The 66,030-nt window shown below is 39.2% G+C and overlaps 2 protein-coding genes across 7 annotated transcripts in view; one reads left to right on the forward strand and one right to left on the reverse strand.

Annotated features, from left to right (window-relative positions):
• Positions 1 to 1,426, reverse strand: part of ZNF672 (zinc finger protein 672) — a 9,668-nt gene extending 8,242 nt beyond the window's left edge. Inside the window, exon 1 of one of the 2 annotated variants that reach the window (XM_027840356.1) lies at positions 1,208 to 1,426. The gene's annotated coding sequence lies outside the window, so the exon portion shown is untranslated. Of the gene's footprint in view, positions 1 to 995; positions 1,035 to 1,207 lie in introns of those variants that run through there. The other variant, XM_027840364.1, reaches the window with a different exon arrangement.
• A 13,537-nt stretch (positions 1,427 to 14,963) lies between these two features.
• On the forward strand, positions 14,964 to 40,277 carry SH3BP5L (SH3 binding domain protein 5 like). Of its 5 annotated transcripts, none has more exons than XM_027841027.1 (8): positions 14,964 to 15,051; positions 15,699 to 15,901; positions 16,497 to 17,121; positions 33,596 to 33,658; positions 34,226 to 34,354; positions 35,173 to 35,334; positions 36,937 to 37,110; positions 38,061 to 40,277. In XM_027841027.1, the coding sequence occupies exons 3-8, from the start codon at positions 16,936 to 16,938 to the stop codon at positions 38,508 to 38,510; spliced, it is 1,164 nt and encodes a 387-aa protein (XP_027696828.1). In that variant the 5' UTR covers positions 14,964 to 15,051; positions 15,699 to 15,901; positions 16,497 to 16,935; the 3' UTR covers positions 38,511 to 40,277. The 5 variants fall into 5 exon arrangements, with proteins under 5 accessions (XP_027696828.1, XP_027696818.1, XP_027696845.1 ...); XM_027841017.1 differs by having other exon boundaries at positions 15,699 to 15,849; XM_027841044.1 differs by lacking the exon at positions 35,173 to 35,334 and having other exon boundaries at positions 15,699 to 15,849.
• The last annotated feature ends 25,753 nt before the right edge of the window (positions 40,278 to 66,030 follow it).

The following is a 66,030-nucleotide window of genomic DNA, read 5'->3' on the forward strand; positions in this document are numbered from 1 at the left end:
TGTGTGTGTGTGTGTGTGTGTGTGTGTGTGTGTGTGTGTGTGTGTGTTTTATAGCATCAGAGTCAATCCTAGGTAGTAGGACAATTATGGCAAGGGTGGGTACCGAAAAGATACTGTTGAGATTGGCACAGTGCTCTCCACATAGTGGTGCTTAAATGTCTCAAACTCATCTCTGGGAAGGGTTGAAGCTTCTCTTCCTCTCCTGTTCCCCCAATTAATGAAAACTCTATGATTAACTTTCCAGGGCCGAGGAGCCATGGATTGCCCCTAAAGCTTTTGCCTACAAATGTAGAGCCCCCCTTTCTCTCGGCCTCGTTTCTTACGTGTCCACCCAAGTCCCCAATCCCTGGTCAGTCCCACGAGGATGAAACATCGCCCCCTCCGCCCTACCCCGGAATTTGAGTCAAGAGGTATTTTTGAAGGACAAAAGAGTGAAAAGGGAGAGGGAGGTGGCAAATGAGCGGGAGATGGCCGTGACTCCTCCCTTCCATCCCCAGACCCTCCCTCCGCTCTGGAACCAGGAGCTAGGTGCCACCGTGCAGTCGCAAATCTTCTCGCTGCCCTTCGGAGCTGGGAGTCTCCGGCGCTAGGGACCAGATGAAGAAAGGATCATACTAAGAGCCGGAAACAGGCTTAAAGACGGGGAAAATGGAGAGAGAAGAAGAGAGAAGGGGAGAGAGGAGGAAGGAGAGGAAAAAGCGAAGGGGAGAGGGGAGGAAGAAGAGGAGGGGGAGGAAGAAGAGGGGGAAGAAGGGAAGAGAGGAGAAAGAAGGGGAAAGGGATGACAAAAGAGGGGAGGAAGAAGAAGAGGAAAAGTCGGGAGGCAAAGGGAGTGGAAGACAGGAGTTGGAGGGTAAAATGGAAAGATTCGAGGCGAGAAAACGAAATGTCAGGAGAGAAACTCGGGTGAGAAGCGACAGAGAAAAGGCAGCAGGCCGGCAGGGGGGGGGGGCTTTGTTTTGAGTCAACCCCCCCCCCCCCCCGCCCGCGCGCACCTACAAGCGCGCGCTAGTCTCGCTCCCCCACGCGTCACTCAGTTGCCAGTGCAGACTTCTTTCCAGGAAAACGAAGGTTTCCTCCAGCTGAAGGCGGTGGTGTGGAAGAGCTCGCACTAGGCTCAGGGTTAGGAGCCCCTGCCACCCTTCAAGCCCCATCATTACCCCCCCACCCCCCACTTCCCTCATCCGCCCAGTCTGTGTTCCCTCACCCGTGGTCGGACTGACTCCTCCAATGCTCGAGCTGCTGCCGCCCAGCCGGCTCAACGACCCCCAACCGCCAGAGCTGGGAGCGCGAGAGGAGACAGCGGGCGGGGAAGAGGCGGATGGGAGGACAAGCGAGGCAGGAGTGGGGGATAAAATGGTAAGGAGGGAGGTGCCAAAGAATCCAGCGCCTAAGGATAGGGATTTACCCAGGCCTCCTCCGGGTCCTCGCCTTCTCCCCGCAGCTCGCCTGACCAGCCCCGCGTCATGGGTTACTGGGCAGACTGTCCCTCTGACACGCCCCCTCCCGGAGGCACTATAGCGCCACCTGAAGTTCGAAGGCGCGGGTTGGAGAAGCTGGCTGGGAGGAGAGGGGCGCGAGGAAAGCAGAGTCAGTTTGATAATTTTGCGAGGGTGGAAGATGAAGGAAAAGGCTTGGACAGAAAACCCGTGCGACCTGGTGTAACTTAACTTCTTTGGGCCTCAGTTCTCGTCTTTAAAATTTTTTTTTAAATTTCATTTTAAAATGAAAAGGGTTGGATTATGTGAGCCCTGAATTCCCTACTGACTCTAAATCGATGGATCTCCTCTGTCCAGCCTCCTGATGTCCTTCATCGTGGTCCCTAGCTCTCATTCTCCTTTTCGCTTAGCCAATCTTGTATTTACCCAATCTTCTCCCAACCAATGTCCACGTAAGTAATGATTGGGTTGAGGTGGTTATAAGCCTTTAAACTTTACTTCAGCCAACCAATGCCTACTTCGTGTCATCAGTTACTACGTGGCACTCACAAGCTGTAGGCAAGGCAGGCACGTTAATTTCTGGACTGTAACCTAGAGCTTTCTCCCAATAAGCATGCATGCTTTGGGCCTGGATTATACCCAGACTTTAGAATACCGTACCCTCCCTTGGCGACAAGACTCAGAAATTCAGGAGTTTAGGCCTTGAGACCTCCTGAAGATGTGCTGGGTAATAGGGGAAAACCATTTTTTGAAAGTGCTTACAAACTCTCTTCTGCTGCTCTGCTAATGTCTTCGTGGCTCCTCTCCCCACTTAATTCCTAACTAATCCACGTCAGCCAGGAGGGGGTGTAGACGTGTTTCTGCCTTACTGCCACTCCAGACCTTTCCCCCCTTTCTCTTAGCTGCCTTTTTGACATGTACAGATCCTGATGCCTATTGTCTGCTCTTTCCAATGCAGTACATGGTTCACAGTCTTCTCTATTCTAAACCTGAATCTTATACTTGGTGACTTCAATATACATGTAGATAATTCCTTAGATACCCTTGCTTCCCTCCCCATCAACCTTGAGGTTGATCTCTCTACATATGTCAAACACAGGAAAAGTCATACCTATGACCCTTTATTACCCCAAGTTCTACAGCAACAATCCAAAATTCTGAAATTCCTCTATTTAACTATAATTTACTGTGCTTGCAGCTCTCCTTATGACCTACCTTTAAACTTATTATTTGCTCTCCCCTCAACCTCCATTCACCCCAACCATTCTTGCTATCTCTGGCTTCAGTGCTTGTTCAAGCTTTAATGTTCCTCTCTTAAGAATTTCAACCCTTTAGTTAACCAGTTGTCTTTGAACCTTGAATCCCTTGCCACACCATCCTACCTATTTTTGCCTTTCCAAACCCCAAACCTGGATTACTTCCACCCTCTGCCTTTTCTGTTCCTTCTTGGTTGCTCCAGATCACCACCATAAGAAATTGACTATACAAGTGTACTATACAATCCACTATACAATACTATAAAAATCAATGCTTGTGGTCCATTACAAATTTGTGCTATAAAATCTCAGCTGTGCCCTCTCTGCTGCATCCATTCTTGCCTTTCACCTCTATTCCACTCCCAACAGAAGCTGTTCCAAGATCCCTACACTATCACCTCCCCTTTCCATTTCAACAGAGGGCTTTTTGTCACAATTCACTGAAATTTAGATTAGTAATTTTTTAAACTAGACATTAGATTAGTAACTTTTAAAGAAAGCAATTTCTGTTGAAATAAAGGACAATCTAGAAGAGAAGCAAAAAACAACTTTAAGTGAAAATATGCTTACTATACAAGCAAAACATACTAATCTTGAAGACAAGATGGGCAGATAATCTGAGGGTCATTGTCTCCTAGAAGAACATGGCAGGATTAAAAAAAACAAAACAAAACCTTAGGACCACAATGCAGGAAATAATAGAAGAGAACTGCCTAGAACTTCTGAAGATAGAAATGAAATATCAGTAAAAAGAATTCATACCTTGTTCCTTACAAAGACCAAGGTTGCGAACTCTAAGACACATGGTGTTTAATTTTAACAATTAAGTTCAGAAACAAATTCTGCAAATGATTAGGATAAAGACCTTCAACTACAAAGGAAAGGGAATTTGAATGCAAGACTGTTCTGAACCCACCAAAAATCATAGGAGGGAATAGAATAATGTGTTCTAAAGCATAGTGGAGCTCAGGATGCAGCCCAGGGTGACCTACCCCGCAAATCCTAGCTTAACCAGAGAAGGGGATGGACATTCAATTATAAAGAAATGTTTGAAACATTTTTAGAAAGAAAACCAGAAGAGAAATTGCTTCTCAGATCTTACCCCAAACAGAAGTGGAAGACGAGTGAATAAATCCAATAGCCAAGGACTGCAACATCAGTAGCACTGAGTAACAGCTGAATGACCAGTAAGAAACTTCTTTCTAAATGTACATAGGGAGAGAGGAGTGAAGGCAAAAGTTTGATGGAAGGAACAGTGAAGGGACAGGAATGGGAAATTATGGACAGACCTTGGAGACACCCTGCCTACAGATGAATCAATGGTTGTGTTGTTTTTGTTTTTTGTTTGTGTGTGTGTATGTGTGTGTGTGTTTATGTGTGTGTATGTTTGCGTATGTGTGTGTGTGACTACATTACAACATGGAAGGGTACATGAAAATGGGGGAGGGGAGCAGGGAGTTAGTGAGGAGACTGTGATGTCCTAGGGTCAAATTGAGCAAAGAGGTGACCCCTGCTGTCCAAGAAAGAAGAGAGCCTGCAGTGGAGGAGGTGAGGAGGCACAGGAGAGAAGAATTAAAAAGGAAAGAGGCCTTGCTTTGGTGGCTGGAGGGGCCATTCATTCACTGATGAATACTGATTTGGGGGGAGAGAGCTGGTTTGTGAAGTGAGATGGGACCCTGCACTGGGTGTGCCCTGAGGGATTTAACTCTTGAAAAGTCTACTCATCTTATATTGAGAGGGAATCAGATGAAACTCTTATGGGCAACTGGCCCGTAGGAAGTAGGAGAGTATGGACCAAGGGAGGAGAATGTGAGACAATATGGAAAGAAAGGTCACCATGGGAAGGCATAGGTGGGTTGCATAATCAGGGACATGGTACAGAGGAGCCCTCCCATGGGCCAGTGTCATCATCTCTGACACTTGTAATAATTGGCATTGTTCTGGGAATGAGGTGCTCATGAAAAAGGAGAATCCATGGGGCAAGCTCTACAAGGCAGTGGAAGAAACCACCTAGAGTGGGGAGCGTAGAATTTGTACCCTGGACACTTTGATTGCATGAGGAATACAGAGAGATCACATAATTACAGGTGTCATGAATCAAGAGAATGAGGATCTAAAGAGAAAGAGAGGAAGAAGAGAACTAAAGAAACTCTCTCTGGAAAGAAGCACAAAATTGTTGAAATCTGAACAACAAGCATTCTTCATTCATTTGATCTTTCCTGTGTGGATAAACAGATTCAAGAACTTTGAGTGATTAGAGGAGGATGTGCAATGTCATGAAGTTTGATGGAATCAACACAATGTCATCTGCAAACAGTAGTATCTGAAAGACTTTTCCACCTACAGGGAATGCCTCCTTGACCTGGACTCTGTTAGATCCCCTTGATTACAGTGTAAAATAATTTCAGCAAGCATACATTTTCAAAATACCCTTGCTTCCCACATTCATCCTCTTCACGAGAATGGAGAGAAGGGGGACAGATACAAAATATTTCATGTATATAGATTAATTAAGAGTTGTGTACCTCACCTGATGTTTATTGCCAGAGGATTGTTGAACAGGTTCATTTTCTAAGGAATCCTGAATGATCTTGAGAGATATATATGAGATAACTTGTAAGAGATCCCGTAAGGTAGCATTTTGTTTTATTGTTTAATCCTTTTTCATAATCAACAAACAATAAACACAATGGGATTTTATAATCTCTGTATCTTTCAGTCAGTTGTGAAATGGTAAAGATATGGTTCATTGTTGAATACTGTTTGCAAAAGTTTGTTTTTCCTCTGCTTATAACCTCATTGAGGATGCCCTCAGTTTGTGTATAGATGTGTTTCACAGAGATTTTGTATAGCTAGGAGAGTAGGCATATAATTCCATAGGTGATGTTCTCTCAGTCACCTTTTTTTGGTTTCAATAAGGTCTGAGATTTTTTCCATGCCTTTGGTATGTTCCTCTTTTAGTTACCTCGTATACCCTCACAATTGTATTACTTCTAGTGCCTTTCTCCTCTGTATATACAGATAGGTATGAGTGAGAGTAACTAATCCTGTGGAGTCATATTATTCAAAATCATACTATTAGAAGTTATAATTACATGTAAATTGTTATAATTAGTTCCAGCCCATTAGAAAGATGCAACAAAAATTTTAAAATAAATCCTTTTATCTATTATTAGCATAATATAACAGCAAAAGTATTTCTCACTCAAGTTTGCTATAAAGTAATAGAAAGCAACATTTAAAAAATGTTTAAATTACTGATTATGGTACCTAAAGATAAGCCTATACTTATAATGGCATGAAAACACCATTATTGTTGTTTAAAATATTTTAGACACATAGATTGAACTATCTTTTCTTTTTTTTAGCTTTTCATATACTAGTGGATACAGAAAACTTTATCCACATCTCTGTAAATTTGCATGCTTATATTCTCACACAGTGAATCAAGTATTGTAAGAATTCCTCTCGCTAGAGAACCCTGTAACTCCCTCATAACCATGGGATGTTCTTTCTAAACCAAAGGAAGAGGCCAAGTATCTCCAGATTGATTATAGGTACTAGTGTAATCAATCATTATGAATACTTACAAAACAGGGACAATCTTCAGTCTGGAGGGGTAGCCAGATAGTTCAGTGGATCCCCGAAAAGAACCCTAAAAATCTCCACAGTAATTATAGAAAACAGACAAAGGGAGGAGGAGCTATTGAGTGCATCACTACTGATTGGTGGATATTTTTGGTTTTCTGCTTAGTAATGAGCTTGGGGGTTAAGCCAGTATTATGCCCAAGCATAAGTTTGTGTATTGATCATGTACTGGTCATATATGGGTCACAAATATTCTTGTTATGGCTTTCATAGGTCATAGCATCTTAAGTTATGACTCAGTGTCTAAAATATAATTCAGTATCTAAGTAATGATTCTAATAGGTTACCAAGGCTTGCACCCTTCACAGGGTTTAAGTTTTTTTATGGTTTTTCACTTATTACTGTATTCTATCACTTTTTCCCAACAGGAACCCTACAATCTACCCCTGAAAAGCCTCCCATACATTCTTTCTGACGGTCTCTGGGGTAGCTCTATAATAGGGTGTTTAGGGCATTTATGGGCACAGTCAGGATGATCTCATTTGTAAGCATAAACTACATAAGCAATATAAGCACAAATAGGAAAAAAAATGACCAATAAGAAAATTACCAAAATTATTACAATTTTCTTCCATCCTGGAAGGTGAAGGAAGAACCAGTGGCATTTGGAGATTAATGGGTGAGCTGAATTTCTGAACTCAACTTAGTACAAGCCAGCTGAGTTTCTGAACTAGGTTCAGAGACAAATAAATATGACAGTTTTACAACATATTGGGGGTGACAGAGAATAGAATCAGTTACAAAGTGGGATCAGAACAATTTAATTTTCTCAATTTCCCCCTTTTTGTGAAGGGGAGATTTGTACAATGATGATCATCAGCCCACCCTCAATGTCCATTTAATTAGCAAATTTCATCTTAGAATCCAGACATCCTATTTAGTTGTCTGGTCTCTGGAAAACTTTTCTTGGGGCAATCTGGAAAAATGTCTTGTCCTTAGGGGCAACTCTTCAGTAGAACTGGTTTTCTGGTTCTAAATTACTTGTTAGATGTTCCTGCTAAAATCTTTTACAAAACAGATCTCAATACAAGTTTAGTACAACTTCTCAAATTTTACTTCTCCGATAACTAGTTCATATTGTGAAGACCAACTCAAATCTCAGAGTTTTAATCTTAATAATAGAACTATAAGTGGGAACATAAAAGTAGGAACCCAGAGTTTGCTTAAAGCCTCAGAAAATTTAGGGTTTTTTTTTTCTTTTACATGCCCTATTAGAATAATTTACATTTGACATACAGAATTGTCTGATCTTGTTATTTTCTCAAACTTTTCTACACTGAATCGAATTCTGTTAGGAGGATCAGATGCTATTGGTGATCTAATCCTGTATATGAAAACATAAGTAACACCATTCTTGCAGGTAGAAGCTTTCCACTCCTGGGTTCAATGGTTACACAAATGAATTTAATTATAAGAGGCTGACTTTACTCCAATTATAATAAAAGACTTGAGAGGATACTTAAATAATTAATTCCAAAACAGCGCATATCAATAAGTTGTTTATAGTAAAACATATTTGTACCACAGGACACAGTACAAATAGGTGTTATTTCCACAGTAGTAATATACTTGAATAATTTTTCCATTAATGTAACACAAAATATCATTGATTGCATTGAAATTCTCTTCCGCAAACCAAAGATGTTTCTGATCAGTAATTAATAGAATAACAGCTATGTCCTTCAATCAATTGTAACAATACCCAATTATTCTTACATCATTTTGAACATTTAAAGATCTTATTTTATTTTTGCCTAATTATTCTCATATTATTGCGAAAGAAGGAGCTATTTCAGGGATTCAGTCTTATATAAGACTGTGTTTACATTAGCATAGCCCAAATACTAATTTACCTAGTTGTTTGGGATATGGAATTATTACACCTTCAGTTTGAAAACAGCAAGATCTCACATACTTGCATTGTGCTCTTACCTTTTACTGACCACTTGTTCTGATTATAGAAATTTGCTATAAAAGGAAAAAGCAGGAATATAATTATACCAGCATCAAACTGGTCCTTCAGGCTTAGGCCTAAGGGCACATATATTATGGGATAAAACATCCTTAGCTCTGTTTGATTTCAAATAAGAGTCACAGTTTAACAATTAGCCATGCTGTAATAATTACATCTCATAGCCAGACTCAGGAATAGCCAGGTGGGAAACATTCCTACTCAAAGGAACACAATGTGGAAACTGAGTCAGGAGGATCTCACTTTAGGCTGATGCCAAGGTTGTCCTCTCAGCTTTTTCCCAGATGCAGACCTGTAACCGTTCAGGGTCACACTCCCTTTGAGTAGCTTGTGGCATTTCTCTCAAATGGTAGATTACTGATGATACAAAAATTCAAACCTCAAAATAAAATCAGTTATAGTCCCAAGAGCTTTTACCTCAAATGACAAGTTTCACTAATAACAGCTTAGGGCTAGATAGTTATTTTTACTCTCATGGAGTTGCAGTAAGCAATAAAAATTTACCAAGACTCACATACATAAGAGATTTCACTTAATATCTTTTCACTTGTTTTTCTTCTCAAATTTAAATTTATCGTGGTATAAAGACCAATCTTTAGAAATAATTTCTGTATTATACATAAACTTGCAAATTCTCAGTAAGCCAAGTTCATTGTTTAGTAACTCTACAACCCAAATAAGCTCTTTTCCCAGGGCTGAAGACCTTGCCCACACAAGGACCTGGCAAGTTAACAAAATAAAGGGACTCAACAGGGACCCCAGAGAAGGGTGCTGATCCCAGTGCCCCTGCCTGCCTACCCCATGATATTCTTCCTCTGGACTGATGTAAACCACATACTCTCTGGGTGACAAGTCCCCTGTTTTCAGTCTTAATTTAGTTTGTTTCGTCCTGACTGAATTTCCCCTATACTCTTCTATGGCTACCCACTTGCCAGGATGTCTTTCGGGTTCCCATATAGCATCATACATTCTGCACCAGTTGCAGAATGTCTCTATTCTACCACAGTAGACATGGTTTGTTTATTTTTAGGAACCAAGCAGATGGTAAGTGGCATGTGGGGCCTCTGATCACCTCCTATAGCCCTACATCGGAGGTGGCCTTGGCTGTCATCCTAAGGGAAGTGAGTTGGGGGTATCCACCCTATCTACCCTTAGAGCTGCTGTGGGCTGTTCTTTTTAACACCACCCCTTCCCCCAAGATGGAAACCCTCATACCCCAAGGAGGAATGCTCTGAATGGACAGAACCAATCTGGATAAAGTTTTTAGCTTATCCCCTCCTTTCTACACACAGTAATCAATTACCAATTTTAGGTTTTAACATTAAAACAACAACCCCAAATAACTTAGTTAAAAATCTTACAATTTTCATAAGTGACTTCCCCTTAATTAAAGGCAAAGGTGGAAATATCCAGTTTTCTAAATGGCAGTTACATTATAAGACAGGGTTAGTAGGGTTAATAAAATAACTGATTTTAAACAATTTTTCCACCATCTTTTAGTTTCTTTCAATTCATACTTCAATACTATCTAAGTTATAAAAAGTTGCTTGACATAAGTGATACAAAAGTTTACCAATTTGAAACAACGTTATATATTTGAAACTTGGAACAAACCCATTGCCAATCAGGTGACTCCAATTCTGTTGAATGCATTTCCAAATTACCTTATGTAGAAAATCAGGCATCTCATCACCATTAACATTGTATACTGGTCACATCTAATTAAGGAAATAATAATAGTTAACATTTATAGTGTTTGCCCTATGCCAGGCATTATGTTAGGCACTTTACACTCATGTGAAGTAAACTGAAGTAACTTGCTTAAGGTCACCCAGTTAACAAATTTCAGATCTATGTATCTTTCCAATATGTCTTAGTACCAAAAGTACAATAAATTCTGACTTATCTTAAGCATCAAATTAGGAGTGACACATTTCATTTAAAATTTGACCAGAATGAATTCAATTACCTGGATCTATGTTCCAAATGGTATTACACAGAATCTGGGGTTATGATTTTAATACTGACTGTAGTATTTTATTTTACACAAATGCTACTTATTCCAATCATTTCATATTTTGGGGTCCACTGTTTCCAGCCAATCTGCTGCTAAGGATTGTAAAAGTGGCAATCTGATATTACAATTTAATCTACCCTAATTATCACACTTAAGATCATGTTTTAATTTAGTTCAAATCTCAGTTCCAAAATCTCAGAAGGAACTTATAACTCTATGATTTCTTTTATGAATAGGAGTCTCATATAATTTATAGTCAAATTTCTAATTTTAACACATCAATTTAAAAAGTTATTTTAAAATTGACCAGTACTTAATTTTAGTTTGTAAGACTTCCTAAATTCTAGCTAGATATTCCAAGCAAACTCAATTACCTTTTGGTTGTTTCCTGATTCACACAAACCTTTCCCCTTTTTGTGAACCAGGAAAGGGTTAAGTGCCAGTTCTGTTCTGAAGTGTACAACTTTTCCCTCTCTTCCCTCAAAACTTTCACTGACATAGTCCCTAAATCTGTCTCTAATTAGTGAAGTGACCTCTTTTTGTGAACCAGGAAAGGGGTAAGTTCCAGTTCTATTCCAAAGTGCAAGCCTTGAAACTTTCACTGGCACAGCCCCTCAGCCCATCTCTCTGTAATCACTGAAGTGACCTTTTTCTCTTAGATCTAAAGGGAAAAAGTTGCCTCCTCAACTTCCCCTGCTTTTTTTTTTCTTGTCTGTCCCTTTACATCCCAGAACTTAGCCATAGTTCAGGAATGTAGAGGGAAATAAAGAATACTTTTTGACCTTTTAGGGGTTTAATTAACAAGATAGAAAGATTTGCCAGCATATGTCTTATTTCTTTCAAATTCTGATCCTACTCAAATTATCTTCACTGAATATATTCTATTTTTCTCTCTCTCTTCTGTTCACCCATCCAGGCTGCTGCAATTAGCCAGAGATAGAGGGAGAGAAGGAGAAAGAGGCTGTCTTACAATTACATGCCATATCACTTTTCTGTCTACATGCTTAACTCTCTTCAAGCCGGCTAACTGGCAAACCATTGTTTCTACATGTTTCTTCTAACTGGAATTTCTTTCTATTCTCAGCCTCTGAGTCTAGCAACTTAGTAGTGGCTTCTTTCAATGCTATGAGGACGGGCTAACCTACATTTATTTGCTTCTACTTTCTTCCCTTTGCCCAACCTAATGGAATATAGTTCCATCAGAAGGGACTCTAGGCTTTTTGGCTTGTTCAGGGTATCCCTACTTACTCGATGCTTCAAATGTGTCTAACACAGGTGCCCGCCCAGCCCCACCTCCATGGAGGTTATCCAGGGATTCCCCCAAGGCCTATCTCCTACTCAGTTGGCATTGCATTGGTATCCTGCCTGACTGTGCCAATTGTAAGGTCTGGAATTTTCTTGGCTGGGGAACCCTGTAACTCCTTCATAACCATGGGATGTTCTTTTCATACCAAAGGAAGAGGCCAAGTATCTCCAGATTGATTATACGTAGTAATGTAATCAATCATTACGAATACTTATAAAACAGGGGCAATCTTCAGCCTGGGGTGGCAGCCAGATAGTTCAGTAGATCCCTGCAAAGAACCCTAAAAATCCCCATGGTAATTATAGAAAACAGACAAAGGGAGGAGGAGCTATTGAGTGCATCACTACTGATTGGTGGATATTTTTGGTTTTCTGCTTAGTAATGAACTTGGGGGTTAAGCCAATGTCATGCCCAAACATAAGTATAGTTGGATAACCTCAGGCATTATCTAAAAATCAATGTTTTAAATGTAATACTTTTCAACAACTGGGCTAAAATAACTTGAAAACCAGTCTTTGAAAATAGCTTTAGTCATTCATGCTTTCTTATTTGATCACCTCCATCCTCCTTTGTGACTTCCAGGGAATAGGAGGTCCTGGCTGCTAGTCCCAAGAAACTAAGTAGGTGGTAGTACAGGGTAATTTTCCATATGAATCCTGGCACTGGGACAGGCTGCATACTAATGAGTTAACAAAAGATGACCTTGACCAATGAGTATCAGTATGCAGGAAGTGTCATAATCTTCATTATAGCTCTCACGTTCCACGTGCTGCTCTGTTTCCCAATCCACTGTGAATTGCAAAGATTTGGTAAGACCCACCATTTAGACCAGATCTTTTATTGATTTATTTGAGTTACTTAACAGATATAGTATGTTATTTAATAAAGTAAAATGTAGCAGAATGTCTCTGCTATTTATAATCATTTATTTTTCAAGTGTGATTACACAGGTACACTCCTGTTCTTCATTCATTTCTCACCAAAACCTCTTCATCTTGGAAGATCACTTCAGCCCTAGAATTCACAGCTGGAAAGTACCTTCTGACCCTGTAGCCTCTCCTTCTGATTGGATGGCTTCTCTCAGAACTTCCATTTAAGTAGAGGCCCAGGCCAGCTATCTCTGTCTGGTCTTCAATCTTCCATATTTGGTCACTTTGTGGGATAGGGGATGGGGGAGCGTATTACATTGTTTGTTATCTTTTGTTTTGTTTTTGCAATCTTTCTGGTTTAAATTTTCTTCAGGTGCTGCCTATGCCAAACTCCTTGCATTAAAGACTTTAAGGACCTTGTCACCAAGTGTGTGGAGCGCGATAGGAACAATATCTAAACAGGCCTATCCCGTGCAAGTTAGGCTAATTTTTCTTTTAAAGGTATTGAAACTGTCCTTGAGGTTCATTTGGGTCAGGGGACTAAGACTCTACCTGTTGACTTCATTTCCTCAACATCTGAATACAAAAACCAAGAGATTTTTGTAGTGAGGCCACCATAAGTAATACAGAGGTAGGCAAACTATGTTTAGCTGAGTTAACATAGTGCCCTAACTGATTATCTTTGTTAAGTGCTATTTCCTTCAAGAGGCCTTTCTTGATTTTTCTAGTTATTCCTGCTTCCAGCTTTCCCTTCATCTCCTATCACTTGGTGTTTGTTTTATATAAACATATCTATTTATTTTGGAGAAGTAAATGACAAACCACTCCAATATTTTTGCCAAAAAGATCCCATGGACAATACAGTCTACAAGGTCAGAAAGAGTTGGACATGATTGAACAAAAACAATCTACCTATATGCTCATTCACTTGTTCATTTATTTATTCAGCCAAGCCATCTATCTATCTATTGTTACAAGTATTACACGTAAAGCTCAAGGGCAGGGACTGCTCCACTTTCGTTCTGTATCCTCATCATCTATCATTGTGCCTGGAACACAGCATAACAAACAGATAAATGATTGTCGATTGTCTTATATGAATAAATCACAAATTTTGTTACCTAACCTATATAAAAGCCTGTTTTATAAGGATAGACATTGTTGATCTTACCAGTATTAATTACTGATCCTAGAGGCTGAGTTAATATTTAATCTTGAGTCCTTAATCCACACTTGTTGGATTTCTAATCAGTCTTCAAAAATCAATGGAGGGGCAGCTAGGTGGCGCAGTAGATAGAGTACCGGCCCTGAGGTCAGTAGGAACTGAGGTCAAATGAGCCCTAAGACCAAACACTTGACGCTTACTAGCTGTGTGACCCTGGGCAAGTCACTTAACCCCAATTGCCTAAAAATAAATTAATTAATTTAAAAAAAAAATCAGTGGAACGTATTCTAAATCTAACTAATTCGCATAAAGACAAGAGTGCAGAGAATGCAGAATCAATTTCTAAAGTGTTCATATGTATATATTTCTATACATGTGAAAGCAGCTGTCAGAAGAGTGAGTGTCATGAGAAGGAGGGTCATAGTTATGTACGGAACTGGAGAAGTCTCGTTTTTAATTAGTATTTTTAAATTTTTCATATATTTATTAGTTTTAATTAGTATTATTTGATTATTATAAATTATGGCTAGCTCTTCGGAAGGCACTCTACTAATGACCACGGGGCAGGGATGTGGATAAGTACTCTCTGTTTATATTATGTAATATTTAGCATCATTTCGTTCTGCCAAACTAAAGCTTAAATAACTGGTCAGAATTGAGTTCATTTTCTTTTGAAAGAGGAAACTTAAATTTACATTAATTAAACAATTCCTCAACCCTAATACAGATAAATAGATGCTTCTTGATTTTCTTCCACCCTCCCAGATCGGTTCTTTGAAAAGTTCAAAATGGCTCTAATACTCAGGTAGAGCCGCGTTCATTGATTCAATTGGCTGAGCTGCCCTTGTCAATCGAAAGCCCACCTGGGTGCCCCGGGAACCATTCTGTGGCGCCACCGCCGATTCCTGAAACGTCCTACCTTTTCCTCCGCATGATCGACGCGGCAATATGTCGGCCCCCGCGAACCAGCATGAGGACCCCGCTTTGTCTTCATTTATTCTCTATACAGCAGCAACGCTCCGTTTTGGGAATACAATCTCTTTTTATTGTATTTTAAGCTTTCAAGTTTTACTCCCAACACAGACTCAGCATAACTTAGATCCGTCCGAGGTGATTTGAATTCCACAGAGGTGGACGCCATGTTGTACGGAAAACTGGTGCACAGCTGAGGCGGAGGACGGAGGGCGGGGGAAGTCGGAAGTCGATGGTGTTTGGGGGAGGAGCTAAGAGGTGCGAGGAGAGGTGGGGTTGCTAAGCAATGATGCAGTTCCTCTTTTGCTGTCTCCCGTAGCTTGTGGTTGGACCGGTTTGTTGGGGGGAGGGATAAAGGGAAGGTAGAACGAGGTTGGTTGTCACTGAGAAGCCCCGGACACTGGAAGGTAAACTGAGGCGCGGGCAGGACTGGGGCTGAGGAGGGAGTGAACATTTGGCTGGGGGTGTTTGAGCAGACGTGTTTTGGGGCTACGGTTGTGTGAGTTTGGAAGGAGGAATGTGGGGTAGGGCACTGAAATGAGAGTAATGAGAAAGAGAAGGAAATTAAGGGCAGGAGCCTCTGGGGCAGGTCTGGGGGCTCGAGGTGTTGGAAAGATCTTCAGGGCGTGCGATAAGAGGAGTAGAAGGTGGGACCAAGAATAGTGCAAGTGCTGAGGGAGGAGAGAAGAAAGAGGCTGTTAATGGTTGAGACGAGAGAGACTAAGGAATAGTAGAGTTGGAAGGGCCCCAAGACCATCTAGTTCAACCACTACCTTACTGAGAATCCATGTATGAGCTCCCCAACTGGTGGTCATCCAGTTTTAGCTTTGAAGACTTTTAGTGAGTTGGACCCCCACACCTACTGAGGCAGCCCATCCCATTTTTGGATAACCCTAATTTTTAGGAAGTTTATCTTTCTAACTTTGTCCTATTCTCTGCGACTTCCACCATTACTCCTAGTTATTGGTGCCAAACAAAATAAGTCTAATCCTATTCTAACATATGACAGTCCTTCAAATACTTGAAAACAGTTATCATGTCTTTTCTTCTCCAGGCTAAACGTCCCTCACTTCATTCAACTTATCCTCATATGAAATGGTCTCAAAGCCTTTTACCATCCTCTGTCAGGAGGTTGGTAAAGGTTCATAAGGAAGAAGAAGGCTGGTGAAGGTCGAGTAGAAGATGAGAGAGGAGGAAGGAGGCTGGTAAAAGAATGAGAAAGCAAGGAGCTAGGAAGGGGGTAGGAAGAGGGAGAAGGTGAGAGCTTTCCCTCTTACCCTCTACCTCTATTCCCCCTAGAATGAAGAAGGGTTTAGAGGAGATAAGAGGTGGTTGATAAAATGCTAAAGGAAGTAGGTTGGAGAAATGGGGGAGGGATGGTATGCTCTGTTTGAATAGACAAAGACAGAGGGTGAAAGAGATGCAGTGTATTTTGGTGTTGGGAAGTGGAGTAAAAGAAGAACCTTGGACTAGTCTTGGGAAGGAGAAAATTGGTTAGTATAGGCAATTCAGAAAAAAAGGGGTAGGCAGATGAAGAAGTAGGGCCTTCAGAAATGAGGACCCTTCACAGTTAGCATTTTTGAGAAGAGATGGAAGGCTTCCATTTGGTGGATTTGTTAGAGATGAGCAACCAGCTTTTGGTTAGAGAAGATTAGAGAGGAAGAGGAGTGGAATAGAAAATGGGAGGGATATGGATTGATGACCAGAGAAATAAAGGGAGAAATTAAAAGAGCATTGTGAGAGAGTTGAGAGAGGAGATTGGGAATGAATTGGCATTTGGGGAGAAGACTTATTGTTGGGGGCTCTGAATTTGAGATTAATATGCCTTTTGATCTTTGTAATCTCCTCTCAGAAATCTCCAGAGACCAAGCCAGGTTTCTGCCTTCATTCAGGCTCGACCATATCACTTCAGCTACCACCTCATCCTGGAGGCACTCTGCCTCTTCCCTACCCGAATGGTGCTACTTCCTGCTGCCCCAGGATCCAGGTCTCTTCTGTTCCCTACCTCAGAGCTGGGGTTCCAAGTCTCTCCTAGTAGAAGGACCCTTACCAGGAAACAAGGACTTTCCCCTAGACAGTATTTCTCCAAACTAAGAAACCTGTTTATCAGTTTGAATTTGACCCTCTAACCATTGTTTTACCCTCTCTGAGGACTCAAGAGCTCTTGTCCTTATACCTCCTTTCTTCATCCTTTGAGGAGAAACTTCTCCCTAATAGCTGTAGCTTGGGTCCCTGGTCCCAACATGCTAGTCTGTTTTTGTGAATAGGGCCTTGCCTATTTCCTGGTTGGCATGGCTGAGCCAAGACAGGTTCCAGGTGGCCGGGAGACTCCACAGGGGGAGCTTCGGCCAGAGGTTGTTGAAGATGAGGCCCCTCGGAGTCCAAGTCAAGAGGAGATGAGAGGAGGACAGAGCGGCAGTAGCAGTGAGACAAAGTTATCTCCTAGAGAAGAGGAGGAACTGGATCCTAGAATACAGGTGAGAAAATGAAAATGTTTGAACAACTCTCTTGGAGAAGAGGGATTCAACTAATTCTTTGTTTCTTCAGAAGGAATTTTAAAATAAATGGGTAGAAGTTACAGGGAGATAGATTTCAGTTTAATACTGTGAAGCTGGCTAGGGGAGGAAAAATGAGCCCTGGATTTGGAATGAAAAGACTTTCTACTTATTAAGTGACCTTCCTGTATATGCCACTTCTCTCTGGGCCTCAGTTTTCTCAACTTTAAAATGAAAGAGTTGGATTAATTCATAATTACCTAATACATAAGATCCCTTTCAACCCTTTAACATTCTGTGATTCTGTTATTGTATTGTATGTCTCCCATCACTGGAAGTGTCAAGGCAGAGGACTGACATTGTTTAAGAGATCTTGTAAGGTATTCTTTATATTTGGGAGGTGTTGGATTATGTGACCTCCAAGAAGCATGCCTTTTATGTCAGCAAGTTTAGATAAAATTTTTTATACTTAATATTCCTTTTTCCTTTTCCCAGGGGTGCACTGGAGCCAACTTGAACTGGCTCTCAAGAGCAAGTAGTTTACATTTTTAGTGTTAACATTTACACTTCCTAAACTGGCAAATGCTGCATTATTGTTTTGGTGATTGTTTAGACTTAAATTAGAGAAAATGTTAATGCAAAATAAATTTAAAAATGTCTTGTACATACATATTTTCCCCATAGAGCTGATTGATGAATATTTATCAATACACTGCCACATTTTCTCCTATCCCCTTCTAACAAAGTCTCTTAGGGCATATTACAAATCTAGAGGATAACACTCAGTGTAAAAGTACTGTTCACAAAGCAACGTGTGAACAATTGGAAATGAATAGAATGCAAACTGAATTTCTGAGTGCTGAAGAGAGTAAGAGTAGAGGAATTGAGTGTTGTCAGCAGAATTAGGAGGAGGCACATTTTTCTTTTTTTTTTTTAGGCCATTGGGGTTAAGTGACTTGACCAGGGTCACACAGCTAGTAAGTGTCAAGTGTTTGGTCTGAGGTCACATTTGAACTTAGGTCCTCCTGACTTCAGGACCAGTGCTCAGTCCACTGCGCCACCTAGCTGCTCCGAGGAGGCACATTTTGAAGTAGGTAAAGGAGAAGGGAAGACTACAGTGCTTTTGTGTACCAAGTTGACATCTTGGTTAAGCAATTTTGCTGTGGCCCCACTGTTATGGATATAGCTTCTGAGAAGCCACTTAGTCCCAAATCCTTGAACTTCTGCCTACAAGCATTTTTTGATGGACCTCTATATTTAGATTTCTATACAGATGCCATGATGGGCAAAGAAATAGATTAGGTCACTGTCCTTAAAATGTTTTTCTCTTTGTTTTTTAAAAAAATTATTATAGATATCTTTTTTTAATATTACCAGAATGTCTTCCAGAATATTTTCTTCTCTCACATATCAGAGAGCCATCCCATGAAACAAATATTTTTAAAAAGAAAAAAAGTAGGAAGAGGAAAAAAATAAGCAGAACTGATCAATATTTTGGAAAAAAAAAAATATGTGCAGTGTACCACACCTGTTGACTTCCTGCCTCTGCATGATAGTGTAGTGAAGGTATCTCAATAGTGATAGCAACAGCAGAGATAATAATAACCCACATTTATATAGTGCTTTAAAGTTTGCAAAGCATTTAAAAAATATCTCATTTTATCCTCACAACATCCCTGGGAAGTAGGTGCTATTATAATTTCCATTTTACTGGTGAGGAAACTGAGACAAAGAGAGATTAAGAGACTAGCCCAGGATCACATATCGGGTAAATGTCTGAGGCTAGAATTGAATTTAGATCTTCTGAACCCCAGGTTTAGTGCCCTGTTTCTTTTGTATCTTCTCTTCTCTCTCTCTCTCTCTTTTTTTTTTTGAATCCATCTCTTCTTTGGGACCATGCTTGTTCTTTGTAATTTTGTGACATTCACTTTAATTTTTTATGGTAGTGGTTTTTTTCCATTTATATAGCTGTAGTTTTCTTGGTTCTGCTTACTTTACTCTGCGTCAGATTTATATCTTTCTGTTCTTTGTATTCATCATATTCATCATTTTGTACCATGTACCACAATTTATTAGCCATTCCTCAACCTTTGTGTATCTATTTTGTTTCAAATTCTTTGCTGTCACAAAAGCTACTGTTATAAATATTTTGGTGTATATGAGGACTTTTTTTTTTTTTAAATCAATGATCTCTGAGGTATAAGCCTAGTAGTGGAATTGCTGGGTCAAAGATTATAGACATTTTAGTCACTTTACAGAATGGTTCTTTCTCAGATGTTTTGCTGACTGTCTGACATTAATTGATTTCTGTTTTATTTCATCATATGAAATGCACCAATACCCCTTAATTCTTTCATAAACTAAAAGAATTTAGGTCCAGTAGTCAAGTGAAAAAAGCCTTGGCCAGAGAGTTAGGAGATCTGAATTCTATTTCCAGTTCTGCCACCAACTGTGATTTGTACAAGTTACTTAGGTTTTCTAGGTCTTCATTTCCTCTTCTGTGAAATGAAAGGGTTAGACCAGATGATTTTGCGATTCCTTTTAGCTCTACTATTAATATGATTCTTATTCCTAACAACTTATACATTCTTAATGACCTAGAGCTAGATTTCTTTGTTTAATGTGTAAACTTGGCTTGGAGTCTTCACATAAGACTTGGAGAAAATACTCCTCTTTGTAGTTGAATGAGCAAAGCTGCTTAGCTCCCTTTGTCCCTTCCCTTGTCTACAGTCAGGAAAGAAAAGACACTTTTCTCATTGATGGAGGTTCTCTTGAGAGTTCTGCAGAGCCTCTTGCCTTTCCAGGAAGCTTATCTAAGATATACCTCCATCCTTTCTCCTATGCATTCCTGTTTGCTTCAAGCCAAGTAGAAGAGGTACATAAAGTATCTTATATTTCTGTAGCTGTCCAAGGTGTACAAAGCCTGGTGAGTTAGGTAGTGCAAGTATTATCATCCCTACTTTACAAATGAGAAAACCAAGGCTCTAGTAAGTGTCAGTGCTGAGACTTAAGCCCTGATTTTCTGACTCTAAGACTAATGTACTCTAACCACTTTACCAGGCTGCTTCTTGCTTATTACATGGGAGGAACTAAGGAAGACTTGTTATCCAGATCTTTCATTTCATTGGTTTGGTGAACATTCACTATGGAAGCTTCTCTATTGTAAATCATCTTCTCATCTGTAACATATAATCTATGAAAATTGCTTGGGGACTGGGAACTAAAGTGATTTGCCAGTAATCACAGTTTGTTGTCCGTTATGACATGCACTCAAGACTTTAGGAATTCCAAGACTAACCTTGTATCTACTATACTTTTTATAGAGTAGGGGTTAAAATAAAAAGAGTATGACATTTATTTTGCCCCTGAGAAACTGAAACCTCTTGGTGAGGGAGGGAGGAGGCAAGACTTCAACACATGACATATAACAAGGTAACAATGTAGGACTATGTAAACAAATGTTAAATTATGTACTACAGACTGCAGGATTTCAGGGAAAGTAATGGTCAGTTGGAATAAGGAAGATTTTGTAAGACTTAGTTCAAGGTGAGACTTGAATTTGCTGTGGAAACCTACTAGTCACCAAACTCTTCATACTAATTCTTGTTATATTTACCTCAGTAGTTTGATCTGAAGCAATCCAGATTTCTTGATATCCTGATGGGTTACTGATAGGATGAGATTTAGATTTGTGGATAGCGAACAATGATATAGACTCAATGATTGGTACCCAGGTAACAGTAGCTGATTCTGTTGTTGGATATACATTTTAATCCCTTTAAATTGTACCCTGCAAATAATTTTCTTAGACCTATGTCCCTTTACCATGGTTCCTATTTGGAATGCCCTTCCCATCCTCTCTGACTCTTTCTAAACCTCAATCAAGATTTCCTTTCCCTAGGTTGTTGTTCTTTAGTTGTTTCATTTCTGTCCTATACTTTGTGACCCCATTTGGGGTTTTCTTGGCAAAAATGCTGGAGTGGCTTGTCATTTGCTTCTCCAGCTCGTTTTACAGATGAGGAACTGAAGCAGACAGGGAAGTGACTTGCTCAGGGTCACATAGCTAGTTAGTGTCAGAGACCAGATGTGAACTGAGGAGGATGAGTCTTTCTGACTCCAGGCCCTGCACTCTACCCACTGTGCCACCATGCCTTCCCTAATTTACTGATCATTGTGTTACTTTTGTTTTCATTAGGATTTTAGTAGTCTTTTCCCTTCCCCTCTTATTTCTGTGCTGCTTTGTATGTGTTTATGAGTCTTTTCCCATATGAGTGCATTTTTCCTGTCTCCCCTACTAGGTTTGGAGAAACCATGTCTCTGATTTTCTTCTCTGCTTTAACCAGAGTTCAACGCAAGCTTTACATACAGGAAATAATCTATATACATATATACTATTGAATAAAGGACTCCTTCGGAGTCAAATGCCCATACAATTTGGGGTAATTTATTCTGTTTACCTTTTTCTGTTGGTAGAGGGAAATGAGTGACTGAGCTTTTAGGAATTCAGACTATTGTCCTGGCATCCTAGGAATTTGTTTGACCTGCTTTGGGGAGGTCAGCCTACTTTGTTGACTCATTGACAGATGAAGTGAGCTGACTCAGGTAGCATTCTTCATGCATTCCATTTAAGCAGAGTATTCTCAGAGTTCTCTGCTTGAAAGCTGAAGTGGCATGTGTCACCAAAAACAAAAAACAATGGCCACCACAAATAGAGCAACAACACAAGTCAGTAGAAATTTCTTGACTCCACGTTATCTTTGCTCTGCTCTTCATCCTGGTCTGGCTGTGATTCTGTTTGAAGAATTACCTAGAAATTTGTGATTCAGAAAAGGTAGGCTCACCTCCCTGCTCATGTGTTATTATTATTAAAAAGTTTTTATTAATTATCTAATTGCATGTTATCCTGCATAGCAAGCATGTGTTGCCCTTTATATAGGGAAGCAGTATAGTACAATGAAAAGAGTGCTAAGGGCAGCTAGATGGCACAGTGGATAAAGCTCTGGCCTTGGAGTCAGGAAGACCTGAGTTCAAATCCAGCCTCAGGCACTTGACACTAACTAGCTATGTGACCCTGCGCAAGTCACTTAACCCCGATTGCCTCACCCCCCCCCCAAAAAAAGAGTGCTGGATTTGGAATCAAGGACCTGGATTCAGATTCCAGCTCTGCCATTTATTATCTATGTGATGTTAGGCAAGTCACTTAACCTCTGTGGGCCTCAGTTACCCATCTAAAATGAGATAATTAGATTAGATGAATTCTAAGATCTCTCCCAGCTCTAAATATACAATCCTATGATCCTAGGCTCTCCTGGAACCTCTTACACCTCTCTCACCTCTCACCTTTCCCCCATTCTTCCCCTCTTCTCTCCCAACCCTTCATATCTTCTTTGGTGCTGATGTGCTTAACTGTCATTAAAAATGACTCCCAGATCTATATTTCTGGTCCTACACTCGTCCCTGAATTCCCATTCTCCATCACCTGGCCTGTTGGCCATTTTGAATTAGATGTCTCATAGGCATCTCAAATTCAGCATATCTAAAATCGAACATTATCTTTCCTCATCCAACCAAGCTTCTGAATATCCCTATTGTGAGAAATAGCTCATTCAGACTCAGGAGGGATGAAGTTAAAAGCCCAGTTTATTATGCAGTTGCAACTGCGGGTGTCCTAAGGACTAGGACACATTGTACCAAAGTAAGAGTTCACTATTTATCTCTAATCCCAGCCCCAAAGTCCCTCCTCTGTTTCCTCACTGGCTGAGTACTCTAGAGTGCACAACTTTCCAGCATGCCTATTAGACATCTACTCCTTGACATGTCTTCTTTCCTTCTACATACATCGCATGTTCAGAAAATGGCATCTTAGCCCCTCCTGGAGATGGAGAAGTTAATATTCATGAGCCTATTAAACATAAGCACTCTAAGCAAAGCTTAACCTTTGTCCTATTTACTGACTTCTAACAGCAAGACAAGACCAGCCTTATCCTGTTTTACTTAGTTACTTTTCTAGCTGTTTGCTCCAAATTTATGGAAACAAACATTTTCATTGTATCTCTCAATTTCTCACTTTCTCTTTAAATATGGGTTTTGTTTCCATAATTTCTTATTTTCCTTTTTAGCCCTTTTCTCAAAATTTTCAAGAAGTTTTAAACATTCTTTCTCCTCCCTTTCCTCTCTAAGACTACGTTTTCTTTTTACTACCATAATTGAGACACCTTGCTTTGTCTTTTTTAGCAATGTAACAGTTTGCATCCCCTCTACCAAATGTGAAATAAGCCTTATCAGAGAAGGAATCAAGCAAGGTATAAATAATAATCCCCCTGATCTTAACAGAATTATCATTTCAAGCTGCTTTCACCATGACCCTGTCAGCCAATTAAACCAGTTTTAGTCAAACCATCCTTTCCACTTTTGACTGGCATGTACTACTTTACAAATTTTTGTAGCCAGATTTTTAACTATTTGCCCATTTTCGTCAGTTTGTAGATACTAATTACTCATTGAATTTTCCACAAACCCCTTCTTCTGCTAGAACATAATCTAATACTAATCTATGTTGATACACAGCTGCCTGTGGCTGGGGAGCTTGATCAGCAAGAAGTTCTAAAGCTTGTTCGGTTTGGTTAGTTATAATTTGTACCACTGCCTAGAGCCTAATTAATCTATTAAGGAGATAGATAGCAGTTCTATATCCTCAACTCCCATCTTGGGCCCAAGTTGCTGGCCCATAGGTTTGAATTATTCTTTCAGGTGGCCATTCATTCCCCCAGCCATTGGTGTCTCCTGATTGGGTAGTGCTGGTATCTAAGGTTCTTTTCTGTCTTTGGAAACCATCAAAAGAAAAAGCCTAATCTTACTAATCCTATATAACATACTCCTGCCCAATTAAATGATAGGTGGGTATAAGCAGTTAGTCCACAAGTCCAATAATGTCCCTTTAATGCAGGTCTTTCTTCACAAAGCAGCATGGGTCTCCCTCGCATTATGGGGTAATATTGCTTTTCTTCTGATCCTGAGTCCTCTTTCCATAAATGTTGAATTACACTGCCACAGTTGCTGTTTCCCTTTCCATGTGTAATTAATGAGGCAACCACATTCTCTTCTACAGTCCTCTCCCCAGGAGTAGGTCCACTCACAGCTACTTTCTCCCAGGTTCTCACCTGCGCCTGTTGGGTTCAGGCAATATTGTCCTAGAACACTTCTAGCCAAGGGCCAACTATGTTTTTCTTCTTGGTCCCAGAAATCAGTGCCATTCCTTACCTCTGACTGGTTACTGAGTATCCCAGCCAGACTCAAAGGTTCTGGGTACCACGGCGATGATTCCAATGTTTCAGGACCTCCACAGACCCAACAACTGCTCAGGTTGAAAGTATTAACTACTATTTTGGCTAGTTGTAAAAGGGCATTAGGAGGAATGTAAAGAGGAATGGGGACGGGCCATACCAGGGAGGATTAGGACTGCTATCACTAAGTATGACAGTGGAAGCATTTGCTGTGCTTCTACCATAATTCTCTCAGGGAATATAGCTATTCTTGTAATTCCTAATACTACACACACAGGAGCCCTACATTTATTATCCCTAAGTAGCTCCTTCAATAAAGGGATCCCTTCTCTAGGTTTCTTGCAAATGGCCTCCAATAATATTAATACAAGTATAAGAAACAATATTGTAAGCACAAGAATGATCAATCCAAGGTCTTTTGAGAAACCCCTTCTTTCCCAGATCAGGACAACTTTAAACAGTCTATTCCTGAGGTTTGTCCACTGGTCCTTTGACTCTGATATAATGTGTCCATCCCTTTTCGACTGCCCAGATTGCTGTTTCGGTGGTCAGCAACATTTGGTAGGGTCCTTCCCAGTCAGGCTGAAGTTTGGTCTCCTTCCAGGATTTGAACAGTACCCAATCCCCTGGTTTGTACTTAAGCACCGTGAATTCCAATAGTGGAGTCTGAGCCAAAAGTCTTTTCTTCCTCAAATCTGAAAATGTAATGGATAGTGCTGCTATATAGTTCCTCAAAAATCTATCTTTTGTCTCAAAAGTAGGGATGTCTCCCTGCCCTACTGGTTAAGGTAACCCAAACAACATTTCATAAATCGATACACCAAGATCTTCCCGAGGTGAAGTCCTAATTCTTATTAAAGCTATTGGCAGGCTTTTAGTCCAGGGCAATTTTGTTTCTAACATTAATTTGGAAATGTGTTTTTTTAAGAGTCTGATTCATCCTTTCCACCTTCCCAGATGAGGGAGGGTGCCAAGGGGTATGAAATTCCCAGTTTATTTCCAAATAATCCATTATTTGCTGTAAAATTCAGGATGTAAAATGACTATCATTGTCTGAATCTATATTTTTCTACTAAACGTTTTCGTGGAATTACATGTTCCAAAATTATCTTAGATACTCCTGCCACTGTAGCATTAGGCAAAGGATAAGCTTTGATCCATTCAGTTAAATAGTATTTTCTCAAAGCTAGATCACACATTGCTTGTACTCTCCAATGACTTCCTTGATGTAGAACTGATAAAATTTCTCTCATGATTTGTTTATTGACCATTTCTCTCCCATCTGGTAATAACTAACGGCCTTGCTCAGTTTCAGTCTCCCCAGATTTAATCAAATCTTTCTTTTCGACTTCTGTAAACATAGGGATCACTTTTGTCTCAGGGACTTGGGGAATTACCCCATGCATTTTTGTAGGTTCCATGGACAAGGTGATCTCCTTAGAGTTCTCTTCTGTTCCCCTTTGCTTCAAATATTCCTCCTTTTTGGTGTGCTATGGCAATGTCATTTGGTAACAAGAAATTGTTTGAGCTGACCAACTAATTGGGTAACCTATCAGATTCCTCTAAAGAGTTACTTTAACCATTAATGACAGTATACCCATTATGTCTTTGTCCCTCTATTACTCTGGAAGATCCATCAATGAAAAGACGATGCCCTTCGTGGAGGGGCATGTCTCTGAAATCTGGACGTACACTTGTTTGATACTCTATGATATGAAGGCAATTATATTCCAAATTTTTGTATTCTGTCTCTCCTTTTTGATTTTAAAAAAATTTTTTTTTTTAGGCAATTGGGGTTAAGTGACTTGCCCAGGGTCACACTGTCTCTCCTTTTTGAAGGAAAGAGGCAGAATTGATACAAGACTGAGTCACTAATACCAAATCATTCTTTTCCTTTCATGGGAATGGGGTATTGCCTCACCCGTACCACTTCAGGGTTACAGTCAATGGAGGGATTTTCAAACCTCCTCTATTTCCTTCTCTAACCCAAACTATTGGATCTATTTACCTCTTTTCTTCTTCTGTTAGTAATGCTATTTTCACTTGTATTTCCTGGTTATACACTTCCATTTTTAAATTTAGTTTCATTATTAAATCACTCCCTAATAAATTACTCCCTGACTCAGAAATAAATAGCAGTTGTCCAATTATCTCTTCTTTTAATTTTAATTTAATAGGTTCAAATATGGGTACTGAGAATCCCTCTCCCTTAACTCCTGAGACTATAAGTTTCTGAGTAGAAAATTTTACCCCTTCTGGTTTGAAATTCAGAGACAAACTAGTTGCCCCAGTGTCCATTAAAAAGACTACCTTTTCCTCCCATGATTCCACCTTTATGTTTATCAAGGGCTCTAGGTGGGACCAGCCGTTCGGGAGGCCCTAATCTCTCCATTTCTCATCAAAAGTCATGAGAGGTGCTAATTTTTCCTTCCTCCTTTTGTTCAGGACATTCCCTCTTAAAGTATCCAAATTTTCTACAATAGAAGCATCTGGCTGAATTAAAGGGGTTATAACTTGGCCTACCTTTGCCCCTCACTCTTCCTTTTCCTCTTCCTGCCCCCATCCATTATTCTTGCAGAGCCCTCCTTCCATTTCCTGATCCTTCCCCCTCCAACCTTCTCTTAACTACCTCATTCATGGTTAAAACCATGATTTTGGCTTTCTGTCTCTGCTTCTCGTCTTCTATCTTCACAAATATTTTCTGTGCCTCCTTAAGCAACTTGTCTAATGGTTTCTCACTCCATCCATCAATTTTTTGCATCTTTTTCTGGACGTCTGGCCAAGATTTGGTAACAAAACTGACCTTTAACAAACTTTGAGCCACCCCCAACTCAGGGTCCATACCTGAGTATTTTCTCATTTGCTATCTAAGTCTTTGCAGGAATGCAGAAGAATCTTTTTGGGGGGGGGAGGGGGGGGGCTAGGAAATGGGTTAAGTGACTTGCCCAGGGTCACACAGCTAGTAAGTGTTATGTGTCTGAGGCTGGATTTCAACTCAGGTCCTCCTGAATCCAGGGCTGACGTTCTATCCACTGCGCCACCTAGCTGCCCCCATCTCCTGTTGAATCTTAAAGACTGTTGAAATTTTGAGACTTAGGTTTAGCTTCCTTGATTCTTTTAATTATCAATTCCCTAAGATCTCTCATTTTTCTTCTGTCTGCCGGGTCATTTGGGTCTTTGTTGTCCCAATTAGGGTCAGTATTTGGAAATTTTTGTTCTGCAGCTAGAACTTCAGGGGCAGGCAGATTATTCCTCTCCCATTCTCTCAGAGAGAAAATCCTAATCATCCCCCTTTCTTCCTCTGGACACAAAAATAATCATAATTGCCATCATTTCAGACCAGGCATAAAAACCTGGGCCTAAAAATTGGTCTAATTGATCTGCTAAGCCAATTAGGTCCTCCATCAGAGATTTCATTTCTTTCTTAAAATTCCTAACTTCAGTACTTGTTGAAGGGGTGTTTACATATCCAATCTCCCTTTGAGCCACTGGGACCTCCTTTAAGGGGTATAATTTAGGTTCCCCTTTCTCTTTAGAAGAAAGGGGGTAATTCTGAAAATCCTTCTAACATTGTTCCAATTCTTTCCTTAATTTACTAAAGTTGGGAATGCTACATGCCCCCAACTTTCTGGATCTCTCTGCGAGTTCTCAGCTTTCTTTCTCTGATACCCAGATCCTGATTCCTGAAATTCAGCTCTTTCCCCTAGCTCTATCAAATCCATATCTGGAACTCTGAGTGTAGAAGGAGCATAAGGGGGCAGAAGGGCAAGAAGGGGGTCCCATTTCTGAGAATCTTCTTCCTTTTTCCATCCGCGTTTTCCTTTTTCCCTAGTCTTAAGTGGAAACAACATGACAGAACTCTCTCCTTTCCAGCAGGAGGCATAATCAGACTCCTTCTGACTGAAAGGATTTTTGTTACTCACAAAAACGTTTAATATTTGACATACCCAATCGTCATCTGCTCCGTATTTTGGCCAAAACACTGCCAGTGGTAAAATAACTCTGTCTAGGCCAAGTAAAACAGCAATATTTTATCATTTTCATCTTGTCCTTCCTTCTTGGACAAGAATCATCATTCTAGTGTTCCAACATCCTCCTTAAAGGACTATCTGGAGGGAATGTTTCCCAGAGAACTTCCTTTCTCCTTGCCTGGCACCTTAGTTCCCTAATTTCCCATCCTATCTATCTTTCTGAGATATCTTGTGCGTGAAAGACCTAGCTCTTAATTAGAGGTTCAGATTTGCAAGTCTAAGCATGAACCTGCGGAGCCAAGCCCCGCATTTCTGTACTTCCAAAGTACACCTTATACTCTCAGTCTCAGACCCCTGTAGGATAATTCCCCCACTGACAAGGTAAGACTTAATAGTCCAAATTTTCTTACCTTGCCCCATAAATGAGCTTTTGCAGTGGTCATGGTCCTTTGTGCCTATTTTCCATTTTTTTGTTCACCCTTCCTTTTCAATCAGTCTTGGGTCCCTGCAGTCGGACAGAAAAGGTGCTCACTCTCTCAATCGTGAGGCCGTTAAAAAATCAACAGGGCATGCCTCCCTGCCCCTTAGTGATGATCGCCTCTCCATCTCGATGCTTAGTATCCTGGAGGAGCCCCCAAGGAATTCTGAGAAATAACTTATTCGGACTCAGGAGAGATGAAGTTAAAAGCCCAGTTTATTACGCAGTTGCAACTGCGGGTGTCCTATGGACTAGGACACACCATACCAAAGCAGGAGTTCACTACTTATCTCCAATCCCAGCCCCAAAGTCCTTCCTCTGTTTTCTCACTGGCCGAGTACTCCAGAGTGTACAACTTTCCGGCATGCCTGTTACACATCTGCTCCTGGACATGTCTTCTCTCCTTCTACATACATCGCATGTTCAGAAAATGGCGTCTTAGCCCCTCCTGGAGATAGAGAAATTAGTATTCATGAGCCTATTAAGCACTCTGAGCAAAGCTTAACCTTTATCCTACTTACTGACTTCTAACAGCAAAACAAGGTAAGATTGGCTTTATCCTGTTTTACTTAGTTACTTTTCTAGCTGTTTGCTCCAAATTTATGGAAACATTTTCGTTGTATCTCTCACTTATTTCTGTTAAGACAACACCATTCTTCTAGTCTCCAACGTTCACAACCTAGTAATTTTTGATTCCTTATTCTTCTTTTCTCCACATATCTAGTCAGCCTTTTTGATTCCTCCTCTACAATTATCTTTTGAATCCATACCTTTCTCTATAGTGTTTTTTGTATCCGTACCCTTCTGTCCACATGTACAGCCACCACCACGTTCAAGACCTCATCACTTTTCACCAGAACTATTGCAGTAGTCTTCTAATTTGTCTTCTTACATCAAATCTGTTCTTCTCTAATCTATCATCCATCATGTGTCACAATTATGATATTTCTAAAAAATAGATCTGACCATGACACTCTTCCTTAATAAGTTCTGTTGGTTCTCTAGGATCAAATGCTTTTTAAGCCGTTTACAACCTGGTTCCACCCTCCCTGCCAGAATTATTAGGCACATAATGTCCAAGCAAAATGTCTTTTTGCTACTCCTCACAACATTCCATCTCCCATCTCTGTGCCCTTTGTGCTTGCTATTCTCCATGGCAGGAATGTATTTTCTCTTCAATGCCAAAGCTTAGCTCCGGTGCTACCTCCTTTATGAGTCCTTTCTTGATCCCTTCCTCCCACCTGGTAGTGTCTACCTCATTTTCCCAAATACTTCATATTTATTTTTATATTGCATTTTTGTATTTAAATGTGTGCTTGTTATCTTTCTTAATAGTGTAAGTTTCTTGAATTCAGGGATTGTTTTATTTTAATCTTTGTATCTCCAGTGCTTTGCACATATTGGGGACTTAATAAATTTGCTTGTGGATCTAGCAATATTATGCTCCTGGCCCACTTACAGTAGGACAAAGTGTTAACTTTGAATTATTTTCCTTTCCTTTTAAATGTTTTATTTATGTTCTTTTTTTTTTAACATTTCTGTTATTTCTCAATGGCTCCCTTAACTTTCGCCTTTAATAAATAAGAATATTTTAGGAAAATGAAACAAAATAACCCATTGGCTATGTGTGAAAATGTATGCTTATTTGGAACCTAGACTCTTAGATTCCTAGGATCATATATTTAGAGCTGGAAGGGGCCAGCTAAGTCCGATAGTTGGACTCCCTCATTTTATGGATAAGGAAAAAAGTTATCTGCTCATTATCGTATCTGTAACAAATGGCAAAACTTTAATCTGAACCCAGGTCCTTTGATTACAAATCCAGTGAAGTCATCATTAGTTACTGCATTGATTCTGAAGCCTTTTAGCGTTGTTTTGCTGTTGTTTTCAATAGTGTTTATTGTTGTCATTGTGTAAATTGTTCTCTAGGTTCTGCCTACTTTGTTCTACATTGATTCATACAGATCTTCCAGATTTTCTCTGAATTCTTTATATTTTATCTTTTTAAAAGCATAATAATATTCCATTATATTCATATCCATTCTTCAAACAATGGGCACCCTCTTTCTTTCCAGTTCTTTCCTACTACAAAAATTTTTGTATGAAAGAGAAAGGAGACTTTTCCCTCTGTGTGTATAAGCCTGGTTGGGTAAAAGAGTATGTACTGTTTAGTGACGTTTTTAGGGTAATTCTAAATTGTTTTTCAAAAGGATTGGATCAATTCATAGTTCCACCAACAGTGCATTCGTGTACTCATCTTCCCAAAGCCCCTTCAACATTTATCACTTTCATTTTTTGTTATTTTTGTCAGTCTGATGGATTTGATGTGAAACCTCAGAGTTGTTTTATTTTGCAGTTTTGAGTTGTTTCCATTTGGGATGAGGTGCTATCATCTGTTTTCAGTGATAAACAGAAGTCAATGGTACACATTTATTAGGTGGCTGTGTAATCATATTTATGACCTAGGTTTTAGCTAACATTTAAAAGTAATAATTTTAAAAATATATTTTGCTTTTATATCAACTTAATTTCTGAACATACCCCTTCCCATTGAAGTATCCCTCTTAACAAAGAATAAAAAAGAACATTTTTTTTTAGCAAAACTAATCAATTTTTTAACCATAATCTAATTACACACACACACACACACACACACAGACACACAGACACACAGACACACACACACACACACACACACACACACACACCCCTTCATGATAGTCTTACATTTCTGCAAAGTAGGGAAGAGTTTTTATTTTCTTCTTTCTTCTTTGGTGCTATGCTTGGTCTTTATAATTACCCAACATTCATTTTCTGTTTTCTGTTATGGTTATTATTTTTTCCATTTATATTGTAGTCAATATATATTTAAAAAAATTTTCTAATTCTACTTTACTTTATTCTGCATTAGTTTATCTAAACCTTCTCATGTATCACTGAGATTAAGGAGGCCTGGGAAAGGCTTCTTGCAGAAGGTGCTAGTTTAGCTGAAACTTGAAGGAAGTCAGGGAAGATAGAAAGTAGAGATGAGGAGGAAGATTTTTAGGCATGAGGGAGTGCAGTCAGGAGATGGAATGTCATGTGTGAGGAACAGCAAGGAGGCTAATGTGAGTGGATTGAAGAGTACATAGAGGGGAGTAAGGTGTAAGAAGACTGACTGGGTCATGTTATGAAGAGCTTCAAAAGCCAAACAGGATTTTACTTTTGGAGATAATAAGGAGCCACTGGAATGTATTGAATAGGGGGATAATATGGTTAGACTTGCATTTTAGGAAGATCAGTTTGACAACTGAGTGGAGGATGGGTTGGAATGAGGAGAGACCGAGGCAGGGAGACATAAGTGGGCTCTTGATAGACTATTTTCCACATGTGAGGTGTTAAGGGCCTGTACCATGGTGGTTACAATGCCAGAGAAGAGAAGGGGCATATATGAGAGATATTACACAAAAGTAGACATGATTAGACTTGACCACTGATTGAAAATGGAGATGTGAGAGAGAATGAAAACTGGAAAATGATACCTAGCTTCTAAGTTTGGATGACTGAGAGAATGGTAGTACCTTCAATAGTAATGGAAAAGTTAGGAAGAGGGGAGAGTTTGAGGAAAAGATAATGAGTTTTGTTTTGGACATGTTGAATTTAAGATATATATGGGACCTCCAGGCAGGAGGATAGAGTGTTGGGCCTGGAGTCAGGAAGACCTGAGTTCAAATGTGGCCTCTGACACGTACTAGTTTTATGACCGTGGGCAAGTCACTTAACCATACTTGCCTCAGTTTCCTCATCTTTAAAATGAACTGGAGAATGAAATGGCAAACCACTCCAGTATCTTTGTCAAGAAAACCCCAGAAGGGGTCAAACATGACTGAAAAATAACTAAACAACAAAACTTTACGACTTTGGGAAGTCACTTTTCTCGATACCAGTTTCCTCTTTTGTCAGTAAGAATTGTAATCTCAGTTCTAGGTTTATGTCCAGGGAGGTTATGAGGACTTCATGAAATGATGCTTATAAAAAAATTGGAAAGCATATACACATACCTCCTCATATGTGAGGGTACATATACAATATACAAAATACTATGCTTAATAGGCATATGACCCAGTTTGACTTGCTGCATTTGACTGTGTGATTTTATTTGTGATGTAGTGATATGTCAGTATAGGTGAGAATGGGTTAGAACTCTAGTTAAGACTTTTCCTTTGTCAAACCAGAGGCCCTTCTCTCTGTCTTTGAGGGGATGAGGTCCCACTGCCTATTCATAGACATGTATAGATCCCATCTTTCTGCTCCTTCCCTTGCCTATAGGCCAAATAAGTTTCCTTTCCATCTTGAGCAGGAGGGAGAATGCCTCTACAGATAAATCTAAAGAAAGAGACCCCTGATGCTAATAACTGTGCCTACCTTTCTGTTGGGAGGTTCTTGGTTACCTCCTTCCCTTTTGTGAGAATTTTAATGTTCCTTCTATGCTAGGGGAATAGAAAATAACAGGACTATTTTAGGGGAAGATAATTTTTGACTGACAGGCCCATTCCAGACTCTTTCCCCCTAGTCCACACCATTGATTGCCATTGCAAGTCTTTAAAAACTCTCTGTGTATGGATATAATAACTCTTCCTATCCTCCAAAAAATGCAAAGAAGGTTCTTAATTTTTCATGATAGGATTTTTACCTTCTAAGGGTCTACCTGACTAATCTCTCCCCTTTCGTCTCCCCTTGGACAGGAGGAGCTAGAGCACCTGAACCAGGCCAGTGAGGAAATCAACCAAATAGAGCTACAACTCGATGTGAGTGTCCCTGTCCATCCGCCTGGGACACCAACATGGGAACAAGTTAGAATAGATTCCCAGGAATCCAAGAGATGCCTTGTGCAGGGAGCAGCATTGGATAGTGGAAAGGGTATTGGATTTGGAGTCAGAGGACTTGGGTGTCTGTAAAATGAGTGGGTTATATTAAATGAACTTTTAGGATCCTTTTCAACAATAAATCTGTGGTCCTATAATACTGCTTTCTGCAATTGCTTTCTCTTCTCTTTCCTTGTCTTCCTTTTTTTTTTTGCTTAAATTTATATTGGGGGATAGAGGAGGGAATGGAGGAAGAGAAACTTTTTTTCCTCCTTTAGCTTTACCTTCTGTGGAAGACATGGAGACAGCAATAATTACATTTTTGTTTCAAACTAAATCTTGGATTCCTGGCACCAAGGATGACTGTTTCCGTAGCTATAATTCCATCTTGAAACTGTCGTATATTTTGGGGAGAGGGGAAAGAGGACAGTCTTTAGGATGGAGAATTTTAGGGCAGCTAGAGGAGAACTAATCCAGTAATCTTGACTTTTCCTCATATCTTGTTGACAGGAGGCACGGACCACATATCGGAGGATCTTGCAGGAGTCAGCTCGAAAGCTCAATACACAAGGTTCTCACTTGGGAAGCTGCATTGATAAGGCCCGGCCGTATTATGAGGCACGGAGGCTGGCCAAAGAGGTACAGCAATTGGGTGCTTCATCCCCTGCATATGCTCTCATCCCCTCAGCTAGGGGTCTGGCTCGTGTGTAGGCTTACTGCACCTGCACATGTGCACATTTAGTGCCTGTTCTTAGTTTTTCTGCTGGACGAGAAGTTAGGCAGAGTGGACTCTCTGGTGTTGGCCTGCCAGTGGTCATCTGTGTAGTCTTGGGCAAATAATTTCCCTTCTCTTGGCCTCAATTTTTGATCTGTAAGAGGAGTGAGTGGTTTGGACTACATGATTTTTAAGGTTTCTTCCAAACTTTCTCTCCTCGTATTTACATTTAAATAGTCACTTTAAGGTTGAAAAGGGCTTTCCTCACAACACTATGACATTGATAGTGTGGATACTTTTATTCTCATTTTACAGATGAGGAAACTGAGGCTCTGAGAGGTAAATGGTCACACAAATAGAAAGTGTCTGAGGTAGGAATTTAAACCAAATCTCCTGAGCCCTAGTCTGGTGCTTTATCTGTTGTACGGTACCACTTCTCTTGCATCTGTCTCTGCATCCTTCATCTCTCCCCTCCCTTTTTTTCTGTCTTTCTACAGAAATGTATCTCCAATTAGGCTCTTCATAGCATAGTTTGAGAGAGAAAGGAGGACAGTGAGATTGACTTCTCATTGCTTCCGACTCTGTCTCTCTACAGGATATGGGATTGCCGTTCACTTGGGGCAGACATAGGGAGAATCTCTACCATATCTACCTTTCTCATGACTGGCTGTCCTTCAGCCAGGATTTTCTTGGTAGGGAAAGTCTGGGCCCCTCCCGTGACTGCTCCCCACCCTCCCTCCAGGCTCAGCAGGAAACACAGAAGGCAGCCCTGCGCTATGAACGGGCGGTGAGCATGCACAATGCTGCTCGAGAAATGGTGTTTGTGGCAGAACAAGGTGTCATGGCTGACAAGAACCGGCTTGATCCCACGTGGCAGGAGATGCTTAATCATGCCACTTGCAAGGTGAGGGGTAGCCAGCAGCATCAATCATTACTTTCTTCCTTTCCTTTAATTCTCATATTTTTTCCTTAATTTGTATCTGATTTCTCTTCCTCCTTAAATTCTATCCCTTAATATTTTTACCACTCCCGCTCCCTCTTTCCTTATCATTGAATTCTTTTTCATGACTTCTCAAGTTTGCCCTCCCTGTTTCAGCCAAGAAAAGCTCTTCACTAACCCTTTATCCAAGCACTCACCCAGGCTGTTCTTCTGACCTAGAGTTTTTTTATTCATTGCTCTCTTAACAGATTTTTCTTTCACCAGCAACTTCCTTTGAGGACTAATCTCACACAATTCATCTCTCCGTTATGTTAGTATCACTTTAGTCCTTGTGTATATAGCTCTGTGCAACTATAATTATTTAGCTCTTTGTTATTGAGTTCTTATTTATATTCTTGCTCACCAGTCCCTCAGTCAGCAGCTTTAATAGGCTATGAATCTGTAAGTATTTGAATACATTTTACGTGCAGCAATAGTAATAATTCACATTTACGTAGTGCTTTAAGGCTTGGGAAGTGCTTTACATACATTATCATATTTGATCTTCATCCTTATGAGGTAAGTATTATCATTCTTCCCGTTTTAAAGGAGAGGAAATAGAGGCCCAGTTAAATGACTTGCCTAGGATTTTCATATAGCAAGTAAGTTCCTGAGTAAGGATTCAAATTCAGGTCTATATCCATTCTACCATACTGTCTCTTATTGAGGTTATAATAATAATAACTGACATTTGTATATCAATTAAGTTTTGCAAAACACTTCATATATTATTTCATTTGATCCGTATAACAACCCTATAAAAATAGGTGATGTAAGTATTATCTCTATTTTACAGATGAGAACATTGAAGCTTAGAGAAGTTAAGTGATATATAGCAAATAAGTGCTGGAGGTAAGCTCTAGTATTGCCTGGAGTCAGAAAGACATGAGTTCTAATCCTGCTTTAGACACTTTCTAGCTGTGTGACCCTGAGCAAGTCATTTAACCTCTATTTGCCTCAGTTTTTCATCTGTAAAATGGGGATAATAACCCCTACCTCTCAGAGTTGCATTTAGAGCAGTACCTGGCACATAAGACACATATCTATGAAAATCTTTACCCATCCTCACCAGGAATAATAACTAAAAACAAATGTTTTACTGGTGATGTATCAGTAGAATGTTTTAATGTGATTATTTTATCAAACTCCTTTCTTTCCAGTAGAATGGAGTATAAAAAGAGACTGATATTATTACATGACCATGTGTATTCTGCTATTGGCTCACCTGCTTCAGAACTAAAAATAAATTAGGTATATAGACAAATAGGGATGGAATAAAATCTACCTTGACTTTTATTAGATTTATTACCTTCCCCTCTATCTCCTTACTATATCTAATGTGGGACTTTTTACTCTGTACTCAGTGAAGTCTTTAGCACAGAATGATAATTGTACCAGATCTGTCCCCTACAGGTTAGCCATCAGGTGGTAGATTGGGAAAGGCCAAATGAAAGAAAACCTTTGGAGTGATTCCATTTAGTTGTCTCTCTTTCTCTTGTTTTGTGTTTTCTGTCCCTTGGGACTCAGGTGAATGAGGCAGAGGAGGAACGTCTTCGGGGAGAGAGGGAGCACCAACGGGTGACCAGGCTGTGCCAACAGGCAGAGGCTCGGGTACAGGCCTTGCAAAAGACTCTTAGGCGGGTCATTGGCAAGAGTCGTCCATACTTTGAGCTTAAGGCCCAGTTCAACCAGATATTAGAGGTGAGTTGCTTTGACATACTGGCATGGGGGAGACTGGGAGGCAACTGAACAAGGGGAACCCGGGACAGACCTGAAGAGAAGATAGTATATGGGGATGAAGGGAAAGGAGAAGAAAAGGGTGAAGGGTGAGTTTGTGTTGTGAGCAGCAGATATTTTGCTATTCAAGATAACCCCAAATACAGTAGGGATTTGGATGTTTGATCCTAGATGATCATACAAATGGTAGACTTCAATTTAGTGGACATCTACCCTGTATTGTGCCAAAGAAGGTCTATGAAGAGACTTCAGAACAGGTTGAGAAGTGAGAGGAAGGGAAAAAGGAATTCAGGGTAGGCAAAAGAGAAAGTAGAGGAAATGTGAAGAGATAGAGACTCAGGAGGAAAAGACTGGGCAAAGTGTAGGTACAGAGTAGAGGAGGTGAAAGGGACCTTAAGGAACATAAAGGAAGAACATAGAAAAACATTAGGAAGGAGATAACACAGGAGAATGGGGAGAGAGGAGGACAAAAAAGAGGGGGAAGAGCAAATGGAGTAAAGAAGGCAAAGAAGAAGAATTGTGGGATTAAAGGTAAAATTAATGAGCAGAGAATTATGTGAAGAGAATAAAGGAATGAATATAAAAGGGGAAGAATGCAGAATAATTGTTGAAAGAGGAGGATGTTTGAGGCAGATAATGGGATAGTGACCCAGATACTTAAAAGTGGAAGAATTCTTTGAAGTTGGTAGAGGAAGAAAATACTAATATGAGGGGAAGGAAAAGTGTCAGAGTTAGAAACTAGTAGAGGAGAGAGGGAATAAGAAAAGGTAAAGTTGAGAGGGAACCCAGTTGAGGCAGAAAGCAAAATAACAGGGAAGATGATGGAGTAAGTTGAGGCTGGAAGGGAATTAGGAAGACCCTTAAAAGATTTGGGTTGGTGGAGCATCTCATATTTTTGTTCTTGCCTCCCTCAGGAACACAAGGCCAAGGTGACTGGCCTAGAACAACAAGTGTCTCAGGCAAAGACCCGCTACTCAGTTGCCCTGAGAAATCTGGAGCAGATCAGCGAGCAGATCCATGCCCGCCGCAGGGGTTTGCCCCAAGCCTCAGTTCACAGGCGCTCCTCCCCAGTAGGGGCTGAGGCTGGACCTGAGAGTGGGGATAGTGGAGACATCAGGGTTGAGGGGGCAGAGGGTGGGTATCTGGAGGAGAGTGGGTCCCTTGAACCTAGCCCTGCCCCTGATACCTTGAGTCTCCTGAGCCTTCGCACTGTTGCCTCAGACCTACAGAAGTGTGATTCAGTGGAGCACTTGAGGGGCCTCTCAGACCATGCCAGCTTAGATGGCCAAGAGCTAAGCCCTGAGGGTGGGGGAGATCATGGGAGTGGGAGTCGAGGTCGTCACCAACGAAGCGTCAGCTTATAGCCCTCACTTTCCCAAAGAGCTGTGTCTCCTCTTTTTGTCCCTATTCCTCTTCTCACTTGGGGTTCTTACAGACTCTGTTGGTCTCCCTTAGCCCTTTGAGTTCTGCTCTATTTTGAAAAGCCCCTTACTTCTATCTCCTCTGCCTCTGTGATGATCTCTTTTTTTTTCATCACTGTGTCACGCTCCTGTCTCTTCTTTCACTGTTACAAGTTTCACTTCTGCCTTATTCTTATTATTAAATGCCCTCTTTCTTAGCCTAGATCGCTCTGTCATTCTCTGTCTCCTTCCCTCTTCATATTTTTCTTTCTACCTGAATTTCTGTTCATTTTTCACCATTTTTGTCTGTCTCTCACTCCCTTTCTCCTTCCCCTCAGGGAATTCAGTCCAGAAGGAACAGGAAGTTGACCAAGGGAGGAGTGCTGTCCATAGAGGCTCCAAGTTGCTCTTCTCATTTTTTTTACTCCCCTAGTCCAGACCTATAGACCCATCCTCCACAGTCATCCTTCCCCATGTTGAGATTCTCTTAATAAGACCCCCAATACTGCTGGACCCTACTAGAGATTCTTATGTTTTTTGTCCTATCCCAGACTTGCAACCCTGCATATAATAAGTTCATTTACTCAAGATGCCTTTCCCCAGTTTTTAGTGACTATTACATAACTCAAAAAAAGTCAAGTCTTATAGGATAATGGGGGAGAAATCTGAAGATTTCTAACCCTTATCCTGTCTCCCCTGACCCATGTTAGCAGTGACACTAGGTTTCTAGTGAGTGGTCCATATAAAGAATCCTCCTGTTACCATAAATAACCTTTGGTGTTTCCCCAGCTGACTGCTGATTTTTTTAAGATGAGAAGGTCCTGTGGAGTCTGTAATTTGATAGATCAGTTTGAGAGGGCCTGAAGTGAGTTGTCCAGACTTCAAGATAGATGACTTTCCTCCATGCTCTTGCTGGAGCAATGTTTTACCGTGTTCACCATGTTTTACCTGTCAAGTGTAAATGATTGGTCCTCTTCCCCAGATGCTCAGCATAGTCAAGGATAGAATTATGAACTACTGTTCCTCATTTTACCATCTCTCTGACATCGTGGGTAGGAAAACTTGGGTACTGTTAGGGTTGGACCCAAATCCTTTCTCCCTAGCCCTCCTCCTATATAAGTTTCTATATATCCCTCTAGGAGTTTCTTGATTTGGCTGCTATACTACTCCCTTCCTTCTCCCACTATCTCCCCCCTACTCCCCACCCCACCCCAACACCCCCATGTCCCATCAGTTGAAGATGGAGAATAAGTTGTGGCAATGAAAGCCCTGTATCTCCATGGAAATCAGACACTGGGGAGGTAGGTCACACCTATAGTACACAATGATCCTCACACATCCACAGGGTGTGTGTTGGAGGGGAGGTTATTTCCCTCTTCCTACTATCTAATAGAATGGAAAGTTGTTCCTTTTGACAGTGGGCATAGAGGAATCCATTTGCCTCTGCCCTCATCTTGCTTTGTTTCACCTCATCTATCTTTCATAGGTACTGTTCTACCCCTGTCCTTCCCTAATAAGCTCTCTGTGTATGTGTTTTTTGGGAGAATGAAGGTTTACATTTTAAATTCCTGTCCTGTGTGTCATTCCCCCAGGACAGGGCAAAATGGTCACAATGAAAACCATTGTGTTTGAGGTGACTATTGGGTGGAGGTGGAAGGAAAATGGGGAGTGTGTGTGAGAATGGAGGGGCAGACTGATAGGATTTTATTTAAATAAAAAATGCAACTGGAATTTCTTCCTGTCTATTGTCTGTGTACAAAGGGAAACGGTGAACAGCTCGGAGGAGGATGAGATTTGAAAGGTTGAGGTGGTATTAGCTAGTCTCCTGTCTCCAGACTGATTTTGGTTTATCTAGTTTTAGACTTTTTAATATAGTGTTTGTATCTCTGTACCTCCTAGAATTTAGCTTTGTTTTGTAAACTTTGAAGGAATTCATAAATAAGTTAAAGTTATTATCAAGTATTCTGATCTGTAAGCAACAAATCTTAATCTCTAGAGTTCTATAACCTCTTTTGACCTATAGGACTTTGCTACCTAGAAATGTGGACTATCAGCACTACAAATTGACGATATCTGAAAAAGTTTCTTACCATCTGAATCTTTGCCTGATTGATATTTTCCATCATTAGTAATACCTTGTTTCAAACCTTGTGTTTCTTTGACCTTTCTTCACCTTTCTTATCCAGAAACCAAGTCTTGATGACTCTAATAATATGTTATCTCCCCATTTGACCCCCTGTCCCATTCCCATTGCCACTGTTCTAGTAGAGGCCCTTATTACAACCCACCTCTTAATAGGTCTTCTATTGCTGCTCAGTCCTCCAAACCAACTTTTGTATAGATGTCAGGATATTTTGTTCGTAAAACAGTTCATGTCAGTGTTCAGAAATCTTCATTGGCTCCCTATTGCCTACCAAATAAAGTTCTTTTGGCTTTCAAGACCTTCTACAATCTTTTTAGCTGTACCTTATGCTATAGGTGTATGAACTAGACCTTTGATTTCATTAGTATTATTAATATCCATGGGAGGAAACTCCCTCAACCCATGCTTGTCAGCACCTTCTATACAATTTATAGTCTTAAGAGTTACCTGAGAGGTTAAATGAAATATCATATAGATAGTATGTGTCAGTCAGGACTTGTACATGGGTTTTCCTGTCCTCAAAGCCAGCTTTCTCACCAACTATGCCATGCAATACCACTGGCTACTTGCCTGGAGCATTCCTCAAACTCCCATCTCTGCCTTTGTTCACATTGTTTCCCATACCTGGAATGCCCATATTCCCCTCTCCTACTGTTAAATTTTTACTCATTATTTAAAGCCCAAATGAAAGAGTATCTTTGGGAAGCCTTCCTTGATCCTTCTGGACCTTTTTCCATTCTGGTCTCACTTAGCATTTTATTTGCACTTCTATGTATGTAATTCATTAGGTCTTTAAAAAAATTTTAAATATATGAATTTTTAAAATTTTCATTGAAAAACACAGGAATTCAAATATATGAACAAGAAAATAAAAGAAAAGTGATCATGTAAGGAGAAACCAACAAACAAAAGATTGTAAGTGGTTATATGTCTATAATTTGTTATTTACTGTTTGTAAACTCAACCCCAAAAGATGTATATATTGACTCTTAATGTAGTAGTGTCCACATTGTCCTTGTTTTCCTAATCTTACCTTTTCTTTGTCATATGAATTTGTTGCTTTAACTGTTGGTTTCAACTACATAGTTGTGTCATATATATGTGTGTGTGTGTGTGTGTGTGTGTATGTATATATATACACACGTACCACACACAAAAATATATATATACATATATATACACACATATATATACATACATTAGTTTTGCTTCCGTTCCATCACTTCGTATGTCTTCCTATCCTTTGAATTCTTCATATTCATCATTTTGAGGATGTAATATTTTCTTATATTTGTAAACTAGCATTTAATTAGCCATTTCCCATTTGATAGACACCTAGTTTTTTGCTGTAACAGATAGTGTTGCTAGAAGATATTTTTGTACAATAGGTCTTTTTCCACCATCAGTAATCACCTGGTAGATAAAGAAAGGGTGTGCATATTCTTCTACCTTATGAGATAATTCCTTATTGCTTTCCAAAAATGTTAGATCTTTTTCATAACTCTAGTAGTAGCTCAATAGCACATGCAGCATACATTGCTAGCACTGAATTTTACCCTGTTCATCTTTTCCAGTTTGATGATGCCGAGGTGGAAACTCAGATTGTGTTATTAATTAATTTAAATATGCTTTTGTTGATGTCTTTCATCTTTACATTACTTATTTATGGTGATCTCCCCTTCCCATATTGAACCTTTCTTTCTTAAAAAAAAAAAGTAATTGAGCAGTGACATCCATTACAGTGTTCATATTTGGCCTCTTGTTTTTGTCATTCAGAAGGAATGACATTTCATTATCTATTTTCTTAACCATCATTGGTTTTTTCAGTTAACTCAGCTGAAAGTCCTTTTAGTGATATTTTCATTTATGTTATTGTAGTCTTTGAATATATGTTCTTTTGTTTCTTCACTCTAAGCATTCCTGCAAATCATCTTGAGTTTCTCAGGATTTCTCACGTTTGTCATTTTTATTGCACAGTAATAGAGCATATGATACATGAATATACACCACAAGTTTTTTCAGTCACTTCTCAATTGATAGGGTACTCTCTGTTTCTAATTCTTTACTACTACAAAGAATGCTGTTATGAATATTTTGGTATGTATTGGACCTTTGTTTCTGTCTTTTACATACTTGGGATATATACTCAATAATGGAATTGCTAGGTCAGTGGGTAAGGATGAAGTTATAGCTTATTTACTTTTGCATAATTCAAATCAATATCCACAATGGTTGGACCAATTCATATTACCACCAGCAATGTATTTGTGTCCTTGTTTTCCCACTACCTTTCCAACATTCACTGTTCCCACCTTTGCCAGTTTATGGTATATGATGAATCCACAAAGTTATTGTAATGCTCGTTACTGTGCTAAGTGCTTTACAAATATTTCATTTGGTCCTCAAAACAACATTGTGAGGTGGATGCTGTTATTATATCTCCATTTTACAATTGAGAAAACTGGGATAAACGGAGATTAAGTGACTTGCCCAGGGTCACACAGCCAATGAGTGTCTGAGGTCAGATTTGAGCTCAATTCTTCCTGGCCTAGCATTCTATCAACTGCATCACCTAGCTGCCTCATAATAATAGCGTTTAAGGATTTAATCAGTAATGATAACAGCTAACATTTATATAACTCTTTAGAATTTGCAAGATGCTTTACATATATTATCTTATTTGAGCCTTAAAATGGCCCTGTGAGGTAGGTGCTATTATCATCACCATTTTACATGGGAGGAAACATAACATGGGTTATGTAATTTGCTCAGGGTTACACAGCTAGTGATTGACATAAGTTTTGAACTCAGCATGTTTTCAAATAATTTAAAATTTCTATAAGCTAATAGCGTTTATTCATCATCCTATACAGGCTACCCTTCCAGCACACTGGAAAAGGCCTGTCATTTAGAATCCCATAGGGGAAGTTATCTCTGCCTAGTCACAGATCCTTGTCAGGCTTTGAGTTCACAGTATACTTTGTTTTTCCTTACAGTATGATAGCATTCACTACATTACATTCCTATACATTAATACATCTTGTCTCATTGATGTGGGAACTCGCTCCAGTGATGTAGAGCATGACTTAACTAGGCCATCTCTGCTACTTTTTTCTTTTTCCTCCCATAAATTCTATGCAGGGTTCATTAAATGTGTTGATATACTTACTAATGGAAAACTCCAAAGTCCTAATCTGATAGCTCATTGTGTCATGGAGGTGACATTTATCAAAGGCCAGTCCAGCGGAGACAGTAAGCTCTGGCAGTTTCTGCTGTTCTGGAAAGGTTTTGAATTTAGTCCTATCCACTGTCTTCTGAGTAACAGCCTGCCGAAGTACAGAGAGGCTTATCTCCATTAAGTTTTTTTGGGTATGGCAATGAAACAAAATTGTCTCTAAGGCTTGTGCAATCTTTCCTGCTTCTGCAGGGGCAGAGGATGCTACATGGTTTTTACACTGAGTGTAAACAATTTGGCTGTTGGTACCTTAAGTGTAAGATCTATGTATTCAAGAAATATTGAATGGAGAGTATTTTAGTGGCTTATTCTAACCCCTAGTACCTATCTGCTGATCCATTTCATAAAAGCAAGACACTACAAATATATGAAACACGAAACAAAAGCCCTCAGTGAATGTTAACTGGTTTAATGTACTTGTATAGATGGCATGCCATAGAGTCAAGAAACTGATTTGGAAGAGGTAAAAGCTGTTAGAAATAAAAATACAATATTAAAGCCATGAAATCGGGCCCCTATCTTTGCAGTTAATTGTAATTTTCAAAATCAGCCATGGGATGGGTTAGATTCCACACTTTCTTTTTTTCCCCTTCTTTCTCCTCTCAACCAGTTACAACACTCAGAGATCCTAAAACATAGATTTGGGAGTGGAAGCAAAATATAATACTTTTCCTTCCCAGTAAGCATTGCACTGGAACACTTGGAAATTGAGGAAAAATGGATGAAACATGGCTGATGGAGCAGCTCCTTTCTGATATATAGAGAGCAAGATTGGAAGCTACTTTTGACCTGCTTGCTGCCTCTTGTAAACTGACCTTTGTTAGATGACAAAGTGTAATGAACACTTTTCAGAACTTCTTTTGGTATCCTGTAATTGCAGCCCATAGATCCTTATTAAAAATAAAAAAGCCCCCAGTTCTTCAGTAAATCTCATTTTGATGCACATGTTTTGTTCACGAGCTATCATTTCTCAGGTGTGGTCACTGGGTTACTGCAAAACCATCTAAGGAACATTTGGTGCTAAATGTAGACAGGAGAACTTGATTATTTCTTCGCCATCCCCATCTAGTTCCCCACAATCCCTCCCAAATGAATTCTGACAGATTATAGAATAATTGATATGCCATAATTTATTCAACTCTTCCCCAATCACTGGGCATTTACTTTAGTTCTAGAATTTTTCATTAAAAATAGTATCACTAGAAATATGTTGTACATGTAAGCATTTTTCCTATCAATAGTTTTCTTTGGTTATAGGCCCAATAGTAGGATTTGTGTATTGGAAAACATGTAATTCATATAATTCTAAATTGTTTCTCCAAAAAGATTGAACTAATTGATAATTCTAAGAGTGATATACTAATGTTTTTTCCCATATCTTTGCTAGCATTCAATTTTATTATCTTACTATCTCAATTTGATGAGTTTAAAGTGTTATCAAGGTTTCTTAAAAATTTTGCACTTTTCCCATTTGCTATTCTGAATACTCTTACAAGCAGTTATTTTTTTTTTCTTTTGATAGTTGTCTGTTTCTATCCTTTGACCCTTTATTTCTTGGAGAACAGCTCTTACACTTGCAAATTTTTGTCAATTCTATATGGATCTTGAATGTCAGATATTTATAAAAAATGTTCAATGCAATGATTTTACTACAGGTTCTTTCCTGATTTTGGATACATTACTTTTCATTATGGATACTTTCATATATAATTAAATTAATCCAATTTTTGCATTTTTATAATTTCTTTTAAGTAATGGCTATTCTGGACGGTACCTCTTTTCACAGATACAAAAGTTGTTATTTATATATATGTAATTTTTGATTTTAAGATTTTACATGTTTATATTGTTGTTCTAGTTGGAATTTATTGTGGTTATAGTATCTATGAGATATCAAGAAAATTAGAGCAAGGCACCTCAGCATGCTGGATAGGCCCCCAAGGCAAACTTATGGGAAGACATAGAGGAAAATTATACGTAATTGGCAGGTGTGGATGGGTTACATTCTACATTTGTGCAGGCAGTACCCATATCAATGAGATTATAGCCCCATTGGCATAATGAGAGATACTGGTGTGTTCGCTTTTTTTCCCCCACCAAGTGCTTTTAGGTTTCTTCAGCAAGTTACATAGTGAATTCCTTCACCAGTCATTTATGTTGTTGAATTTGTTGACTACTGTGTACATGATTCTAAATTTTGCTTACCTAAATTATCCCACTGGACTTTCTTTTAATATCTATTACCTGGTAGTTTTCATTATTGCTGCTTTATAGCATAATTTGAGACCAAGTAGAGCAAGACTCCCTTCCTATCTATTTTTTCCCCATTATTTTCCTTGGTATCTTGATCTTTTGTTCTTCTGAATGTACTTTATTTTTCTTCAGTTCTATTAAGTATCCCATTATTATCTTGATTAGTCCATTGTTAAATCTATAGATTAATTTGAGTAGTGTTATTATCCTTATTATAGTAGCATGTCTGAAGTACTTATACTGAATGCATCTTGAATTTAGTTTTTCCTTTATTTTTCTATAAATACTATTTTATAATTGTATTTATGTAAGTTTTGAGTATGTCTTAATTCCTCAGTATTTGTTTTATTTTGTTATTGTTTTAAATGCAGATGATTTTGAAGGTGAGACTTTATCTTCTGATATTTTTATGTACCTTTATTTTACAGATGAAAACAAACAAAAACCAAAACCCTGAGGTCCATAGAAGTTAAAAGGATTTGCCCAATGTTACACAATAAGTTAGTGGCACAACAAAGACTAGAACCCAACCCTTCTGACTTCAGTCCAGTGTTCTGGAGGGAGTCAATTAATGAAGATTCCTCACAGGACTTTTTTTGGAGAGATTACAGGAGAATTTTTCAATCATATCAAATGAGATTCAATCTTGAGGAACTTCTGTCTGGTAACATTGGTATGGTTTATGTTCACATTCACCCAGAAGAACCACTCTTTGGCAACATTTGAATTTGCCCCATTTTCTAGGGTATTCAGTTGATATACAAGCAACAAAGACAATAAACATTTGAACATAAAGCAATTTTATTAGAAATCATAAAACAACAGAAATAGGGCTTGCCTCTGAGTTCTGGCTAGTAAATTCAATTTCAAATTTGATTCAATTCAACAAATGTTTATTAAGTGCTATTTGTGTTAAACACTAGGCTCTAGGGGCAAGAAAAGACATTATTCCTGCCCTCACAGAACTTAAAGTCTAACACAGAGATAACAATACTACAGAAATAATTATACTACACAATAATACATGATTAGTGCAACAGTGAGATTCAATTTTACAGAGAAATAAGAGGGTTGACTTTCAACTCAGGAAGAAATGGTTGAGTCCTGTCTCTGATACATTCTTCCTTCAACAATTTAAATTTTTTTCTTTATTATGAGCTTATCAACAAACACAAACATACAGACAGACAACAAAATTATTGTATATGAAACTAAACATGTAGTTAGTTTTAAAAGGGGTTATCTTCAATTTAACAAAGCACAAACGTTATTCATTTCTGTGTCCCCTTCTGAACTTTTGCTCTGATTATTTTTAAATGATTTATTGATCTTATTTTTCCATCTCTATCACTTCGTAATACAGCTCCCTAAGTCCTCCATTTGCCACCCTGATCCCAACCCTCCTTATTAACAAGTAAAGTCAGGCAAACATATCAACATATTGACTTTGTCTGAATATATATTTTATTACGTCTAAGTACATCACCTCTCTGTCAAAAAAGTGAGGAAGTATGCTTCACCATCAACCTTCTGAGGTCATAATTAATCACTGCATTGATCAGAGTTCTGCTTATGAGTTATAATTTCCTGATTTGTGTAGGTGGAGGAAGTTTACATGCAGGAGTTTTCTTACACCAATGAAATAATAGATCCAGATGAAAAGTTTAAAAATGCAAAAGGTTAAAAAAAAAACACTAAAGTTAGAACAGAAGTCATTACTAACAAAGTGGTAAGGACCAGGAAAAGCTTAGTGGAAGAGAAGGAATTTCTAGTTCATGAGATTTAGAATCATACTTTTAGAGATAATATAGTCCAATTCCTTTATTTTAGAGATGAAGAAACAGGCTTAGAGAATTTAAGTGATTTGGGAAAAATCACTATATAAGTAGTTGAGTTAGTCACACCACAGAGTTGAGCTTTAAAATGAAGGCTAAGAATTCAATGAGGACTTTACAGGCAGAACAGCACGAGCAAAGACACAGATAATATAGGCCATATTTGGGGAATAGAAAGTAGTTTGGGATATTGGAATGATCCAGCAATCAACAAATATTTGGCAATGAAATAATTGAGCACTTAGATTGTGGTTAGGTAATTTTTCTTAAAGGACCTAAGATTTTAGTTTCTGAATGTTAGATTCAAATAGCTACAAGTAGAAACAGTAAAAATCATTATAGAATCTTTATTTTCTCTCTAGGAAGATTTGTTTGGGAAACAAAACAAAACAAAAAACCCTAATAAGAAGTCAATCACAATTACACCATCAAAATAAATGATACTTTTAATTTTAATAATGAGTATAACAAAGTGCTCAAAACCTAAATCATCATCCAATGATGCAATAGCAAAATGCCAGTCAGGTCATGTAACTCTGTGTTCCGTGAGACCACTATAGAAGCTGTGGAAGTGTAGTAGGAATTTGAAGTTCTTGCTAGTTAGGCTCAAGGGATGCTACTGAGTTAGGATGCTCGCCAGGGTAATATAACTCCTACTATGAATCTAAGATACAGACAGGGCAGCATAGAGTTACAGGTTGGCTCTGCTTGGAATCATTATGATAATCAGCTTGATGAGGATGATAAATAGTGCTCTTTCATGTTCTGGTTTGACATGAAGGCAAGATACACTGGAATACATTAGATATGCCAATACCCCACCTTCTGGGATTATTGCAGTGTAGAGGGCCTTGACTGCTATGTTGGGTAGACCATGAATAAGCATAAAGTGGACTGAAGATATGAATGATTTTATTATGCACCAGGACCGTATAGCAAAATTTAAACCATCTTACCATTTATAAGAACTCATATTTCTTTTCATCAGCTATAGTATTAATTCCAAGATAAATAACATTGTATTACAGATCAGTGTAGGGTAATCATAAGAAATAGCTTAATTCCTAAACACAGAATAAATGAAATAAGAGTAGAAATTGAGTTACTTAAATCTAAATAAGTTAAAGCTGAAGAATCTAAATACATTGAAAGTTTAAAATTGATTCAAATTCCAGAAGTGATATTAATAGATGAATGCTAATGTCTTGGATGATTTTGAAAAAGAGATGGACACACTTAGAATGAAAATATGTATTCTTTCATAATGTTTGACAGGAAAAATATACACACTTCAGGACCTGGATAATAGTATAGGTTTCCATGATAAGGACCATAGGAGGAAAGGTGAAGCTATCTAGGAACACTCAAGAACGATCACCTAAGGACAATGGTGACTTTAGTAATTCTAATCCTTTATGACAGGTAAGTGCCAGACTCTAGAAAGGAAATGATTCTTAGAGCTCAGCAGAGAGCTACACCTAAGAGGTGAGGACTCTAGAGAAAGTAATATGAGGAGGAGGAGAAAAGGTACTCGTGGTTCTCAAATTTTTTTTTTCTGTAAAATATGAAGCAAGATTTTCAGCTAAGAGGATGGGGTTGGAGGGAGCCATGGAAGGTTTCAGGAGGGATGAAAAGGTTTGGAAGAGCCACTGTAGGAAGAGGAATTAATGAATTGATAAAGGAAATGTAGATGGGTTGTCTAGTAGTGAGGGCCAAGTCAAGGGTGTGTAACATAAATTTGTAGTAGATCAAGTCAGAAAGATTGCATATTTTCTCCACTTTATTCACACATGTCAGGAGTGATGGAAGCAGATAGTGGGAGTGACCCAAGTCTGAGGGCCAATCTATTTGGGGTATGCTCCTCCCCTCCCCCTTTCCTTCCTCTCTTCCCTCCTCCCCCTCCCTTTCCCACTCCTCTTCCCCATCTCCATTCTCCCCCTCCTTCTCACCTTCCTACCCCTCCCTCTCACCTTTCTCCTCCTCCTTCTCTTCCTCCTCCTCCTCCTCCTCACTCTTACACCAAACAATGGCATTTAATAGACTATGTCATTGTAAGGAGAAGAGACAAACAGGGTGTGAGAGTGACAAACACAGTGTATAGTATAGAGTGCTGGACTGATCATAGATTTATCCTCTCCAAGCAAAATATTTGAATTCAGCAAAAGTGGTGGCCCCAAGGCAAGACAACTACCAGAAGAATTAATGTCAGCAGATTAGAGCACTTCTCCAAGCAGGACCGATTTGTTGCTAATTTAGAGAGAAAGCTGGGTTGAGCAAAAAAAGAGTGGGCAGCTTTCAGAGATTTTTCAGAGATTTCAACATTACATTGACTGGACTCCTATATAGTGATGTCATTTTGGTCCTCTGAGAACAAAGGACAACAAACAAACAACCAAAATTGAGAGGGGGCATATAGGATTTGTGACATTGCAAGCTCTCTTGCCTTCCCCTCACCTCAAGTTTCCCAGTAAGTCCCCCTTTGCCCCCCTCCCCTCCTTGGGATTAATGAGTCAAGGACCAAAAAGTTAAATGAGCCATATGTTATTACAAGGAAGGGAGAAAAATAGCTTGTTGTTCTTGTCATTTTAACAGAAGACACGAACATTGAAAGGGAAGGTAGGTGGTGCAGTGGGTGACTGCTGGGCCTGGAGTCAGGAAGACCTGAGTTCAAATGTGGTCCCTGACACTAATTGTGTGACCCTGGACATGTGACTTAACCCTGTTTGCCTCAGTTTCCTCATCTGTAAAATGAGCTGGAAAAGGAAATGGCAAAGCACTCCAGTATCTTTGCCAAGAAAATCCCCAAAGGGGTCATAAAGAATCAGAAATAACTGAAATAGCAACATAGATATCGACCTGTAGAGAGAAAATACCTGGGTACTAGTCCTTGGCATCTCTATCCAGTTGTCAGATGCTAGGCCAATTACTCAGTTAAAATATTGATTGGTTTGGTCAATATTATTTACCCCTCTGGGCCTCAGTTGTCTTACTTGCAAAATAAAGGCACTAGAAGATGATCTTTCACTTTAACATTCTGCTATTTGTGCTTCCCTGATTTTTGATGAGAATGGGAAAAGGAGGAGGAGGAAAGAGGTTGAGGCAGCAACAATGGCCTCATTGGTTCAGAGTCAAGGGAAGGGGCAGTCTGGGGACCAATGAGATAAGTGAAACCATACAATATATTCTGAAACTATAGACAACGTAACTTTTTTTTTTTTTGAAAATCAGGCTGCCTTTAAAAGAGCCCAGTGAAGTGAGGTTAGGATTCTTCCTCTCATTTTTACTTAATTCTACAATCACTCTTCCTCTGCCTTTGAAATAAAGTCTATTGATTCTGGGATTTTGTGAGTGAAGAAAAACTCAGTGTAGGTATGTAAAATATATCTCTGTGCAGGATTTTGTCTCTTGTTTTCTTTCTTTACCCTTCTAGATGTTTCTTTGTTCCTCTGTTTCTGTTTCCTTAGTCTCTGCTAAGTTGGCTCCCAGTTTTTTCTCATTCCATTATATTTCTGCCTCATACTCTTTTGTCTTCATTAATTGCACTTCCCATTTTCTGTCTGGTGTCTCTATGTTCAGGCATTTCTTTTCATCTTGATCTTTCCCTTTGTCTCCCTGTGTTAGATGGTTTCTGCTTTTCAGTTTCTGTCAGTCTCATTTTTTCTCCCTTTCCTTTCTACTATATAATATAGGTCAGACCTATCTATATTCCTGCCCCAAGAGCAAGACATATTCATCTTCTGCTTCATCTAGAGAAAGTGTTAGCTGGGTTCTCCCTGGGAAGTTTTGGGACTTTAGCCGAGAGAAATCTTTGAAGTGATAGTTTCTCATAGGTATTGAGATCCCGGGATCTTAGGCTTTTTATGGAAAGATGGTAATTATAGTATGCTGGAGTTAAAAGAGATCACAGGCAGGTAATCTAGGCCATTTTTTTCTTCTAGAATTTCTCCATTTATTTTTTCATGGGAAAGAAACCGTTGGAGGTTACCCTCTGTACACCCTCAAGCATCCTGTATACATGAATAGGGTGAACGAGGACAAATGACTTTTAGACCGTAATCTCTCTGAGCTTCTGATTCCTCGTCTGTAAAATGAGGGAGTGGAACTCAGTGAGCTCTAAGGTCCCTTTTGACTCTGTCTGTGATCATGTGAATCCATAACAGACTGTTTTTTTCCTTGTAAAGAGATTTGTATATAATTTCTTTATTGTCAGCAACTAGGTATGATTTCTGGATGCCATTAGGTGCGCTTGATAATCTACAAAGTTCTTTTCTAGGAAAGAAAAGAATAACAAAAATTTATCGGTCACAGCTCACCAACTTATGAGCTCCCTGAGTCAGAGGGAAGTGTATTATTTATTTGTGTGTCCACCAGGACCTAGCACAGGGATGTGCTAGCAAGGTTTAACAACTGACTCTCTGCAAAAAAATATGCAAGACATACTTATAAGTTTAACCTGCATTGTTAACATTTTTACCACTTTCTCAAATTGAACAATCAACAAAACAATAAACGAGCACCTTATTTGCAGTATTTGTTTAATAGGCAACTATGTGGCACACAGTGAATAGAGTCCTGGGCTTGGAGTCAGGAAGAACGGAATTCAAATATAGCCTCAGATTCTTACTAGCTATGTGACCCTGAGCAAGTCACTTAACCTCTGTTTGCCTCAATTTCCTTATCTGTAAAATGGGGATGATAATAGCACCTACTTCCCAGGGTTGTTTTGAGGATCAAATGAGATAATAATTGCAAAACACATAGCACAATACTTGGCTGCTCTGGTACGTAGGAAGTGCTATATAAATGTTAGCCATTATTCTTATTATTTCCAAGGTGTAAATGCTCACATTGAAAATTTAACAACCTCTTTAGAGGTGACCCTGGCAACATGGTTGATATGTGATAAATTGTTGGGGAAGTTGAAAGTTAGGTCTGAGTCAAAACCCAGAGCTCAGTCAGGAGGAGCATATATTTAGAAGTGGAAGTCCAACCCCAATCATTTTACAGATAGATTTACCGATGCTCAGAGAGGTTAAGTGACTTGCCCAAAGGTCACACATGTAGTAGGGGTTAGAGTCAGGATCTGAACCCAGATTCTCCTGTTCCAGAGCCAGAATGAGTATGCAGAAAGGGGTTAGGGGAGAAGTTGTTTTGACCTCTCAGGTTTGTCTGCTGTTTTTCTCATGGTTGCCTTGTCTAGTCACCAATTCATAGGGTGACTTTTTTTTTCCCCTAGAAAATTCCAGTAGAGTATGAAATAAGCCCTGTGTCCAGGACACAGGATAAGAATCTGAGTCAAGGATCAGCTACTCTCTCACTACTCCATGGGGATTTTTGTTATAATTATATCCTTTGTTAAGGGCTTCTACTCCTTTTACCATTTTCTGTCTTCCCAGGCTCCAACTAAGAAAGAGGCAGGAAGGTTGCCATTAGCCATGAAGTGGCTCCTCATCACCATTGCCCTCACCCTTCTTGTTACAGGTGAGAGAAGATAGACATTAGACAGCCTTTCCTTCTTGAAGGACCTGGAATCTGGAGGCTAGGGAGAAGGGAAATTTTTCTCATTCTGGGAGGGACCTTGTGAACCTATGTTCTTTTTGTGGCCAGAGGCTCACTTTGCTGCCTTTGAGGCCCTTCAGAGGAAGAAAGAAATGGAAACCTAGAGCAGAAGTCTATACTCTGCAGATCACATGTTGGTGGTGATAGTGGTGGGAGTGTGTGGGGTTCAGGTAGATTTGGAGCAGAAACCAGAAATTCCAGTGCCTGGTTCAGTAGTGAGGGCTGACTGTGCTGCTTCTGTCCTAAGTTAACTCCTCTTCTGTGGGCTGGCTGTTCTGAGGTTCCACAGAGTCAGAAGGGACTTGTGGATAGAAATATTCTACCAAGAAGAAGGAATGACTGTAAGGAGGGTTGTGTGGAACACAGGGACAGGAAAATCAAAACTCTCCCTTCTATTAAGATCTTTTTTTGGAGAGTGGGTCTAGACCTGTGATTTCATTGATATGGAGTAATAATCAGTATGTAAGTTTCTGTCATCACAGGATCATACAGCTAGTAGGTGTCTGAGACAGGACTGGAAACTTTGGTTTTTCTGACTTCAAGGCCAGCTTTCTAATCATTATGCTAGGCTAACTCATTAGAATAAGAGCTACATAATTTTGAAGTTAGAATGGACCTTAGGCATCATCACATCCAGCACCATTTATATTATAGATGAGAAACTGAGATCCAGAGAAGGGAAATGCCTTATCCAAAAGTCAAGTAGTTAATGATTGGTAGTGCTTGACTCCAGCTTCAGAATTCTCTGATTGTAAATTCCTTGAGGACAGGTACTGTATTGTTTTCATCATTGGATCTTCAGAGATTAATAATACCTTGCACATGGTAATTGTTTGTTGAGTGAATAAATATAATTAATATAAATGAGTAATATATACTAAATATAATATAAATGAATAAATTTAGATTTTGGATTTGGGTTTAATTCCCCTTTATACTTCTCCCATGCCCCAACCGGAATAAATAATGAAATGTCACTGATTTTTTCTTATGTTTAATGAGGGGGCTTGAAATTTGCCTCCTAATTCTTCCCCTTTCCCCTTCCTATCACTTCATCTTCCTCATTTCCCCCTTTTCAGGAGTCTTATGGTAAAGGAAGGGAGTCATTCCACTGTAAGGGGCAATAACATATAACTTAAGGCTTTCTTGTCCTGGGGAATTTAAGTTACTTTAGTAATTAAAAGATCACTAAATTAAGCTTTTTTGACTGGCATTGTGGACATCAGAGGTAGAGAGGGAGTGTTCCCTTTTTTCCCATTATCATATCAGGTAGGTATTATAGCTCTGCCTAACCCTACACCCAACTTTCTTTAACTGTAAAATTTCCTGTTAAATACTTGATTTTTGCCCAGAATCACAGAGGTCAATTCAACCTAAGAGGTATTTGTTCAGAGCCTACTATGTGCAAAGCACTGTGGTAGGTACTGGAAATTCAAAGACAAACATTTTAAGTTGTTTCTACCCTCAAGAACTGGAAGGGAACTCAGAGATCATCCAGTCCAACCTGCTTACTTTATATGAGGAGAAAGGAATAACTCAAGGTGACATAATGACCTTGATCTTTCTACATCCCAGTGATGATAGCCTTTAAGCCATTCTTCTTCTTGGTTGGTAATGTTTGTAGCCTATTCCTATTTACTGCCATTTGTTCATCTATTGCTCTTTAGGCAACCCTTAATTACTTACAGAAATGGGACTAGAACCCAATTCTCTTGGATTGAGACTCATTCCTTTATGCCATGCTGAGATTCCTACTTACTCTAAGCTTCTGCTCACCAAGGAAGATATCCTTCTTAGCCTTTGTGGGTGTTGGGGAAACAAAGAAAACCCTGTAGGCATCATGATACCTCCCTTTCTCCCCAGCTATCGCTGATTTTGGCTCTGTTAGAATGGTTTATGTTTATAGTGGAAAGGGCTTGTAGCAGTTGAGTTTTGAGGTGAGACAGTTTCTGTTCTTCATTGTACTTTTGGGAATAAATGGGTAAAAACAGTGGCAGAATATTTTATATAACCTTTTTCCCTCTCTCATTATCTTTCTTAGGATCATAGGACCATAGATTTAGATCTAGAAGGGCCCTTAAAGGCCACTGAATTCAACTCTCTCAATTTACAGGTGAGGAAATGGAGGCCCAGAGAAGTTAAATGATTTTTTCAAGGTGACACAGGTAGCAAAAACCTAAAGTGCATTGAATGCAAGTTACAGGGAAGCAGATTCCAGTCGGATATAAGGAAAAGCTTTCTAATGCTTAGAGCTGTTTAAAAGTAGAATTGGCTGCCTTGAGAGGACACAAGTTCTCTATCATTTCAGGTATTTAAGTGGGGACTGGAAAGACGCTTGTCAGAGATATTGTAGAAGGGATCCCTGTTCAGATATAGATGGGACTAGATGACAGTTAAGGTTCTGTCTGTCTCTGAGATTGGATGATTCTGTGATATTTAACAATTTTTTTCAATCTCTGTGGGCCTCAGTGTCCACATCTGTAAAATGGAGATTTTACTTTACATCCTTCCTCACAAAGTTGTTGTTTAGATGGAATATGATAGTGTTTGGGACAATATTTAGGAAATTGTAAAACACTATTTACAAATGTAAGGTGTTATTATTCTTAAATGGTGTTAATTAGGGCCTGAGATTGAATTGATTTTTGTGGGGATAGAAACCTAGTCTTACCAGAAGCTAAAAAATTTCTAAGTATGGTTCAGTGTAGAGAACACGAGGAAAGAGAGGTATTGTAAAGAGTCATCTTCCTTTTTACTTTTTTTTTCTTTGAAGGATCTAAGAGGGCACACTCAGAAGTTCAAAAAAACAGCTCCAGTAGTCTAAGTTGTCCATCATGTGCAGAAGCCAGGAATGAAGACAAAGGAAAAAGAAATGCTGAGGTTAAGACAGATGAACCTCTTACATCTGAACTTTCAGGGCAGCAACATTTGCTGCCACCATTTTCATGGCAAGACTTGAAAGAGGAATGGAACAGACCCTTGTCACCTGCTTTGTCAGAGGAGGAAATAACTAAAAAAATGATTCCAATGGCTTACTCTGCCCATCTTGCAATGTGCTAGGAGCTCAGCGAATCTGCAAGGAAGAATTCAAGTGGTGTATCCACCAGAACAAGAGTTGCCTCACTATTTATGGGAACACAAAAATGGGTATTTCTTTAGTCCCTATACTACTCTGAGCCACAGCTGGGGAAGGTTCACCCACAGGGCAATGAGCAGCTTGTTGGTGGGGGCAAGAGTGAAAGGATGGGAAAAGTTAGACTGGAGGAAGGGAGCAGCATAGGAAAGCTGAATGAGAGAAGGAAGTGGGGTAGTGAGAGTACCTTTGGAGAAGAGGGGAGGATAGGGAAGTAGCAGCAGTGATCTGAGCTCTTAGACAAACAGCTTAGTGTTCTGGTTTCCTAGGTAAGTGCTTAACCTGCTTTGGAGAGGTGATTAAGAACTTGCAGACGTACTCTAAAGCTTTTCAGTTTCATTCTGGAAACATGGGAATCTCTTCTGGGGTTGAACAGGGATGGGAAGGGGCAATTGTAGCTTATTTGTCTGGGTTTGTTGGTTTTAACAACCAAACCCCAAAAAGAGAACTAAGAAGAATTGACTCTTGGGTAATTTACACCTTTGCTTTTATGCCGTTGTACAGAGGGACGTCAAACAACCATTTGAGGACCATAGTTGGTGATTTGAAAACAGTCCTATTGATATTTGTTTGGTTGGGGACTGGAAGGATCATGAGACCAATGCTAGAAAAATTCCAATAATGACTATAGATGAAATTTCCTGGGACAGAGAATCTCAATCAGAACTATAGAATCTCAGAACAAATAGATGGCGCAGTGGATAAAACTCCAGCCTTGGAGTCAGGAGGGCCTGAGTTCAAATCCGGCCTCAGACACTTGACACTTACTAGCTGTATGACCCTGGGCAAATCACTTAACCCCGATTACCTCACAAAAAAAAACAAAAAACAAAAAACTATAGGATCTGAGTTGGAAGGAAACTTAGAAGTCACATAATCTAATACATACGTGACCGAAAAATTGCCTCTAAGGTATCCCCAACGTGTAAACCCAACATATGTTTTTAGAACTATAATGATGGTAACTCACTACCTTGAGAAGCAGCTCATTTGACTTTTGGTTATCTCTAATTGTTAGAAAGCTTTTTCTTACATTAAACCAAAATCTGCTTCCTTGTGGGTTCCACCTATAGCCCCTAGTTCTGTACTCTGGGGCCAAACAGAATAAATCTAATTCCTTTTCCACACTAGTGTTTCTAATATCTGAATGTAGATATTGTATCCCACCCTCCACTCTTAAAAATTATTTGCAGTAGGCTAGCCTTTCCATCAACTAATCCTTATATGTCATGATCTCCAAACCATTTTCTATCCTGTTTACATTCATCCAGATACCCTTCAGCTTATCATTCTACCCTAAAATGTGGCATTCAGCACTAAACACAATATTCTGTTGATCAGAGCAGGATATTAAAGGTCTGTGACTTCCCTTATTTCTGGCTGAATCTTTCTCAATTAGCTTAAAATCACATTAGCTTTTTTGGCTACCATGTCATGCAATTTAGCTTATAGTTTAATAAAACCTCAATAGCTCTTTCATATGCACTGCCATTTAGCCACTCCACCATTTTATCCAGACCACTGGAAAAAATGCTAAGCAGCATAGGAAACATTATTTCTACTTCAGACATCATATCTAGGTGCTTTCCACTAAAGATTTTTTTAAATTGACATCAAGCCATTAATAGCCATTTTTGTTCTACACAGCCATATTCTACATAGTAGTCCACATCTTATCGCCAGTGGGAATTAGATGTTGGTAAACACTTGGAAATCTAGATACACTATAGTTCTAATACTATGATAGTATGAATAACTCTTTCAGAAAAGGAAATGAGGTTAGTTTGGCCTTGTCTATTCATGATGAAGCCATGTTAGCTTTTGATCACTGTTTCCTTTTCTGGATATTCAGTGATTATTCCTTTAATGATAGGGATAGGGCCTGGATCTGAAAATCCTACTAATGTAGGCTATCATCTTCTCTAACTTATAGTATTTGAGAGTGACCTAGAGCATTGAGAGGCTAAGTTAGTTGCTAAGGGTCACACAAATTGTATAAGTATATGTCAGAGGTAGGAATTGGACCCAGCTCTTCTTGACTTTAAGGCTGACTTTTTATCCACTACACCATACTCCCTCTCTTTATTAATATATTCTAAACTTTTTTCTTTTCTTTTTTCCTCTTTCTTTCCTTTCTTCCTTCTTTCCTTTCCTCCTTCCTTCCTTCATTTGTTTGTTTGTTTATTTGTTTCTTTCTTCTGGAAATGAAAGTCAAATTCACTTGGCTATAGTTTGCAGACCCACACTTTTCCCTTTAAAAAAAAATAAGGACATTTGCCTTTCCCCAGTCTTGTAGCATCTTTCCTATTTTCAGTAATCTTCAAAGATCATTGACTGGCTCAGGGATCATATTTTCCACTTCATTCAATAATCTGGGCTATATATAATTCATATGGACCAGGTGATTTGAACTCATCAGGGCATCCAAATGCTCTCTTACTTATATTGAGTTTCATCTTTCTATAGAAACTTTTCCCCTCTTTTTTTATAGCTCAAAGGTTCTTCTTGGCAGAGAAACTAGTAGCGAAAGAGGAATTGGGTAGTACTGCTTTCCTTCCATAATCGGTTATCATCAACTCCCCAACCCCTCTCCCCTTCTTTCATCAAAAGTAGCTTAACTACCACCTCCACTCCTCACCCCTACCCCTTCCCCAGCCTCTAATCTTTTTTTTTTGGTGTTAGCTTTATTCATTTGGAATCTATTGTTATAGGACCATGCCACAATTTCTATTTATTTTTAGTTATATGCTTTTGCTTCTGTCTTCTCTACATGTCTTTTAAAAATCTATTAGTTGATGAGTTTCTTGTTCATACAGATTTGTTTCTTTGTACAACTTCCCATTTTCTTCATCATTAGAATTATTTTTCTTTATGTTTTCAGAATTCAATTCCTGAGAGCCTCCTATCCCTCTTGGGCTCACTTCCGCTATAGAATATTAGACTATAGGAGTCTACCTGTTCTTTCTCTGAATCCTTTGAAATCTACTTTCCCCAAGTCTAGGGTACATGTCAGGCTAGGCATGACTTTTCACAGATCCAATATTGAGTAGACACTTTCCCCTCAATGTTCCTCTAATTTCTTGGTTATTCTTGGTTGGAGAGAATCAGTTCCAGAAATTCCCCTTTCCACCTTTTGATAAATGAAATAATCATTAATGCAAACCAAACTGCTCTACTTTTGGCACAAATAGCCATCAAATGAGTAATTGAAGGCCCCCTCCTCTCAGCTTCACATATTTCATCATTTTGGCCTAACTACCAGAGCAGGATTTTAGGATATCTCTCAGGAATTGGGGTGACTCTCTACTGCTATTGGCTTGTACCCCTATTCTGGTGTTGATCATATTGTTAATAGCCAATGACTTAACACCCTAGTTCCAACTAACTAATTAATGTCAATTAGTTGTTTGTTTGTTTTTAAGAGGCAATAGGGGTTAAGTGACTTGCCCAGGGTCACACAGCTAGTAAGTGTCTGAGGCTGGATTTGAACTCAGGCCTTCCTGACTTCTGGACCAGTGCTCTATCTATAGCACCACCAAACTTCCTCAACATCAATTAGTTTTTTTTTTTTTAGCATAATCCTTGGCAGTAATTTCTAGGTTCCTTCCTGACAGCGTAGGCCAAACTCTGTTCCCATAGTCCCCTGACTCTCCGTCAAGAGAAGGATGGTATGTTTCATTCTACGTTCTCTGTGATCAAGCTTGGCCATTTCAGATGCTTAGAATTTGACTTATTTTTTGTGCTCTTAAAAAATTATTGCTATCTTTGTACATATTGATCTTTTGCTTCCTTTACATTGCATCATTTCATTTAAATCTTTCCATGTTCCTCTGAACTCATATTCACCATTTCTTTCAGTGATATAATATTTGACTACCTTCACATACCACAGTTTGTCATTTCTAGGTTGATGAGCTCCTACTTTGTTCTTTGCTACTGTAAAAAGTGCTACTTTGACCTCCTTGTGGTATTTTTATTTACCTTTCTCACATAATTCCAAATTATCTTCCAAGATAAATGAAGCAATCTAGATCTCTACCAATTATTATTATTATTGTTTGTATTAGTATTCCTATCTTCCCTTACCACCTCCAGCTTGACGTTTCAATTTTTTTGTCATCTTTGCCAGTTTGCTGGTTGTGAAGTAATAATAGCTAATAGCAATAATATAGCTCTTATAAGGTTTATTTATTTGTAGGCTTTGTAAAGTGTTTTATATATATATTGTCTCATTTTATCCTCACAACAACCCTGTGAAGTAGGTGCTGTCATTATGTCTACTTTACAAATGAGAAGACTAAAACTGAGAATGATTCGCCTGTGATCACAGAGGGCACGCACAACTACTAAGTGTCTGAGGCAGAATTTGAACTGAAGTCCTCCTGGCACCACCCAATTGCTTCTGAGATAAAAAACTTGTAGCTGTTTTAATTTGCTTTTTCTCTTATTATTAGTACTTTGGGGGCATTTTTCACGTAGTAGTTGATTTTGTTACATCCTTCAGCGCTCCAAACTCTTGCCACAGGCCAGAATTCCTCTCTGTCTCTTCAGATATTTTTCAACTCTGCTCTTACCTCGAATCTACTCTTTTGTAATTTTTAAGAAATACTTCATTCTCCTTGATGATCTGTAGAATTCTTCAACCCCTCCTTTGCCTTTTTTTTTTAAATTGGAGGCAATTGGGGTTAACCCAGGGTCACATAGCTAGTAAGTGTCTGAGGCCAGATTGGAACTCAGGTCCTCCTGAGTTCCTCCAGGGCTGTTGCTATATACACTGGGCCACCCAGCTGCCCCTGCCTTCTGTTTTAGAAGGAAGACCAATTTATGCTTTCAGCACAGATAACAATTACTTGGCCATAGCAGAAAGACAAACATTGCTGAATGCCCAGAAGTCAGACCTTCAGTTTATTGTTGGGGGAGAATTTACCTACTTATACACAAACATAGAATCTCAGAAGTGGAAGAACCTTCAGAAATGATCAAGACCAGTCCTACCTGAGCAAGAATCACTGCTACAGTATCCCTGTTAAATAGTTATGTAATTTCTCCGTGAATACCTCCAGTGAGGAAGAACCTACTGAGATGTCTCCTTCTGCCCAGCCTCCTCTCCCAGGCACATCACATTTAGGTATTTCTCTTTAAAAAAATTTTTTTTTAATATTGAATGAAACTACAACTTTTATCTGTTGCTCCTCTGGGACCGAGGAGAACAAATTTAATTCCCCTTTCATGTATTAGCCCTTTAAATCCTTGAAGGCAGCTCTCATGTCCTCCCCATCCCCTACTCCACCCCCCAAAAAGAAAGACAGAATCTTTTCTATAGGCTATTTTTTTAGTTCCTTCAACTGATTTTCTAATGGCATGGTTTCTAGTCCCTTCACTGTCCTGACTCCTATTTTTGGAATATCCTCCAGCTTAGCAATACCTTGCTTAAAATATGTTTCCCAGAAGTGAACATAAAATTCCAGTGCCAGCTGACCAGGACAAAGTACAGTTGAAACTATTACCTCCCTAGTCTGGGGGACATTTTGCCTTCTTTAATACTGCCTGATTTTGTTAACTTTTTTGGCTTCCATGTCATAGTTCTTTTCCAAAGAAACTATTGTCCCATACAGGCCTCCTTCTCCTGTATTTATGCAGTTGATTTTTTTTTTTAAAGCAAGTGTGGTACTTTATATTTATCCCTATTAAGTTTTACCTAGTCAGATTCAGTGCAAAGGTCTTAGCCTATTGATGTATTTCTGATTTCTGACCACAAGAGGTTCACACACACACACACACATACACACACACAAAAGAGGTTTGTTGGAACAAAGCACACTTTTTTTCTGGGAAATTGATATTTAAAATGTCAAAATATGGGGCAGCTAGGTGGTGCAGTGGTTAGAGAACCAGCCCTGGATTCAGGAGGACCTGAGTTCAAATTTGATGTCAAACACATAATACTTACTAACTGTGTGACCCTGGGCAAGTCATTTAATCCCATTGCCTAGCTCAAAACAAAACAAAAAACACACAAGAAAAACAAAAGAATAAAATGTCAAAATGAGACATTTTGATGAGACATCTCAATCAATTTCATCTTCATCTTGGTTCTGTACCATGTCCCTTCCGGTTTATATGTTCTGGCAAGCCATGTCAGACGTTGAGCTCCTCTTAATTTCTGTGATAATTTTCTCCTCCAAGAACACTGTAATAAACAAAGGGTATACCTTCCTTAGTGCAACTGGTACTGACTGAGGGACTCATTACTCCCAAACCCTGAAGCTCACAAGGTTGCCTTCAAGACTGAAAACATCCTTCTCAATCCATCATAAGCTTCTTGTTGGGTCACCTGTCCTCAGGGAAAGAAGCAATATGGAAGAGGTAGTCATAGGCCTGAGGTCCTGAACCTAAATCTCTTGAATTTTGGGCCAGTGCTTTCTTCCAGCCACTCTGCCTCTTTAGTTTATAGTATCTTGAATTATGAAGGGCATTTCTCTTATTTCATTTTCAAAGCATTTTCCCCCATAAATATTTTAGGTTTGGTTTTCCCTTATATGAAATCATGTGCCAGTTCTAGCTTACAGGGTTTTGGGGAAGAGGAGTTGTAAACAAGAACATATTGGGGATTTGTATTCTTGTGCTTATGACATAGCTGGCCAGTGGTCCCATTGAGATGAAGTAATGCTTCCTTTAAGGGGGATCATAAGATTTAGCAATGTAAGAAACTTTAGAAACCAACTTCTATCAACCAAACATGCCATTTTATAAAGATTAGAAAACTGAGGCAGGTAAGTTAAGTGGCTTGTTCAAGGTCACACTAGTAGTAGTGCTTGGATGCAAAATGAAATTCTTTGATTCCAAATGCATTGTTCTTTCCATACCACCACCCTGCCTCTGACCTGTGTTAGGAAAATTCAGTACAAAAAATACAAAACCCCAAACTAATCAAATAGATAAATTGGAATATGAGTATCACTTATAATAGAGTGATACTTTGTTTCACAAAACAAGTTACTAGGTGAGGGTCTCTGGCAAGGTCAGTTTACATAATCAAAGGAATGGAATTAATTTGATATGAGATATCTATGAAAGCACTTTGAAAAGTAGAAAGACTTGTAAAAATGCGTGACAATTACTATTGCTTGTAATGGCACTAGAGCTTGAAAGTGATAATTTAAGGTTAGACTTTAAAAAAACAGTATTTAGATAAAGATTGAGAGAGAAAACAATTTCAGTACTTTGATGGATATATAATATCATTGATAAAGATTTTTCATTTTGGAGGTAGTGGATAAAGGTGATGGTATAGTGGATAGAGCACTGGGTTTGGAGTCTGAAGGACCTGAGTTCAAATTTGGCCTCAGACACTTACTAGTTGTGTGACACTAGGCATGTCACTTAACTTCTGTTTGCCTCAGTTTCCTCAGTTGTAAAATGGGGATAATAACAATACCTATCTCCCAAGGTTATTTTAATAAAATGAGACATTTATAAAATGCTTTGCTCACTGTCTGGTATTTAAAAGGCACAATATAAATGTTTATTTCCTTCCCTCTTTTCAGTGGTACATACTGTGACACATTTATAAGGGCCCCACCAACATACAAGGTTCTTGTTATTTAGTCTCTTTGTGACCCCATTTGGGGTTTTCTTGGCAAAGATAATGGAGTAGTTTCCTGTTTCCTTCTACAGCTCATTTTAAAGATGAGGAAACTAAAGCAAACATGGTTAAGTGACTTGCTCAGGGTCACACAGCTAGTAAGTGTCTGAAGCTGGATTTGAACTCGGGTCTTCTTCACTTCAGGACTGGCACTCTCCACTGTGGCACCGAGCTACCCATCCTACGAATAGAGGGAGACTTTTTCTTTTCTTTCCTTTTTTTTTGGGCTAAGCAGTGGGGTTAAGTAACTTGCCCAGGGTCACACAGCTAGTAAGTGTTATGTGTCTGAGGCTGGATTTGAACTCAGGTCCTCCTGAATTCAGGTGTTCTATCCACTGCACCACCTAGCTGCCCCGAGACTTTTTCTAATCTCTTGACATTGTGTAGGTAACAAAGGACATATTGGCTTTCCATTAGTTATCCTTGTTGAAGAAACAAAAGTCTCAGCATTGTACTTAGGGTCAGATCTACTAGAATTAAAGGTTTATGCATACATTATGCAATTGCAAGTAGAGTGGTATCCTTAACCACCTGATGAAATGATGAGAGAGACAGAGAGAGAGACAGAGATCTGAGTAGCAGATATGATCTGGTAGCTTTTAAATATGGTATTCTCCCAAGAAATCTAGGTAGTTATTTCAGGTTTAACATTTAGATTTCAAATGTTGTAGATCAGAACAGAATTGTTTAATCTCAGGGAAACAAGCTCAATGATCCTACTTGTAGATATAGCAGTGCTGGTGTGTTATGATGTGATTAGGGTTGTTCACACATTTCTGTTTGCTTCTCATCCAACTTCTGACTTGTTGGTCAGACAGGTTTCTCAGTGCAAACACTCATTCTCCTCCCTGAGAAATGGTAAAAAAGGTTCTATAATCCTTTTTATCCTTTATCTCTGAGTATTCTGCCAGGGAGTGATTCTGACCTAACATCTCAGTGTTCTATCTATATCTCTTCCTGGTCTTAGTGGTCTCTTCGCAACTGTATTTCCAATAAACATATCCTAACTAGTAGATGCTGGTGGTTAACACTCATCATAAAGATAAAGTAAATGTTTAAAATATTCCTGTGCTCAGAGGATAAGACTTCAGGCTGCTATAAAAAAGTTCAAGGGAAGGGGCAGCTAGGTGGTGTAATGGATAGAGCTCTGGCCCTGAAGTCAGGAGGATCTGAGTTCAAATATGGCCTCAGACCAAACACCTGACACTTACTAGTTGTGTGACCCTGAGCAGGTCACTTAACCTCAATTGCCTATGGGTGGAAAAAGTTCAAGGGAGAAAGGAGATTCAGGATGACTATCTTGGAATGTTAAATGTATTTCAGCAGCACAGCCTCTGATCCAAGATACTTTCAATTAGGTTCATCTTGGTAACTCTAAGGGTCTTGTCTCCTTTCTTTATGGTGGTTACCTCTGGCTGTGCTTCCACTTTTTCAGCTCTGCATGACTTCTTATATATAACTTAACTTTCTTCAGCTCCATGCATTTTCTCTTCATTCCATCAGGACATGGGATGTTTTCTTTAAAGTTTTTTCCTAGACTCATTGAACTGACTTTTAAAAATGTTACCCAGAGGATATGGCTTATATTTCATCATTACCGCTTCTTTTCTGAGTCACTCCATGGACTCATTTGCACCTCAAAGAGACCAACCAACTTGACTACATTTTTACAGTTAGTTTA

This window comes from Vombatus ursinus, unplaced genomic scaffold (genome assembly GCF_900497805.2).
Source record: "Vombatus ursinus unplaced genomic scaffold, bare-nosed wombat genome assembly UNPS02004704.1, whole genome shotgun sequence".
Lineage (NCBI taxonomy): Eukaryota > Metazoa > Chordata > Mammalia > Diprotodontia > Vombatidae > Vombatus > Vombatus ursinus.

Coding starts and splice junctions, on each gene's coding strand:
- SH3BP5L (XM_027841027.1), top strand. CDS start 16,936: ATGGCTGAGCCAAGACAGGTTCCAGGTGGCCGGGAGACTCCACAGGGG. Junction 34,355..35,172: donor CACGGAGGCTGGCCAAAGAG/GTACAGCAATTG, acceptor CCCTCCCTCCAG/GCTCAGCAGGAAACACAGAA. Junction 37,111..38,060: donor AGTTCAACCAGATATTAGAG/GTGAGTTGCTTT, acceptor TGCCTCCCTCAG/GAACACAAGGCCAAGGTGAC.